Source organism: Dendronephthya gigantea, unplaced genomic scaffold (assembly GCF_004324835.1).
Source record: "Dendronephthya gigantea isolate DGI-Jeju-01 unplaced genomic scaffold, DenGig_1.0 000060F, whole genome shotgun sequence".
Classification (NCBI taxonomy): domain Eukaryota; kingdom Metazoa; phylum Cnidaria; class Anthozoa; order Malacalcyonacea; family Nephtheidae; genus Dendronephthya; species Dendronephthya gigantea.
This window is the reverse complement of record NW_021163070.1, coordinates 1,052,608-1,124,696: the sequence shown is the minus strand read 5'-3', so window position 1 is coordinate 1,124,696 and position 72,089 is coordinate 1,052,608. Positions and strand designations below refer to the sequence as shown.

The 72,089-nt window shown below is 37.8% G+C and overlaps 4 protein-coding genes across 4 annotated transcripts; all 4 read left to right on the top strand.

The window, feature by feature from the left end:
- The first annotated feature begins 30,945 nt into the window (after positions 1 to 30,945).
- LOC114530162 lies at positions 30,946 to 33,402 on the top strand. The gene has a single exon (XM_028551743.1). It carries the CDS (start codon positions 30,946 to 30,948, stop codon positions 33,400 to 33,402), a length of 2,457 nt encoding a protein of 818 aa, XP_028407544.1.
- Positions 33,403 to 33,435: 33 nt separating this feature from the next.
- On the top strand, positions 33,436 to 34,611 carry LOC114530161. The gene has a single exon (XM_028551742.1). The coding sequence runs from the start codon at positions 33,436 to 33,438 to the stop codon at positions 34,609 to 34,611; it is 1,176 nt and encodes a 391-aa protein (XP_028407543.1).
- Positions 34,612 to 62,297: 27,686 nt separating this feature from the next.
- Positions 62,298 to 65,624, top strand: LOC114530160. Its single transcript, XM_028551741.1, has one exon. The coding sequence runs from the start codon at positions 62,298 to 62,300 to the stop codon at positions 65,622 to 65,624; it is 3,327 nt and encodes a 1,108-aa protein (XP_028407542.1).
- Positions 65,625 to 66,533: 909 nt separating this feature from the next.
- On the top strand, positions 66,534 to 67,928 carry LOC114530159. The gene has a single exon (XM_028551740.1). The coding sequence runs from the start codon at positions 66,534 to 66,536 to the stop codon at positions 67,926 to 67,928; it is 1,395 nt and encodes a 464-aa protein (XP_028407541.1).
- The last annotated feature ends 4,161 nt before the right edge of the window (positions 67,929 to 72,089 follow it).

Sequence of the window (72,089 nt, the reverse complement as noted above, 5' to 3'; positions counted from 1 at the left end):
CCACTCACCATCTGTTGTTGTGAATAATCTTGTTCTCACATGTTCTGATTGTACAAAAGAGTCTAAAAAAGATATTTAATTGTTAGTAAATCTGTTCAAATTACTCTAAATTATGAATATGTAGCCAAATGTAAATCTGCATGACATCTTTCAACATAATAACTGCACATGGACTCATTCGTTATAGACCATGACCTTCATTCAATTCTAACATGTCACATGAGCAAATGTAAGTTTATTAGTATCTACTTTATTTTTGAAAACCTTGAAAAAACAAAACAGACCTTTTCTTGATTTCTGACATGGTGGAGAGCTTACAGATGGGCTTGTTGGTCCAGTTGGCCCATTCACTAGCCTGTAGTTTTTATACAATGCCCTATTATAATAAAGACAATAATAATTGAGAGGGATCTAATAAAGAGGAGGGCTTAACAGAGAGAGGGGGGGGGGCTTATTTTTTACATGTCTATTTGCAAGGTTGATTATTTTTTACCTACCATAAATGCACACACAGAATTTTAGAACTTTAATCAGGGAGCAGTAAAATAGTAAACATACATTTAGCTTAAAGGATAGATAGGGTTAACATAGCAGGACTTTTGCATTTTTATGTTTCTTTGTCAATGCCTTAAAGACCACGAATAAAATATTACGATATAATTACTTATTCTTTATAAAAAAACAGGAAGTATTAAAAACAAAATGAGTCTATGTATATCTTACAATTTCCTTCCTTTCCCTCTAAATTCGACTGTGGTGCCCAGTATCTATCTTATCTCTTTCAGGAGTTGTGAACGATTTGTTGTTTTTGCAGGATGATAATGAAGGCGCAAACTATGCAAAAGATCGTCAACTAAAACCTCCTGACCCGTTTCTTTTACTAGTATTTTGTCCAAACTGTCTTTGAGGGTTGCTTGATACTTTAAATAAGCCAGTCTCACTATAAAATTAAAAATTTAGATGTTTATATTACGTGACACGATTTTTAAGTTCACGGAAACCAGGTATATAATCCATCGTAATTATCGCTACTCTGGTTTTTAATAAATGAAAGCAATCTTTGTGTGGTGATTGCTTTCATTTATTAGCGATAATTACGATGGAGTTCATAATTATGAAATACAACTGTATATTTTGTTATAAAATATAGTATGATTTTACTATAAAATACCTTTTCGCTTGGTACCTCCAGGAGTACAGATCGTACTTCTCACTTGACTTCCAACGAATTCGCTTGGTGAAGCATTATTATCTCTTTGCCCTGCTTGTGCGGATCGGTTTGAACACGTTGTTGACAGCCCCGATGTATCATGTTCTTTTGGGTCTTCTCGAATATTCGAATCCCGCAAGGAATCCTTAAGATTCTCGATTTTTCGCTCCTTGACCTCTATCTCTACGCGCTTTGTTTTGATTTATTTTAATACGTTTAAATAACCCGCTCTTAAAACTGGTTGTGTTGTTCTGACATACCTAGGTATTTTCGATTGACACTCCTTCGGCTTTTCCGCCATCTTTACTGTTTTTATGAATCCCGTGGGAGTAGGGGTAACATAGCCGGTCCACACAGTTACACAGCTGGTCCATTAGCTTCCGGTTTTGGCAGGCATCACCGCTAAAATATTTTTTGGCCGCCTGCCAATTTAAAGGTGATGCCTGCGGAGGAGGCTAGGGAAATATTTCCTAAAGACAATTCATCTAAATTAGTTAAGTTCTCACCTTGCTAATTGTTTCATAGGATTTTCCAGAGTTTGTAATCTCTCTCACACGTGAAGGTACCATTTCCTCTTCTTTAGTTTCTTCAGAAGAATCCTGAATTGTTTGCACTTCTGTAAACAGTTGTTTGTTTTCTAATTAATAAGAATAATAAAAATTCCTTACTTACAATTCCTGCCTAACTAAGGGCTAGCAAAATTTATGTGTATACGGGGCCGGAGCAAATCAATTCTAAATGTTAAAAAAATGCAAGCCCCGCTTCAGTTGTCGTATAAAAATCTCAAGCCCCGCTCTGAAGTTCACTAAAAAAGTTGCTGCCCCGCTACCGTCAGTACACAAAGAAAGCTTATTCTTTCTGTTGAAAACAGGTGGACTAGTGAACTTTTCATATAATTTAATAGCTACGTTTTTATACAACATTAGAAGAAATCGCTAAAGTATGCAGGAGGTCTGACACTGCGACCTCTGCGGGTCTGAACTTCTCCTAAAGAGAATAATCCTTGTGCTGGCCTTTCACTTGTAGTAGTTTTATCTCCTTCATCACATGAAGATTCTGGAAATGACGAAGATTCTGTGCTGCCACATGATGCAATAACACATTCATCAACTTCTGGATTGGAATTATCACTTGCAGTATCACTTTCAGAGGTGTCATGCTCCTCAACTGAATCACCAGGGTTTCCACAACGGGTTTCCTCACTGATAGATTTTATAATATGTGCTGTTACAACATGGCATTTTTCATTCACCAGTCTTGGCTTTTGTAGGTTGTGGTGCGTGATGTATTTATCAAGCACTTGCACTTGTATTTATCAAGCAATTTGGGTGAGCAGTGAAGGCATATTTATTTCATCATTGTCCAGGAGAATGAATTGCTTTTCTCCAATTGACAATACTACACAACGGATTCCATAACGGTCGTTAAAAAGGTCTAAAATAAACTGTGACTTAAGTGTATCTTCTCGATGTTCATCTTGATTAGAAATTGTATGATCAATGTAAAGTTCAAAAGCCTCTTGAAACCCTAAGAATCCACCATGTTTGATGTCGGGAAATCCTGTGTCAGTCTCCACAATATCTGCCCGAAGGTGATGGGTTGATGGCAGTTGAAGTGTTTCGAGTACTGCAAGAAGGCCATCGATTTGACTTTTTAGCACTTTGTCTTTAGTTGTATTCTTCCATGCCAATAAAACCTTCCTATTGTTTACAGTTTTACAGGTCTGCAATGAGAACTTAACCGAGTCTGAAAAAACTGATTCTCTGCGTATATAGGATTTCCACAAATTGTAAGTTTTAGTGGAGTTTTCATTTCCAGAAGTTTTACCATCAATACCATGAATGTTTTCATTGACATCAACATCGATATCGTTTATATTTTCGTCTTGAACGGCGTAGTTTCTCTTTCATTTCTTCGCATCAGACGCCATGGTTCTTTATAATGATGTTTATAGTGAAAGAAATCCTGCTCAATTGATGATGAATTGAAGCTGAAATTGATACCTAAATGCCAGGCAGAAAACAAACGTTCAAGACAAAAAGCAACCATGTTGGACAGAAAGTATCACCGGAAAATATGAAATGAAACGAAGTATTTTGATTTCTAATGTGCAATAGCTGACCCTTAGCCTCACTGGCTCACAATAAAAGAAAATCTAAGGAAAATTGGAAATTTATGTTTGAGTTGGAGGTGCACGCAACAAAAATTTATACACAACAGAAAAGAAATTAACATATGCATTTTTAATATGGCAGAATTTATTAATAATGCATTAATTTCACCCTCGAGCTGTGTTGACAAACAGAATATTTTAAGAGGATCTTGTATTGTTCAAGAATGCGACTGCGAAAGCTTTCTATCTATTGAATCTTCAATTTTCTGTGGATATTGCAATGATCCGCCAACCAAGCACAAAAATTTGGGTCCATCTTGCTCGCCAGTCGATGGACCTGTTACAGAGCCTGTCGATTACACACTTCACAGCAAGAGTGAAGTTGTTTGTATCCATGATATACATGTAGCTTCAGCCTCCATCCATATCAACAATCATTTGCAGCCGAAAGTAACCTTGCCAAGCCACAATATTGGCGACAGTTCCATTTCTAGTAGCAATAGTGAAAAATGCTCAAGTTTTGATAGTGACAATTCGTTTACAAAGCTTATGAAGGGTGCTCACAAAAGTGGAAAAAGAAAAATCCATGGGAAGATGTAATTCTTGGCTGGATTGAGAACCCACGAAGAGAATCAGGACAGTTTACAACTCTCTTCTTCCAGAGAGTTTTACAAAGAACACTGGCCTACTTGCTTTGGATCAGTAAAAAGATTTAGATCAGCATTCCTTCTTGAAAGGAAGAGGCAGTGGGAAGAAAAACAGTCTCTGAAAAAAATGGAGAAACACCTAGAGTTTCTTCAATCCAACAACCATGCAGCAGCTGGACGGTTTATTGACACGGAGTACATTGCAAGAAAGAATGACTTCTATGCAATACGTAAGGTTGAAGAATCCCTACTAGAGATCAAGAAGAAAGTAACGACTCACCTTGAAAATCTGAAAACTTTTAATGAAACTTTGTTTCTTAAAACTGTTGGTGGTAAACCAAGTCAAACACTAAAACCTGGAAGGATTCCTCACAATAAATTTAACACCCATGCCATTGGTAAACTGCATATCCTGACTGAACTCATTGATAGGCTGACAAAAGCTATTAGTAATGCACAGGATCTGGTAAGTGATACCTTTAAAGTCAACGTGGACAGCAGTAAAGCATCATCTAACAGAAGTGTGTCAAAGAGGAAATATGACAATGATTGGAAAACTAGGAAAAGGCAAACAATTAAACATAAAAGAATGCAAAGGTTCTGTTTGTTAGTCTGGGCGGCACTTTATTTAATGGCCACTTCCAGCCTGAAGTTGGAGCTGCTCAGATTACTGAACTTTTAAGAAGTGATTTGGATGATGTTATGGATAAAGGCGATAAATTGGAAAATCTTAACATGTTGTTAACTTGCGGAGTATTTCGTGATGCAGCTTTGGAGACAGTGACACAGTATCTCAGTGATGTATAAACAATATTATTAAAGGTAGTACCAATAAACAAAAAATGAGAGAAAACTCATTGATCCACAGAGTATGTAAATTTATGCTTCAAAATCGTATATTGTATCATATTATAAAGCCAATAGTCCAAAATAATGGGCAAATAAAAATCTTATTTGCATATAGATTAGCCCCATGAAAGTATATATATGAAATTTTATTGAATTTTTTAAATAGTTCATGTAAGAGAATAGCCTGGGGCTAATCTACATACTCATATGAAAAGATTTTATTTTTGGTGAACATCTGTTAAGGGTTACTATTTAAATAAAAGTACCCGGGTAAGGTAAACTAAAAAAAAGTATGTGCCCGGGTAAGGTAAACTAAAAAAAAGTATGTGCCCTGCTGTGCCCAGCCTGAAACAAATAAAAATTCTTTGTGCCCCGCTTCTGTGCAGCAAAAAAAAAGTATGTGACCCGTCCCCTTTTGCTCAGGCCCCGTATACACAAATTTTGCATGGTCCCTAATCGTTCTATGGTAAGCCTTTAGTTTTATTTATCTTAAAGGAATGAGAATGGTAATTTAAAACGTCCAAAACTAGTATTTTATTATTTTTTTAAAGTACGTATAAACCCAAAATGGGTTTTTGTTGATTCTGATAGAGCATAAAAAATTAATTATTAAGTTCTACATCAGTTTTTTGCTTAGATTCTTAATTTCAGATATACAAGGGCTCTGTGTACCGTTCTGGGGTGAAAACGCGCCCATTGCAGCTAAACGAAGGGCAAAATGGATCAACTTTGTTCGTCGGAAGTGAAACAAATGGACGCCAACACTTTCGTCAGTTGTGTGCTCACAATATTTCACTGAAGACTTGCTTTCAGTTTGGTTCAAATGTGGTGGAGAAATACAAGACTCCCAGACTAAAACGGGATGAGCACAGAATTTGTGTGTATTCTACGATAGACACAAAATTAATTGGTACTCTAGACAGTTAGCGCACGAAACGCGCAAAGCTAAAGGTAAGCTGATATTTGATATTACATTTTTAATGTTCTCAGCGCTTTTTAGCTATTTAGTATTTCAAGCATAACTTTGAATGATTAAGTTATGTGCACATTATTCTGCATATATATTGGCTGGTATAAAGTGAAATGCCAAGTTTCTACATAGACATAGTTTTCTATAGCATTGCCATTGGTATATATGGCGTACATATTGTCGAACCAAATTTAATTTACAGTAATCAACATTAATTTGGATAGGCTATCAGTAAATGATCAAAGTTAGACAAAGAGAAAGCACCCACAGCTTCATCAGATATTTCATTTTATGAACCAGGCCCCATGGAACAAGAAAGGATAGTAAGTCTGTCATAAGGTGTCATTTGTATCAGATTTCAGTAACCCCAGCACTGCAACAGGAAATTAATTAGAGATGCCTGTTAAATAAGGTGCTATTAGACTGTAATAGGACCTTATTGTATGAATTGTTGCTGAGTTATTGGTTATTAATTTATTGCAGCCAGCTGAAGAATTGGAGCATAGCCAGAATTGCAGTAGCTGTGAACTCCTGAAAAAGGAAAACAAAAGAATCTGCAGTTGGTGGCAAACATCAAAACGGAAACTAAGTGCTGTTAGAGAAGAATTACGTGCACTTAGAAGTGTAACAGGTGAGCAGTCTAATCACTATTCTATCACATGACCGGAGGCAGGTCACATGAGAAGCACTGGGCACACGTACAGGTTCATTTTGCACGGTTAGCGTTGTTGGTTCAAGCAAGACGTCTACAAATTTTTACAAGATTTAGCATCCAACGTAGTTGGTTTTTGCAAATTTCAGTTATAAGCATCCAATGTAGTTGGTTTCGCGACTTAGACAACCCGTCTTGTTTAAGGCCGGCGAATGGCGAATTTCGCCTGGGCTGAAAAAAAAAATTAAGCCGAGAAAAAAAATTAAGCCATTCGCCAGACATTGTTAACAATTCGCCAGCGTTTTCACTCATGATGAGTTGTCAATTTGAAATTTTTAGTTTTAATTTACTACATATACTGACATACTATAAATTATACATACGTAATATATAATTTTGTCTTTGTTTTTCGCGGAAAATCGCTATAAGTCTTTTTTGAGATCTTATGTAGTACATTCTGTAGAGTATTTGTGTTTTCTTGTGGTAAATTAAGGATAATTTGGGATATTAGCATACAGCTTTTATGGCATAATCCAGAATCAACATGGCCGACGCGAAATATGGAAATATATGAAAATAAACCACAGGTTTTGGATTCTTTCGTAAGGTACTATTCAAAGAAAACAAGAATATTGAAATCTTTGTTCATTAAACTATGTTTATCACTAAAATTCTTTTCATTTATTCATATTTTGTAAAATACAGAAAGAAAATGTCATTGGAAAAAGTTTGCAGTGTTGTGCAAGCAATACGTTCCATTAATGCGTGAATTGTGATTCTGCCATTTGTAATCGTCCAGTTGTAATCGTCCAAGTTGTAGCAGAGTTGTCAATATAACTCACCCGGGACACAGTTTAATGATATACAGTTATGGAACTCGCGGCGGAACCCTTTGATGTTGCTGTCCCCCTGCCTACGCCATTCCACGCGCCACGCAAATTGCTCTGGCAAGTGTATTTTGACTCTGAAGTAAGGGAAAAAGGTGTTCGAAAGACGAAAAATGTTAATATTTTAAAGCTGGCTCTATCGATCTCCATTTTTGCGCCTAAATTTTAAAAACAAACGGTAGGTGATTCTTTTTTTGTAAAAAATATATGCGTTAGGTTAAAGAGATACAAGCGCGAATGATTTTCTTTATCACGCTGAATGCATGCCACATGGTCGCCGATAAAATTAAGCAGTTATTTTTTCCATCAAATAAATTATATAAGTTGAACCATCCAGAAAACATATGAGCTGATTTAAAAACAAGCATGATTGATGTGTTATTTCTACAAATGAAAAATGCACGAAAATACTTCTTTAGTCATAAATTTATTTAGCCATAAAACTGGCAATGTAATAGTAATACTCATGAATATATGAGCATGCAAGTCAAATTTGTAATCCAATCGAAAATCCAATGGCCTCTCTATCGAAAAGATGCAAAGCTATCTTCCAATAAGAATTATATACATGCTGAAGTTATAAATGCTGAACTTTAAAATATTTTCTGTTTTTCTTCTTTGATGAACTTAGCTCCCTGTTGCCAAACTTCAAAGCATAGTGCAGCCTCATTTTCACATACAACTGAACTAAATATATTTCAGGGAAGTTTGGGCACTGTCCGTGTTTGGATAGCTCGGGCATTTGAGAACAGATATATCTTGCAATCTTTGGTCTTTCAATACAACTGTTAAATTCGTTGACAAATACTTTCTCCATTGATGAGACATACCTGACAAATGCATCTTGTGGAATTGTCAACCCTTGAGATGATGTTAAGCCCTCATATGTCTTGAAGTAGCAGAGCAGTTGACTGCAGTCATCAAATCTCTTCGTTTTGAAGCTCGATTCACATGTTGAACAACTATGTTTATTAAGGCATTTCTTTAGCAAATACCCAGAAACATATGTAACTGCATTTTTACAAATCAAGTTTTGTTCTATTTCATCTGTTTTATAGTCAGTGTTGATGGATTCAAATTCAGTGTATTTCTCTGGACTAGTCTGGTCATTGCTGGTTGTGGCTGGTTGTGGTATGTTAGCTGGCTTCTCAGGATGTTTTCCAATTAGATATTCACCAAGGTCATCGGCACAGTTGCCAGTTACTAGTGGTGTGAGGTAATTATCCACAAAAAGCTTTCGAAAGGCTCTGATAAATTGGAATGGAGTTGGATTGTCAGAGTTTCCTCCTTGCTGCCTGATTAATCCAAAAAAGTTTTCAAGGGCATCTTGATTAAGCCGTCTTGTAAGGAGGAATTCAAATGAATAATCTGTACTGAGATGTTGCCATAATACAGAGCATTTAAAGTCATTGTGAGACCTTTCAAGCATCTCAAACTGTTTGTGACATCTTCTTGACTTTCTTTATCTATAACCTTGATTGATGCAACAAATTTTAGCATATCAGCAATAAATTTGTGGTGAGGTGAATCTTTTGAGACTGGTTTCTTGTACATCTTTGGACTATTAAGTGTGGAACTGTTTAAACAGTCAAAAATGTTATCAAAATTTGATACTAACTCAGCAGTGCCCACAGCAGATTGGGGAAGAGCACCAAATGAAATGTACATGTTTATTGTTGAGGCCACTGTATGACTCAGGACTTGAGTTGCAAGCTTGACTTTCATTTTCTGAAAACCATTTGGATGGAGATGTTTCTCTGTCAGTTTGGGACAGCATCGAATTGTCTGTTCTTTGTCACGCTCATATATACCTTGGATATGATCCCAATTTGCAATCTTTTCTCCAAAATGAAAGTTGTATTTCATTAGATTATTTCGTACAGCCTTTATTATGTGTGGTGGGTCGAAGAGGTAAAAGATTTTCTTGCCGTTGTGAACAAACCATGGCTTCTCTGGTGTGATACTCATTTCTCGTAATAACTTTTGAAAGTTGGAACCCAAGTCTGAGATGATTGTTTCAACATGTAGACCCAGTGATGTTAAGTCGTCAATGATCTTCAGTAAGATGGATTTGATTTTTCCACTTGGACATGCTTCATTTACGAGAACATAGCCAATGGGTTGTTTCCAATTTTCTTTGATGCCTCTTGCCATGAAAACAAGGGCTGCTGTTGCGACCTTGCTTGATCTATCACCTTCACCAAAATCTTCTAGGCCCGTCACTTCATCTTTAAATTGGTCATACTGGAGGTTAGCTTTTAGGGAAATTTCATCCATTGTTAAGCTGCATATTTTGTCAGTCTCATTCATCGATTTCACTTTTTTACCAATCATCTCTTTAGCAATTTCAGGCAATCCTGAACAAGTTGGAAAGCTAGATACCCATTTCGTAAGACTGCTCCGGGAAGGTAAATTGAAAAATTTGGCAACCATTCTATAGGCTTTCCCACTTAGATGGAAAAGAGAAAGGGCGAAAGACTTCATCTCTTTTGAGTACCTCTGTCCTTTGTTCGTTTTCTTTTCAAGGTCGGTTTGGAGGGCAATAAATTTCACCATTCTATCTGGTAGCACGGTTTTCAGTGCATCAAGTGCTGTTTCTCTATCTGTCTTTGATTTTTTCTTCTTCATATTCATTGCCTGCCGAAGTCTGTAGCTGTTTTTTCTGTCTTGATATTGTTAATTTGCACTGCATTAATTTATTATTTAGCTTTCTTTGCTCTTGTGTTTGATGAGTACCTGTTAATAATGTTTAATTCACAAAGGTCATTTATTAACACTCTATTTTATTTCTGTATGTGTTATGCCATAGGGTTAACCCCTTATGAGAATATTGAGCTATATTTATGAGTCATGGAAAAACTAACTTTTCCTGTTCTAATTTTTTTATAGATATGTAATGATGGAATAATATTTCGATTTAGACCTTTGGCTCTGGTATCATCATGATTTTCTTGGTCAGCAGCATGGTTGAAAAAACCTATTTAAGTAGATTGGAAATAGGCAGTATTATAAGTATGAAAGTTAAGTAATGTAGTAAAAGGACTTTAAATGACATAGTATCTCAATTTGGCATCAGTTGTGTTCAGTATGTCTTTACTTCTAGTTTCCATCTCAGGTGGTGTGACTTGTTCATTGTGATTAGTAAAGGTTGTTGCTGGAACTGGTGTATTGTTCAAGTCTAAACATGTCAATATTGTTGAAAATGAAGTTAAAATTATTCTAATATATTTGAGAACTCGAATTACGTTGAAAGTTGAAACTATAGTTGCAATGATATGAACCTAGATATGGTATAGACTATATGCTCCTACCTTCTTGTGCAGAACTTTGTTTGTACGTTTTTCTTCTCTTTTCTAAATTAAGTTTCATTGAAAAATAATTAGGTTTATGCGTTATATACATATTACTTATAAGTTTAATGTTTATTCAAATATACTACTTACTAGTGGCAACCGTCGCCTCGTCCCTTTGTAATAGTATCCGTTTTACACCAATTCTTGCAGGTGGATTTGGTATGTTAAACAATGTTGGAACGGCTGTATTTTTTAGAGTTTTTTTGGAGGACGTGGCGAACATTTCCTTTTCGAAATGCGCGCTGCAGACTCTTATGTTTCGATACAAATATTCGGCGTCTTTTTTTATCAAGTCATTTCGTCTGCAATTAATTGCCCATTTTTTCAACCTAATTTGCAAAAATTTACATTATTATATCAGTTTTTTCCATCCCGAAAACCCTTTGCGAAAAACAATTTATCACTTCGCGATTTATTTGGTTGTCTCACCTTGCTCGGTCCTTTGGAAAGCGGAAAAAAGCGACATCCGGATTTTTTATTTTGTTGTTGTTACATTGCAATGCCGAGCACCAAGTCGTCCCACTTTTTCGCTTTTTGGTATATTTCGTGCTAGTTTCCATGATATCGGCAAAAGCAATTATGTTTTACATTTGTACAGATCCAATTTTTTTGCAAAAAGTAGTTCTCCGTGTCTCTTTGTATTAAATTTAGTGAAATTTTGTCGAAAGGTCCGACCGCCAGAAAAAAGGTACGGAAAAGACACTGTTTTTGTACACGCAATGCCCAATACGACATAATTTTAATACTATGACACAAAATATGACACAGAGACTCTGAGATTATGTATTTATGTAATATTTAATATCTATGTAAGATGTCAGTTTGTACTCATATTTTTCTGCGATTACAGCTAGAATTTGGCATGGGTATATTTAAGTAATTGAGAGATTTTTTAAAATAATATTTGGGGAAACTAAGAGAATTATTATTGAGGTATATATCATCAGATATTTCTTACAAATTTATCATGACTACGATTCTAGCTTTAATCACTGAAGCTTTGACAGTGTAAAAAAGCACCGTGATGTGTGAAGGCCTAAAATTGCTACATTGCACAATTTGGAAATAAACCATTTTGTATTAGATTGAATAAATTTCATGAATACAATTATTTACGTAATATTTTTATATAACCGTATTCTTAACCAATTACATCTTGAGGCAAATCAGGCTTTGATCAGTGAAACATATAAATTAGGCTTTGACCCATGGAAGATTAACATGGGCTAAAGTGTATGTTTACTTCACTTCCCTTCTTTAAATAAAGTTTTATTGTTATTTTTAAACATGCCAGTATAAGCATTTTGTGCTCTGAAACTAACATGACATCAGCTGAATGTGTCCAACCTTCTCTTTTACAATTCAATATTAATGTTGTAAAATGTGCATTATAATCATGGATAGACTCAAGAACAAAGCTTTTTGTTGAGATTTAGACCAATTAAGCCTAAGTAATTTGAGCTGTCAAGGCATAAAAAGGGTAATACCGGTAGAAAAGCTTATCCATATATATGAATAACATAAATTTCTTATTCTAATATGCATGCTGTATAATAGAACCATTGTCTGCCAAATTAAGGATCAACCTGTCTCAGTGAGCTAATAAAAATACATATAAGGCTGGATTAGAAATATCAATGAACTACGTATATGTTGTAAAAATTCTTTTAGCCACCTAACTCGCTATCTAGAACAGTAGAACTTATAATCTGGATTAGAAATATCAATAAATATCAATATTTCAGTTTTATATTAGCCATCTATTAAAACTCGCTATCTCAGTAGAACAGTAGAACTCCGGCAATATGTCCAATCTGCCCAAGAGACAAGAGTTCTTCTCAACTCTGGAATATTTACCATCTACAAAGAAAATATTATTTCTTCACTGCATATTGGCAAAAAATAGACCTACATTTATTAGATGAAATACCAAACCTTCAATTTTTACCTGGCAGTTCTTCTGGCAAGCTTCGTGTGAAAATCGCACTCCTCGTAGTTGTATATTTCCCGTTTTTTTCCGTTTTAATTTGTATTATCGCAGTGATTTTTAATCCAAAAGGAGCAATGTCGGATGGATAAATAAAATTTGTCAAAAAAATGAAGAGCAAAAGATCCTTGGCTTTAAAATTGCATTTTTTCAACTAAAAAATCAAATTTTCCTTATTAAAAACACTTTTCCAGTGCAAAAACACTTGCCAGAGCCTAGCGCATGCGCATTAAAAACAGGGGGACAAGATTTGCCGCGAGTTCCACCTCTGTGTAGTACTCTGTGCCCGGGATACTCTGAAGAACACTCAAAGAAAATTAGTAAATGCATTACTTGTATCAGGAACACAGTGCCACAAGAGAAGAAACAAAAGTTACAAAACCAACCAACAATAAAAGCCTTCTTTAACAAAAAGTGAGTACTTAAGCTATAATATAATTTTCAACTAGATGAATTTTACACTTGACCTTGGAGAACATATTGGATTGGCTCATTTTATGTTGTAGGCCTTCCAATTCTAATGTGGTGTCTTCGCCTGGTCCAGACCAACCATCAACTAGTAAAACAACCCTTTCAATTGGACTGTAAGTTAAATTTCCATTATACTCAATAAATCTTCAGAAGTAAAGTAAACCTTACCTTCAGAAGTATGTTGTTATATGATTGTTATTTATTCTTCTTGCAATTTGCATGCAGTTAAACATCCTGCAATTAACCATTATAAAACAAATACCAGTAATTGTAAACCATATTTTCCCTGCCTATTATAGGAAGCGTTCTTTGTCAAGTTTTCAAGCAGAAGTTACCCCAAAAAACCCAAAGATCTCAACACCACAAAAAAAATCTGCAGTTTCAAACGATTGTCTAAACTTGTATGGTGTAACTGAAGAAGAATGTTGTCACCAGCTTGCTAAACTGATAGAGACTGCATTTCGTAATAATTTTCAAGATGATATTCAACCAGAACACATTCATAATTATTATATTTGCAAGTTGAGGAATTGTACAGATATAAGTGAGAAAGACAAAGCAAAAATGAAGAAGGATAACAAATTCCAGTATAAATGGCTAACAAATGCTGACATTGCATGCTGTACAGAAACCAGAATCTGGTCGTTATGCTACATTGACAACAAAGGAATGTTCTGCGGTCTTTGCAGAATTCACAATACATGTCAACCATCCAACAAATCTAAAATCTGGAACACAGAGCCCAACACCCGGTGCAGGACAGCAACTACAAAGGGTCATATAAAAGAAGCTAGTAAAGGTATTACTACAATGCATAGTATTGCTGCATCTTCAGAGAAATCAAAACGCAACTCCTACTTTGTGACTAAAGAAAAAGAAAGAGAAAGTAATATCAACAGCAGTTACACTTGGCAGTTTTCAAAGCCCCATATTGGTTAGCTAAGAAAGAAGTGGCTAATGCAAAAACGGTTTAATTGCTTGGCCTTTTAGAGGAGCTTGGTGTGAAAGAAATTGATGCGTTTACAACACGTTCAGAATCTGTCTTTAGAAAAATGGTGTTACTAATTGCCAATGTCATTACAGAAAAAATTATCAAGAAAATCCAGAAATCTGAAGCATTCGGACTTTTTAACTGATGAGGTCACAGACATATCAAACATACAACAGCTGGTGTCATTTATTCAGTTTTTTGACGAAAACATTGGTGATTGTGTAACTAAATTCATTGAAGCGACAGATCTTATAAAAAGTTCACCTAATTCATCTCCTGATGCTGAAGCAATTTTTTTCATGCTTAGTTAAGCTATTGCTATTGAAGAAGCATGGTTTAGATCTCAATGTATTGAAAGGCTTTGCAAGCGATGGAGCTAGTGTAATGACAGGAAAAAACGGAGGTATAGCTGCAAAATTTAAGAACTTGAAAGAATGCGAAACCATGATAAGTATTCAGTGCGTATGTCACCGCCTAGCCCTTGCATGTGCAGATACAGGTGATGAACTGACATTTATTCAAGATTTTGAGAAAACAGCTTTAGATTTGTGGTCCTTTTTCAAAAAGTCTGCAAAAAGACTTAAAGTATACACTAAAGTGGCATTGGGTGTGAGAAATTTTTACCCTATGTCAAAAAGGCAAAAGAAGAAGTTGGTGAGAAAGATGAAAAAAGCTGTTAGAACAAGATGGTTGAGTCTACATGCCTCTGTTGATTCCATAAGCCAGGAATATTTCGGGTTGGTTCATGCTCTACGTTCAATGCAAGAAGATAGAAATTCTGGTTCCATTGCTAAAGGGCTCTTGAAGAAGATTGACTCTGTTGAATTTCTTGGCACTTTATATCTGTTGAAATTCATCCTACCACACTTATCAGCTTTAAGTCGCACTTTTCAAGCCGGAAATCTCAACTTTTGCAGAATCAACCCAAGTATCCAGATTACAAAAGGCAGAATAGAGGAGGTTGTAAATGAAGACAAGGTAGTTAAGGAGCTAGACAAGAATTTGAAAGCCAGACTTAAATTGTGCAATTTAGTAATGGGAGATGGATCCAAGTAAATCATACAAGAACGGGTAAATAAATACTCCAAGGCTATATGCAAAAATATTGATGACCGTTTTCCACGCGAATCTTTAGCGATCTTGGAGTCATTTTCGGTCTTTAATGTAACCCAAGTGCTAAACGATGCCAGCACTTCAGAGTTCAAAGTATATGGCCAATCTGAGGTAATTGCAATCAAGAAGCATTTTTACCAGGAACAACAAATAGGAAATGACTTCTTGGAACAATGGAAAGATATGAAATATGAACTTCTCCAATTGAAAACCAAGTGGCAGCAATTTAAAGAGAATGTTGAATCAAATAATATGAGTATAAAATTATCCCCCACAAAATGGGTTCTCAGGAAAATTGTCAAAGATTATCGACACGATGAACAGTTTGCACTTGTCTACAGAATAGCAAAGATAGCTCTGGTTACCCCAGTAACTAATGCATGGCCAGAAAGGGGAGCAAGTGCTGTGAAGAGAATTAAGACAAGGTCCAGAAGCTCTATGAAAAGTGACCTGCTGAATGCTTTACTCGTAATTTCTATCAATGGACCTGAATTGAAAACGAAAGCATACCAAGAGTTAATGGAAGATGTTGCTATGAAGTATGGAAATGAAAAGCACAAAAAGTGTCCTCAAAGCTTTGTCAGTATTGTACGAAAAAAGATCGCATCCTCAAGCACACAAACTGTCGGCATTGATGAACTATCTATCAGAAATTAAAGAGGCGGAGAAAATTAACAATGAGCTGCAAGAAAGTTTGAAAAACAAAGAGGCTTGGGTAACTGACGCTTTTCTTGAGAGTGATGAGTCTGATGACGATGACAGTGATGATAATGAAATTCAAGATCATTCAGACAGTGATGTCACACACTGAAAATTATGTTGATTAATCACTATATGTAATTATGTTTATGTAAATATTTGCGTGGTGACAAACACATAAGGAAATGTTACTTTTTTGTTGAATTTTCCGCTTTATATTTTACTTGCTCAACTCATTAATAGCCGGCGCCCCAGTAGAGAAGACTAGTATTAGCGATGACCTGATTTTTATTAGCCATAACTTTAAACAGAAACCTGAAGGGCTGTTAGGCTGCACAATACTTTAAAGCAGTTTAATTTACACAATTTAATTTACACAATTTAATTTACAACGTAAATAAAGAATGTCTGCGACTGAGGAAGAACATACCACGCCTGAGTCGGTTTGTCAAGTCGACAATTCAAATCCGAGTTCCTTGAATGATATGTTTGCAGAGCCTTTGGGGGAAATTAAAAATATTAGTTCTGGTATGGCCGCTTTGCAGGAAAGTCGTGTGATAATCGATGAAGCTGAACAAGACGATGTTCAAGACGAGCAAGAGATCAACAATGAAGCATGGCTACAAGCAGAACTTCAAGCCGAAAGAAACGGCGATCAAGAATCAGACGTGATGTCTTTGGACACACAAGTAACAAGCCTATTGGCAACACACTCGGCGAAACAGCAATTGTTGCCTAAACCTGCTGTATTAACAACTATTGCACAAGACCTAGCTGTTGAAGAGAAAACTGGTCAAGCGATAAACGACGAGTTTGCTGCCATTATATCAAGTCTCTTGAAAGACCGGCTTGCGGGCGATAAACTTCAAGAGAAACTTAAGAAATACCCACGGCCAGCAAATGTTGAGTTTTTAAAAACTCCTCGTGTTAATCCTTTTATTTGGAATCAGATCTCTTCCAGTACAAGGACTGGCGATGCCAAGTCTCGAAAAATTCAACATGTTTTAATTGGTGCTGTGAGTGTGGTAATTAAAGCTGCAGAGTATGTCCTTAACAAAGGAGGAGAGAATGAGTTGTTAACGATGCTGACTGACTCGATTGCCTTCATGCTGCAGTGTAACCATGACTATAATCATTCAAGACGACAGGCAATGAAGAAAGATGTGCATAAAGACTATGCAGCACTTTGTATTGTTCCTACGCCCTCTGGTGATTATTTAATTGGTGATTTGTCTAAGGCCACCAAGGAAATCACTGATGCTAATAAGCTTGCCAAGAAAGTTTGATCTACAACTGAAAGTCTAACGCCGGCTCGCGTTAGTCAAAGCTACACTTCTGCTGCGACGTCAAGCCGAAATCAGCGTCGATTTCAGCCATATCAACGCAACAAGAATACAGCTTTTTTTGACAAAAGTTGGTTTCCCACGCCAAGAAAAAAGACAAACACGAGCAAGTAATCTCAAAAACTTCGTTGTGTGGGGTAAGTTTGACATCATCTTCTCCTGTACCCTGTGAGGTTTTACAAATACTGCAGAATTAACCTAAATTTTCTCAGGGAGATTGAGTAGTTATTTATCCGAATGGCGGAAAATAACAAGTGATCATATTCTGTTGCAATATGTGCGAGGTGTTAAACTTGAATTTATAGGTAATACACTCCCATCAATAAATCTTTTAACAGATTGCTATCGAAGTTGGCAGCAAGCCTATTTGAACAAATCTGTAGCTCAAACTGAAATTCCAAAATTATTTGATAAGGGTGTAATTGCAAAAACCCAACACAAGCTTGGCGAATTTATATCACCAATATTTTTAGTACCCAAAAAAGATGGCACGCATTGAATGATACTTAATCTAAAACGCTTAAATCAGTTTATAGAATATCACCATTTTAAAATGGACACTCTTGAGGCTGCCATTAAATTGATGAAACCCGGTTGTTACACATGGCGTCTATAGATCTTAAGGATGCCTATTATACAGTGGCAATACATGAAGAGCATCAAAAATTTCTTAAATTTGAGTTTAATGGTGTTCTTTGTCAATACACATGCCGGCCAAATGGTTTGGCTAGTGCACCTTGTATCTTTACCAAGATACTAAAACCCCTTTATAGTGCTTTACGTTGTATGCGTCATTTAAATTCCCGTTATATTGATGATTCCTATATTCAAGGGGACTCAGTAGAGGAATGCAATGCTAATATAACAGCCACTGCTACGTTATTAGTTAACAAAGTTGGTTTCCTGTTACATGCAGACAAGTCTATTTTAATTCCAACACAAAAAACGGTATTTTGGGGCTTTTTACTCAACTTAATAAATATGACAGTTTCGCCTACACTAGATAAAATTACTTAAACTATAAATTGTTGTACTAAATTATTGCAAGCTATGGGTTTGACAGTATGTCAGGTGTCCCAAGTGATTGGTACTTTAGTTTAAAATTTGCCTGGTGTAGAATATGGAAAGCTCCATTATTGTTCTTTAAAAATCGATAAAATCCAGGCGTTACTGGAAATTTTTACTCTTCAACCTTCTTCTTCTTCCTTCATCAACAGCATCTAAAACTATTACTAAACCTAACCCTTCATATCTCATTCAATCAGATCAACCATCTTGAATTATTGGCTGCATTCTTTGCACTTAAAGCATTTTGTGTTAATCTCACAAAATTCCATGTACAATTACAGTTGGATAACTCTACCGCAGTCACATATATTAACAATATGGGAGGCACTCAATCCATAGAATTAAATAGACTCACCAAAGAGATGTGGGTGTGGTGCATTAAACACTCTATATGGATATCAGCAGTGCATATCGCTGGTAAATCTAACATTGATGCAGATAAAAAGTCCCATACATTTCACGAAAAGCATGAATATTTGTTGGATAGGACTGCTTTTGCCACCATATTATGCAATTATCCTAATTTAAACATTGATCTATTTGCTAGTGGACTCAACCACCAGCTTGCACGATATGCTTCTTGGAAGCCAGATCCTGGATCTGTCATGATCGATGCTTTTAGTATTAATTGGAATTCTTATCAATTTTATGCCTTTCCACCATTTAGCCTTATTGCCAGGTGTATACAGAAGATTCGAGAAGACCGAGAGACAAGTATAATATTAGTGCCACTCTGGCCAACACAACCTTGGTTACCAAGCCTACTACAGATGTTGTTTCAACAACCTTGGGTTCTTCTGGTGAAACCAACACTCCTTCAACATCCAGTGACCAAACGACTGCATCCTCTCCACCAAAAGATACATCTCCTGGTATGTCCTGTCTCCGGAATTCCTTCCGATGTTTTAAGCTTCCAACAGAACTTGCCGATTTCATCATGCAGTCTTGGCATCCAGGAACTAAGAAACAGTGTGAAACATACCTTAACAAATGGCTGGACTTTTGTGCTCAAAGGCAGATTACTTACCATTGGCCATCAATGAAGGATGCTCTTGGTTTTTTGTTCGATCTTCAAAATAAAGGACTTAGTTACTCCACCATTGGAACAGCACGATCCGCGCTCTCTAATGTTATCTTTGATGGAGAATGTGAGAATTTTGGGTCGCATCCACTTGTGAGTAGATTTATGAAATCTGTTTTCCTTGCAAAAAAGCCAATACCAAAGGATGATACGACATGGGATGTTGCAGTGGTACTTAAGTATCTTGAAAATCTTTATCCTCATTCCGAAATAACTTTGAAAAGTCTTAGCCTTAAACTTGTTATGCTTATTTTGTTGACCTCAGGTCAGCAGGGTCAAACAGTGTATTTAATGAGTTTGGATGCAACGCAAATGAAGGAAGATGTTTGTGTGTTTCACATTATGGACCATACGAAAACCAGTCAGCCCTGGTTATCAGCACCAACGATTGTCATTAAAAGATATGCTATCAATGAAAAATTATGTCCATTAAAAATCTTATGAAAAGAAACTCTTCATTAGTTTCCAGAAGCCTTGTAAAGCTGTTACAAGACAGACAATATCACGCTGGGTAAGGACTGCTATGGCGAATGCTGGTATTGATGTTTCACGGTTTCAGCCCCACAGCACCAGAGCTGCCTCAACCTCGAAGGCTATGGCAAGAGCTGTGCCAATTGATATCATTATGTCTACTGTGGGTTGGAAAGCTGCTCCTACGTTTCAAAAGTACTATAACAAACCAATTTCTGAGACTGTTGGCCCAAGGGACATGACAGATACTTTGCTGTCTTCAGTGTGATGTCTTTGAGACACATATTATTATATGTAAATGTGTGATCGTTTCTATCCCGTATATTCTTTATTTATCATCAGATGCGGTAAAATGATATTTTTGTTCTGTATTATTGGGTCGGCATTAGATCATATCGAACTAACGTACATGACGTCATAAATTTTGCAATAACGGAAGTATAATAACGGAAGTCTTACATGAAGTCTATGAAGAGCTGGTTCATAAAAATGATAAAATAAAAATGGCGATGAATGTAATACATTTATACATTTATAAATGTACACGAAAGTGTAAATGTCTGTTACCCTCATACCCAGTATGGGAGTGATCATATACTTATGTAATAGTATCTCTGGCTTTACCTTAATTACGGTTAGGGTTAGGGTTATTAAAAATTTTATGACGTCATGTACGTTAAGTTCAATATGATCTAACGCTGACCGTATTATTGGTCCATGTGGGCTTTAAAATCTCATGTGACCTGCCTCCGGTCATGTGATAGAATTGGTAAATTAAACGAGACTTACGTGTAAGTGGAAGTTTGATTGAGATTCTATCGCATGACCATAGGAGACAGGGGATCACATGCCTGCCCATTACTTACAGATTAGGTGGTCTGTTATACACCCTCCCTCTTGTGAGGGAATGAATGTCCTAACTTTGTTGAGTGAAATTGTTGTATTCTTATTTCATGTGATCCGCTTTTTCATTGCCACATGTACCTTTTGATATTGTAAAGAATGAACCTGTACGCGTGCCCAGTGCTTCTCATATGATCCCCTGCCTCCTATGGTCATGCGATAGAATTTCAATCAAACTTCAACTTACAGGTAAGTCGCGTTTAATTTACCAATTATGTAATATCATAGATATTAAAATAAATTAATTTTATTATATATGGTAGTATAATATACTTGTGTGTAATAAAATATATTTCCTTTTTCTCTGCTAATTGAAAAGACCCTCCTTCATGATACAACTGGATGTATGCGATTCTAATCCAGGCATATGTATTTGAATAAATTAATGTAGGCATGTCAAATTTAAAATTTTTCCATATGTTAGCTCAAACATGAATAGAAATTTAGGCTGTGTCAGCATGTATGTCATACAACAATTGCAAATGGATGACAGTTGTATTGTGTCTTAAAACGTTAAATGTTACTGTAGAAATCCAAGCAAGTCTGAAGTGTTGGATTTAAATAAAGTATTTTGATAAATTTACAACAGGTGAAAGCAGCCATGCCCAAGTACTTAATGATGATATTGAAAGTGACAATGAGGAATGTAGTGTGTCTGACTGAGGATGAAGCAGAGGAACCTTCAGATAAAGTATTTGATGATGTAGAGGCAGAGACAACAGATACAGATACTGATGAAGATATAAATGTGCCTCCACAAAGGTATATAGACAAAAGTTACAAAATTATTTTAGTATCCAGGGTTTAAAATGTTTGTAAATTATTACATGTCCAAGGTGATGGCTGCGTATTGTTTTCACCAATGTTTTGAAAAGTCTTATCATGATCATAACCTTTCGGTGTGTTTTTTAAAAAGTAGTGAAGTTGAGACTAATAATATGGCTGACAATTTGACATTTACTTTCTGTTGTTTTTAGTAACTCTGTATTGTAGCAATGTATGGTGTATAATGCCCAACATTTGTAGCAAAAACATGCCAAATAGTTATGTACTTATTGTATTTCAGGATTCCTGCAAAGGAGTACAATCTTAGAACAGAGCCAAAGTTTATTGTGTTTTTCACACAGTTGTTGACGCCTTTTCAATTCTGCTGTGAATGTAAATACGAGAACGCACTGGTAGAAGTAAATACACATGGAACAATGGCTGAGGTTACTACAATATGTGTCAACCCATCATGTGGAAAACAAACAACATGGTTTAGTCAACCTAATTTTCCTGGAACAAAAATTGCAGCTGGTAACTTGTTACTTAGTTTTGGAATTCTTGTCGCAGGTACATCAGCAACTTTAGTTTTCAGAGTGCTGTAGCACATGGGAATGACATGTGTTTCACTAACAACTTTTTTCAAATATCAATGAGTGAGTGTTATTTTGGTTTGATGTCTCACTGAGATATGGTTTATGAAACAATAGATGCCAGTTATATGAATGAATACTGTAGTAATCACATGTTTGAAGTTATGAAAACAGTGTTAATAACCACAACTGAGTGTATTATTTGTAGATGCAAAGGGTTATTTATATTGTTACCTGTAAATATGAATATATGAATGTTTTTTTGTTTATAGGAAAAATTGTTCCCATCAATTTATTTGCACTGGAAAAGGTACCAGGCTGGATTAGTGGAGAAATTAAAAAAACATGGGAAATTGGTGATTGATGGGGATGGACGACATGACAGTATGGGTCACAGTGCCAAGTACTGTGCCTATACTGTATTTGGTTGCACCATTCCATTCCTAATTGATTTTGTCTTAGTACAGGTACAGTAATGTGTTTTATCAACATTTTCCAGTTGATGCAGCAACCATGCTAATGGCAACTGTGTATCTTTATTTCATTAGAGAAATGAAGTTGGCAGCAGCCCAGCTATGGAATATGCTGTTTTTTGCAGAAGTATGGAGTATCTGCTTGGTTTGGGTTTGGTGATTCAGACATTTGTTTCTAATAGGCATTCCACAATTGCAAAACATATAAGGGAAAAGTTGTCAAACATCACTCATTACTTTGATATTTGGCATCTCAAGAAAAGTAGGTTCTTATAAATTAGTCATCAACTCTGGCCTTATAAGTTATACTGCAGTATATTGAGGATAACCTCCAATAGTTGAGGATAGTCTCCAACATTCCAAATTATGTTAATAAAAATGCAAAATTATTTTTAAAATGTGGAATTTTTGGACCATTTGAAAGATTTTTCAGGCATCCACAGGCCCCAGCCCAGAAGAACTAACGTGCTTTATAGTCTTTTTATTCATTTTAACACACAGTAACACACAAGGGGTTACAAAGCATTTGCTTTAGAAAATAATTCAATCCTTGTGCTGTTTATGACTCCATATCGAAAAAAACACATACCTTTTCCATGTTAAAACATGATTTTTACCCCATAAATCCTTGCGTAAGTTCGATTAAATAGCAAATAGATTGTTTTAATATAATCCCAAAATTTCTATTCATTAAGATGTTCTCGCGCATACCATGAACATGCAACTAAACCCAGACTTAAAAAATTAGTGTAATGGCACCCTAAAATTGTTACCCCTACGAAATTCATTCTCACCTGGATACTTCACCTGCTTCAAGGAATAAAATTTGCTTTTTGTGCAGAGTATCAGTTGAGAAAGCAGACCTTCGCAGAAGATTGTTTGGGCCATCGTTCCAAAAAAACAAAGCTTGTTTAAGTTCAGAGCTTCTACTTGGAGTGGAGCTTGGTAGAAATTTAGTTTTAACAGATATTATTTGCTGCAAATGTTTCGACTGTAAAGAGACTTTGGTTAAAAAGATTGTTGAACTCAGGGTAAGATTTAAGCGTTTGAAAAAAAAATTACATGATGAAAGAGTCACAAAGAACACAAAGCGTATGGCAAAGGACGATCAACATGAGAAAGTTGATGCATCAGCTGCAATGCCAATGGTCAGGAAATCATTGTTTCAAGACCACAGCAAAGTTGAGGAGCTTTATTGTAGTGCAGACTTTAAGGACACGCTCAAGTTCAACTGAAACCGTTTCAGGCACTATGGTAGGAAAGGAATCAGATTCTCCTGCAGTTTTGTCGGTTGAGGTAAAAAGTAGTTTGTATGTACCTTATACCACGGTTTGTTGACAATGAGTTTCACAAAATCTCTAATTTAATAGAATTTGAATATTAATATCAAATGAAAAATCCAAATATAAACAATATATCTAATATATGCATTATACCATGTGTATAAAAAAAACTGAACCCTTTCTAATTCAAATTAGCTATAATGGATCGTTGTAATTAACATTTCAAAGCCCTTACAGCTAAATGAATTAAACTTGTCCTCTACAATGCTAAGATGCTTAAACTAAATGGTTAATGCCAAGTGGAAAAATTAGAAGTAGGAAAGAACAGTTTTTTTTAGCTGTGTCAAAATTATCCGTTAAATTGAGATATACGGAAAACATCAGCCAAGAGCCAAAATTTTGAACAAAATGGTACTTTTAGTTTTGTCAATGACAACTTTAATTCATTTAGCTGTATACATACAGGCTTTGAAATGCCAACTACATTGGATGTTATTCAAATTAGAGTGTTTGCAGGTTTTTTTATACACCCTGTAAGTTCATTTGAGTTTTAAAGGGCTCAGTTTTTTTATACACACTGTATTATAGCTTAATTTAAATGTGAAATGGTCATTGGAAACCCCCACATCTCCCATCCCAGGGAAACATGGGGCATAGGTGGGGGGAATGAAGGGGGTTTAGGCATATCATTCTGCCCCATGCAGGCAGTTTGAGGATGAGATTGGGTATGATTATGTCAGCATGTGGGGATGAACTACATGGTCAGTGAAGCTTTTAAAACATGGCAGAAGTCCAAAATCAGTTCAAAATTGAAGATGAGTAAATTGTATTATATATTTTGCTTGTTTTGCTTGCCCCTATGGATGGGACTTTTTTTTCATTAGTTTCTAAAAGATGTCTATGCCACATGTTTCCCCAGGGTGGGGGAGGTGGTGGTTTCCAATGACAATTGCATAATAATTTGACTTGAATATTCGAAGCATCATCAATAATCACATAAATTAAATAGTAATCATCTATATGTTTTATATTATTAGCAAGCTTTGAGCCAATTAACAATCAAGGGGTGGGAAAGAGCGAGAAGGATAAGGAGAGGCATGTGGGAAATAAATGCTGGGTGGAGGAAATCGGGGTGGGAGGGAATGTAGGGTTGAGGAAGGGAATGTTGGTTGGAAGAGGGGATGTGGTTGAGGGGTGTGGAAGTAGGGGAGAGAATGTGGGGGAAGGATAGTGGAGGCGGTTTAAGTAAAAGGCTGATACATTTTTATACTATCTGTTGGAGCTCCCATAAACACAGTAAATTAACTCATCCCATCCTTCACTTCTTCGTAAAACTACTTCAAATGATCTTGCGACATTTGAATGGAACAATATGAATACCGAACTTGTTGAAAGAGGTCCAAGATTTCATCAGATAATAACTGCAACTGTGAACAATCAATCTCATGCAAGGAATGTTAACAAAAAATAATCTCCTCTAATCCCACGAATGCGTGATGCTGCTTGCCAATTAATTTTCTATCTTCAATGATGGCATGAATGCAACTAGAAGACTCAAATCAGTAATTTTGAGAAGGCTGGTTTTAAGAAAATTGCTTCATCAATTATTCTCATGATCAAAATTAATAATGGGGCGTTTAAACCTAACACCATCAATAACAACACCAAATGGATAATGAATACAATATCTTTTTGACTTTAAATATTCACATCGGTGATTTTTTGGTTGTGGCTTGAATTTTTTTCCTCTTTTTTTTTAAATGTATATAGTCTTCGAGGCTCTTGTTGATAGGAAATGTGAATTTGATTTCGAAAATCTCCAATAAATACGACACGCAAATTATTTGCAACATCTTGAGAAAAATGTAAATCAACCGAAACATTCCCAAGTATATTCAATGGAAGAGTTTTTAAATGAATTTAAATTTCGATTTCGTGTTAAGTCAAACATTATCACGGAATATCCATTTTCATAACCCTTGTAAGGAAAAGACATTTCGCCAAATTGTTTTCCGAGATTATCGTGCAACAAATTGTATGCTTGTTTCGAATTCTTAAGCTCAGTGTAACTGTCACTATTTGCACCAGACTCCGTGCACAAATGTGAATACCCTTTAATTTAGTTTTGTTTCATTTGTCGAACACTATCGAACATCATACTGGCTACGTTTGCGATAATTTACATATTAGAAGTTGCTTGATTTCAGACTAAAGTGGGAAGAAATCGGATTATATACTTAATCTTTCTTTATATATTATCTTTAATTTACGTTGCGATTTATTGTATTTTAGTTGACATCACTTTACCAATAATATAACAAGTTGGGCATTTTGCGATTGTTGTGTTCGTTTGTCCTTCAAGTTTGTGCGTGGTAAGGTGCTAGTATAGACCCAAACTCCCAGCATTAAGTCTTGAAATCAAAGTTTACGAAAATTCACGGGGAGTTGAAGTCAACGATTTCCTCGTTTATAAAACAAACATATATATTTCGTCTGCGAAGGGCGAAAAATGTAAAATCATCATTTTGAAAATTTAATTTATGGGAACATGTGCTTGTAATCGGAGAGCATCGGACAATTGCCGGAAAACATTAGGATTTTCCCAAATCAGCAAAACAACGCGATTGAACCAGGTAAGACCCTGCAAGCGATACAGTTACGTCCAAAAAACTTTTAGAAGATAAATTTCACAATAAGTCAAAATCCTGGAGAAAGCAAATAAATTATCTGCAAGGACTCTTGAACAGTTTCACAGAAACAACAGCATCACAAGCAGAATGCAGCAGTCTCGAAGAATGGGCTATTCATTTAATATGCGTACCCCCCCAATCGAGGACACTCGGAATCCTCAGGGATGTGGACTGTGTTCAGGCTGGAAATCCTCAGGTGTGGGTAGTTTTCCACTTGGTAATCCTCATGTGTGGGGGTAGTTTTTGGCTTGGAAATCCTCCGGTGTGGGTAGTTTTCAGCTTGCAGGTCCTCAGGTGTGGGTAGTTTTCAGTTTGGAAATCCTCAGGTGTGGGTAGTTTTCAGTTTGGAAATCCTCAGGTGTGGGTAGTTTTCAGTCTGGAAATCCTCAGGTGTGGGTAGTTTCCAGGCTGGAAATCCTCAGGTGTGGGTAGTTTTCAGCTTGGAAATCCTCAGGTGTGGGTAGTTTCCAGTCTGGAAATCCTCAGGTGTGAGTAGTTTTCAGTTTGGAAATCCTCAGGTGTGGGTAGTTTTCAGCTTGGAAATCCTCAGGTGAGGGCAGTTTCCAGTCTGGAAATCCTCAGGTGTGGGTAGTTTTCAGTCTGGAAATCCTCATGGCTTAGGTGTAAGCAGTTTTCAGTTTTATGTTCACTTTGTAAACAAATATTATAAATATTGCTAAAGCAATGCTTCTTCCTGCAAATATATCCTGCAAATATATCAAGGCAACCTTGTACCCAGGGTCTTTTAGCTAGGGGCGATAATTGGAGGGGGTGTATACTCATATATTCATGTTCACGTACCATGTAAACAATCGCTTTCAAAAGCAATCTGTCAGGCAGAATGCAAATAAATGAATACACACACCTCCCCAATTATTGGTCTAGCTATGGCCCTAGCTACGGCCCTGATGACCACAGGTGGCCCAATCAGGGGTAGAGTGGTTTACTAATACTATACAGGGCGCATCAAAAAAAAGGTAATCCATTTTTTCACATTCGGAAAGGTCAGGCTTTTTATCTGTCGAATGACATGTTTTTAATACCAAATGGTGAAAAAATGAGCAAATAGGAGGCTTATAAAAAGTGTTAGTCAAAATCGCATATTTTCACCTCTGAGAGTTGGGACTAAAACCATTAAAAATTAACTTCCTTTATGCTGGTTTTCCACTAGCGATATTTTTCGCGCGAAGCGACCTTATTCCTTTGTATTTGAGCAATTTGTTCCAGATGGTTGCAGTTGAGAGCTCTGGAACAAAAATAAAATGTCGATTCGCGTGGAAAACCGGCTTTAGGACTTAATTGAAGAATTTTGCTTTTGAATAAACTACCTGCATATGCATATTAAGTAGGAATAAATCACATCAGAAGAACATTCCAAGCAATGTCAATTTTGTATCGATAGAGATGGTGGTCAAGTTAAAGGCATGATGCATAATTTTTTTCTTTTGTTATGCACTGCTTTAATTAGGCTCAAAGGTGAAAATATGCGATTGTGACTAACATTTTTTATCAGCCTCGTATGTGCTCATTTTTTCACCATTTGGTATTAGAAGCATGTCTGTCATCGGTTAGTTAAAAGTCTGATCTTTCCGAATGTGAAAAAGTTTAGATCATGGACTGATTGGTTCACATACAATAGCGTGTTGAAGTTGGATTACCTTTTTTTTTATACACCCTGTAGATATAGTAATACTAAGATAACCAGGTTGCGTGGCAGCGTCTTCATCGATAGATAGCAAAAAATTGTTTGTATCACTGCCTAAAATAGACAAAACGAACTTCTCAAAGTTCTTTTTGTCTATTTTAGGCAGTGATACAAAAAACATTTTTGCTATCCATAGTAATACCATATGTACAATATATCAAACATTATATGTAATACCATATGTACAATATATCAAACATTATATAGTTCTGTCTGTGATGTATATATTTCAAATAGAATTTATCCACATGTACATTGGGTGTTCTCATTCTATTCCTGCTGTGTCTCGTCGAAACTTTTCGCTTGATGCCTGCCCTGCTGCACACGCTCTATTCATAGTATGAATATGAATTGATTAGAACTGATTAGAGTATATAAATTAGAACTGATTAGAGTATATAGTAGTATCTTCAAAAAGTAATTGTCTATTTTAATATAGTATTAAACAGTAATTTACATGTTATCTAGAAATTAATCTTTTACTGATGATACAAGAAAATTCATCTCATTCTCCGAAAGATCAACATTCCGGTCAAGATTCTGGTTGCATTCGGCACTAGCTCTGTCACTTATATTATAACTGTTTTATCTTGTTTAAAATGGACACCCTTGTAATGGTCTATTGATTTGACCAGATTGGATTGTGCTACTTTAAGTTTTGTAAATGTCTCCAATAATTTTTCCAGTAATTGATTTTTCCAGTAGTTCTTTGCCGTTTTTATTGCCGCTTACTAATTCTGGATATATACGTACATATTCAGCATCAACTAAAAACTTTGCTTTTTCTAATTAACCGAGAACTGTGAATCAAGAAGCTAAATCAACTTGAAGTGTAACACGATACGGAGCAACCTATCTAATGTCAACGTGACCTGTGAACTTTTTATTAAATCTTTTAAACTCAACGTGATTTGTGAGTTGTTGGGCGAGACAAAGAGGGAGGCAATTCCCCAACAAAGTGGCACCTCCGACGGGATTCTAACAAGAACATGATTGTGCGAATTCAACTGGAGATTAAACTGTGACAAATAGACCTTAATCAACGCGAGAAATGGATGCAAAGCTGAACGAGTTAACTGCGAAATTAAAGACACTCAACCTGACAGTAACCAAGGTTGACGACGCCGTGACAAAGCGCGAAAAGGAATCCTTGAAACGAATCGAAGCATCACTAACGAAGAAAATTAACGGCATTTATGACCTAAAGGAGGAAATCGAAGAAATGAAATTTCTAAACCAGGAGAGCGAAGATGATGTGGAAACTTGGGCTACCGAAACGGAGAATAAATTGAACGATGCTAAAGGGAAAATTGAACAGCTGAAGCAAGTGTTATCTGACATTGAGAACAACGAGACAATTATTGAACGAGAAAGGGACGAAGCGATAAGGCGCGAAGTCATCAGAGCGGAGACGGAAAAACAAGTAGCGATCGAGAAAGCGAGAATCGAACTAGAACGTATACATAAGGAAGAAGAACGTAAACGAGACTTAGAACACCAGGACTTCATTTTGCAACAACAAATGAAATTCGGAAAGGCGCGGGAATCAGACGTGGTGAGCCCCAAGGAGCTTCAGATAAAAAACGTGAAACTACCCAAATTGTCGATCACTAAATTCAGTGGAAAATTATCGGAATGGTTATCATTCTGGAACACCTTTGAAGTAGAGATAGATGCAACCGAGCTGCCGACCGTGTCGAAGTTTGCCTATCTGAGAGAACTACTGGAACCTAACGTGAGATCGGAAGTCGAGGGTTTACTTTCAGTTCCGAAGGATACGAAAGAGCGAAGAACATTCTCAAGAATGAATACGGGAAGACAAGCGAGATTGTAAACGCCTACATCCAAGAGATTATAAACTTACCGGTGATAAACGGGTCGAGTCCAGCAAAAGTTAATGACTTTTATAAGACCTTATCCCATAACGTACAGTCCTTGCAAACATTGGGAAAAATCGAGAGGGTGAACGGGAACACTCGTGTCGTATTAGAGAAACTGAAAGGCATTAAAGCGGATTTAGTTCGCGGAGAAGAAGGCTGGCAAGATTGGGACCTGCCACGCTTGGTCATAGCCTTGAAAAAGTGAAGAGATATCAACCCGGTCGTGAACACGAACAGTAATGACGACAAGTCCCCACCAAAACAAACTATGCGGCGATCAAACTTCTACCATGCTAAAGACGGTGAGCGAAAACGGCGTTCCTGCGTGTATTGTGGCGACAAAACCCACTCGTCGAAAGACTGCACAAAGTTAGCCTCCGTGACCGAACGAAAGAAATTCCTGGCCGAATGTAAACTTTGCTTTAACTGCACTGGTGCGAAACATCGTGCATCAGAATGTAGAAGTACCATGACCTGCCAGGACTGTCAGGAAAAGCATCACACATCTATCTGTGGGAAAACCACCGCCACCGAGGGAGAGAAATTAATGACCGCCGCAGAAAACCATGTCCCAATGGTATATCCAGTGGTAGTTGTGAATGTTGAAGGAACGAAATGTCGTGCGCTGCTCGATACCAGGGCAGGAAGTTCTTACGCTTCTGCTACGCTGTTGAACTGCTTGAAAACCCGTAACCATCGACGAGAGATGCGTCGGATAGAAATGATGCTGGGAGTCGTGACCCGTAATATGGAGTTGTCCACCATCAACGTGAAATCGCTAGACAGTCAATTTGACATGGACGTGAGTGTAACCAAAGTAGATAAACCCGAACTGCTACATGTCGACAATCCCAACTACGACCAGCTGATTACCAACTACCCCCACCTTCATGGCGTCACCATGAACGATAACGATCAAAAGCCCAAACTACCAATCCACCTGATTATCGGAGCAAGCGACTATATCTCCATCAAAACTGACCAACCAGCCTGCGTAGGAAAGACGGGGGAGCCCATAGCAGAACTGACGAAATTCGGGTGGACAATAATCGCGAAGGGTAACAAGATTGACTATGCCGCCTTGCTGATCACACAAACAAACCAAAGTGACTATGAACAACTTTGCCGTTTGGATGTTCTCGGGTTGGAAGATCGACCAGAACACGACCAAAGGAGCGTCTATGCAGAATTCCGAGAACAACTCGTGCGCAGTGAAGAAGGCTGGTATGAGACTGGACTACCATGGAAAGGCAACCACCCTACCCTTCCAAACAACAAGACTGGGAGTTTGCAACGCCTTTCCAACCTGACACAAAAACTAAATCGAACTGAACTCCTTGAAGCTTATGATGCGATAATCAGTGACCAAAAGACAGAAGGAATTGTTCAGAACGCATGTGAACCTCCTATCGGAAATGAGTTCTACATACCCCACAAACCAGTGATACGGGAATCAGCGGAGTCAACCAAGTTGAGAGTTGTCTACGATGCATCAGCGAGAGCCTACGCAGACGCGCCAAGCCTGAACGACTGTCTCAACGCTGGTCCACCTCTTCAAAACCGTCTGTGGGACGTGCTAGTCCGAATGCGCTTTCATCCTGTAGCCTTCCTGCAAGTCAGAATCAAGGAAGCAGACAGAGACGCATTACGGTTCCACTGGAAACCACGCGAGCAGAGTGAACTGCAAACATTAAGATTTACGCGAGCGTTGTTTGGCCTTACCTGCTCTCCATTCCTGCTCGGCGGAGTCGTCGAACAACACCTTAACGCCTGGGAGGAGCGAATGCCAGAAGAGGTGAGCGAGTTACGGAAGAGTATGTACGTAGACGACTTCATCAGCGGGAGAACAACAGTCGAAGAAGCCAAGCAACTGAAAAGAAACGCGACAGAGATATTCAATGATGCGACATTTACGTTACATAAGTGGCATTCAAATGAGCCGGAGCTGGAAGATTCGCCTGACAAATCAGCGGACGAAGTGACTTATGCCAAGCAACAACTAGGAACAACCAAAGGAGGAGAATGTAGTCTACTGGGGCTTCCCTGGCACAAGTCTTCTGATACCATCAGCGTAGTCATTCCTTGCGAGCCAACGAAGCCAACGAAGCGAGGAACTTTACAAAAACTTGCAAGAATATACGATCCGTTAGGACTGGTATCACCTCATACCCTGCAAGGGAAGCTTATCTACCGAGAAGTATGCAAGAAGAAGGTCGGATGGGACGTGGAGATCGATAGCGAAGCCAAGAAAAATCTGGCACGCTGGGAACGAAGTCTGCCGAACCAAGTCACAACCGAGAGATCACTGGTAAAATTCCACGAAAATATTGAGTCAATAGAGCTGCATGCGTTCGGAGACGCAAGTGGTGATGGTGTATCGAGCGCAGTGTACGCAGTTGTCCATCAGCCATCCGGCGTTAGCCAAGGACTCGTGGCAGCAAAGTCGAGACTAGCGAAACAAGGCTTAACGATTCCGCGCCTGGAGCTGGTGTCTGCTCACATGGCTGCTAACCTTATCAGCAACGTAAGAAACGCCTTGGATGGATTTCCGATCACGGTTGTCCAGTGCACGTGTTGGCTTGACAGCACAGTTGCGCTACACTGGATCAACGGCGGGGGAGAATACAAACAATTTGTTGCCAACCAAATCCAGAAAATTAAGTCGAACAGCGGTATCCAATGGCGTCATGTACCAACCGACCAAAACCCAGCTGACCTGGGAAGTAGAGGGGGTTCTGTAGTGAACAAACAATTGTGGTGGAACGGTCCAGCATGGCTCAGCACTCCAGAGAGTTGGCCCGCAGACATAACCACTACCCCGTCCAAGGAAAGCAACGCCGAAGCGAAGATGGTTAAACAGGTACTGGCAGTATCGTTGGAGAGCATCAACGAGCTAGACGAGATGCTTATGAAATACAACTTGTGGAAAATGTTGAGAATCTGTGCATGGGTAGCAAGATTTGCTTTCAACTGCCGTCAACCCAGACAAAAGCTAAAAGGACCATTAACGACAAACGAGATCGAAAAGCAGAAATTATTCTGGATCAAACGTGCCCAAACCAGCGCAACATACGAAGAGAAACGATCGGCATTGAATCTGAAGCCAAACGAGCTCGGAATTTTGGTATGCCGAGGAAGAATCCAAGGAAATTATCCCATATTCCTACCAGACACACATCCCTTCACAGCAAAGTTGGTGGATTAAGCTCATATACGCACTCTGCATGGAGGAGTAGGAATGATGATGGCTTACATTCGCAAGAAGTACTGGATCCCGAAGCTTCGCAGACTCGCTCGAAAAGCGATCAAGAAATGCTACGGTTGCCGCAGATTCCACGCAAAAGCCCTAGAGCAACCTGTACCTGGTCTGCTCCCACGTGATCGAACGGAAGGCAGTCGCCCATTCCAAACCATAGGAGTAGACTTTGTGGGACCATTAAGGTACAAGAAAGGAAACAAGACCGAAGGGAAAGCGTACATCGTGCTGTACGCTTGCAATTTGACAAGGGCGATCCATGTCGAGTTATTGGCCAGCCTATCGACCGAAGAGTTCATAAGAAGTCTGAAAGGATTCATCGCCAGGAAAGGGAGACCAGAAAAAATCTATTCAGACAACGGCAAAACCTTTGTCGCGGCAGAAAAGTGGTTGAACGTCGTGCAAAGGGATGAAAAGCTCCAAAACTTTTTGGCTATCAAAGAAATACGTTGGCAGTTCAACCTTAGTCGAGCGCCGTGGTGGGGTGGCCAGTTTAAACGCTTGATCGGGCTTGTCAAACGAGCATTACAGAAAACAATTGGCGGTGGATGTTTGCGATGGAACGAAATGCAGGAAGTACTTCTAGATGTAGAAGTCACCCTAAACAGTCGACCACTGAGCTACGTCGAGGAAGACCATCAAATGCCAACTCTGACACCAAACGCTATGATGTTCGTCGGCTCTAATACCTTGCCAGAATTAGAGGCCCATCATCTCGAAAAACCTGATCTACGGAAAAGAGCAAGATTCTTATCGAGATGCAAAGATGCTGTTTGGCGACGATGGACATCAGAATACCTACGGGCGTTACGGGAAAGACATAACCAGGCTCAAGGGACTAAAACGTTGAACCTGAAGATCGGGGACGTGGTGATCATCAAATCGGACGAGAAGAATCGAGCGAAGTGGAAATTAGGAATTGTTGACGAGCTTTTCAAGGGACGCGACGATGTGGTGAGGGCAGTAAAACTTCGAGCTGGGAACAATTTCCTAGAAAGACCACCTACACATCTGTACCCCTTGGAACTATCGTGCGACCGAAAAGCGAAGGTAACTAAACAATCACTGAACGCAGATGCTGCAACATTCAGACCCAAGAGAGACGCTGCAGTGGCAGCGAGACAACGCATCCAAGATGTCATAAACTCTCGGAGTTAGGCATGGTGGACATCCGTTAGTGAACCATAAAATCATATGGACAGTAGTCTCCTTTAATACATATATCTCGACTAGCGAGCTATATGGGGGGAGGGTGTCGGAGACTTGCAATTATTAGGATAGAACTACACTAGGAATATATAACCAAACGAATGTAGCATATATATATATAACAGAAAATATTTTAGTATAATCATAGAGTTAGTTAAAACCACCGAATACGTGCATGGTATAAACATAAATGCAGCGTAATAGTCTAGAGCTTTCAAACCGCGGCGTAAGCATAAACTTGCGTCACTTTAACAACCACAACATTAGGGCGCAGCGATAGCAGAACATGAATTTCACGATGAATTAACATAATTTGCGCGCGGATATTCGTCATGTAACCGCAATGACTTCTCACTAATTTACTATAAATATAGCCAGTGTATGTTAGAGCTGAATGAACACTGAACACTGAACAATGAACACTGAACAGAACTGAGCTGCAAGAACTGTGAACCGAGAACTGTGAATTAAGAAGCTAAATCAACTTGAAGTGTAACACGATACGGAGCAACCTATCTAATGTCAACGTGACCTGTGAACTTTTTATTAAATCTTTTAAACTCAACATGATTTGTGAGTTGTTGGGCGAGACAAAGAGGGAGGCAATTCCCCAACAAAGCGATATAAAATTTATTATTTCACAATGCTTTGATGCTGTATCTCGCACCATTTTCAAGTGATACAAATACATTAGTGAAGCATCAATATATTCAATTGTTCACAGCTCATTAACTAATCATGTTCGGATTGTTATAGAAATTAAAATTTATTAAAAATTTCTACATTGTTTTTATGTACATTAATTGCAAAGTAATTTAAAAGAAAATGTTAAAAGCCACACATTAAAATATAAAGATAAAAGAGTTAAAAGAGCCACGCTACATTCAATTGCCCTAAATTATGTTGAAAGAAAAGGACCATCACCACCTAAATCAATGCAACAAGCCTTGGGTCGATTGCAAAACCGGACAAAGGTACAGGGGTGGTTGTCATGGATAAGAGTCAATATATTGATCTGCTAAATCAAGCATCGATCAACCAGACCGACAAGTTTCATCCTGTCAGTGGAGAACGTCTAAAATCAAAAGGTTGCCCTGTTAAACATCATCCGCTACTTCAAAGAGAACGAGAACTGACAAAAGCAATTCGTAAAATTCTTCATAAAGATATCGCAGATTCAATGTGTCCAAAATGTTCTCGGCTTGCCCACCTTTATGGACTTCCGAAAATTCATAAACGTGAATTAGCCATGCGTCCTATTCTCTCGACAACAAACACTTATAACTATTCGCTTGCAAAATGGTTAGATGAGAAGCTCAAACCTATTTCCACTAACCAATATGTAGTTGATGATGCTCTTGCCTTTGCCAACGATCTGAGGAATGTAAATTTTGAAGGAGAATTATTAATGTCATACGATGTTTCGTCACTGTTTACGAATGTGCCAGTAGATGAAACCATTCAAATTTTAGTGGATAAAGCATTCCATCATGATTGGTTTAACAGGACCTATGGTTTGGAGTTAAAGAAATCAGAACTGGCTAATTTACTGAATTTAGCAGTAAAAAACCAGCTATTTCAACTGAATGGTAAGCTCTACCAGCAAGTAGACGGCGTGGCAATGGGTTCACCGCCCGCTTGGCCAATACCTTAATGTGCTCAGTTGAGGAGAAGAGAATCCAAGAGAATCTCATTCCAGCTTTCTACCATCGTTATGTTGATAACACCATCACCAAGCAGCAAAATCTTTCTACTGCAGAATCTTTTTTGGATATACTAAATAGCTGTCATCCGTCACTGCAGTTTACGATGGAATGTGAGATCGATAGGAAAATTCCATTTATCGGTATGGAAGCAATGAAAGTGGGTGATCATATTGAAACAAGGGTGTTTGTGAAACCAACCAATTCTGGTCTACTGCACTATCAAAGTCACGTTGATCGAAAGTATAAGAAGTCACTGATAATTACAATGCTACATCGAGCTTTTCAGCTGTCCTCTTCATGGAAACTGTTTACGAATGAATGTGAACGCCTTAAGAAAGTGTTTTATCAACTTCAGTATCCATCCAGAGTGGTTGATGAAACTATTAAAACGTTTGTGGATGCTCAATAGAGAGGTTAAGATACCCCGGTTCTGGTGTACGGGTACGGCCATTTTGTTTTCCATTTTTCGCTGATGTCAGCATATTTACCTGTAATATCTACCCGTTTTCCCGTTGTAAACGACGGTCTACACGTAAACAACGAACGGGTAACTACAAAGACAAAGTGGTCAAAGTTTTTTTATTAAAGGACAAATGAAGAAGAGGGTGAGTGTCTTTAACACGCTTAAAATACATTTTACGTATTAATATGGTGTTCATATTGTTGTATTATCATACAGTCTATATACAAGTTACAGTACAGGCTTCTCAAAAATGGTTTGCAAACATAATTTATGAACGCCATCTTGATATTTTTTATTTTTAAAACAAACACACGAAATACTATAGTTATATTGTAATACATATTTACTTTTATAGTCAGTTTTTACCCGGTGTTGTTCTTACCCGGAATTTAAGAAAATTCTTAAGTTGCAAACCGTACCCGTCTTACCGGTAACGGGTACGTGTAATTCACCCGTACCCGTACACCGGAACCGGGGTATCTTAACCTCTCTAATATCAAAATCCACAAGAGAATGCTGATATGTCTATTGGGAAGCAAACATGTGAAATGGATGTAATTCGTTTTACATTGCCTTTTGAAGATCAAAAAACAACTGATATGACACAGAGACAGCTGAAGAACCTTAGCTTAGTCATTGAGTTATTGTTGCGTCCAGTATTTTGTAGTAGGAAAGTTATGAGCATGGTGAGAGTTCCGGAGACCAAACCGTTACTTGTTAATCAACAGTGCGTTGTGTACAAATTTAAATGTGATCTGTGTGACACAGATTATGTGGGTTATTCGTGCTGACACTTGCATCAGCGCATTGACGAACACAAGAATACGGTGATTGGCAGGCATATGAAGGAGGTACATCATAAAAGTTTTCAGTTCTGAAAGTGTCAGAGTACATATGAATGCTTACTGTATGAAATGCTGTTTATTAGAGAAATGAGCCTGTCACTTAATACACAATCATACTCAATTCGCTCTAAGCTTTTTAATTAGTTTCTAACTAGTTTTTATTCACATACTTTTTAACTCTTTTATCTTAATATTCTAATGTGTGGCTTTTGGCATTTTCTTTAAATTCTTTATTAATGCACATAGAAAGAATGTAGTAATTTTTAATAATTTTTAATTTCTAGAACAATCCGAACATGATTAGTTAATGAGCTGTGAACGATTGAATATATTGATGCTTCACTAAGGTATTTTTATCACTTGAAAATGGTGCGAGATACAGCATCGAAACGTTGTGAAATAATAAATTTTATATCGCTTTTATTTGTGTCAAAACTGAATTAGAAAAAGCAAAGTTTTTAGTTGATGCTGAATATGTACGTATATATCCAGAATTAGTAAGCGGCAATAAAAACGGCAAAGAATTACTGGAAAAGTCAATTACTGGAAAAATCATTGGAGACATTTACAAAACTTAAAGTAGCACAATCCAATCTGGTCAAATCAATTGACCATTACAAGGGTGTCCATTTTAAACAAGGTAAAACAGTTATAATATAAGTGACAGAGCTTGTGCCACTAATGGTGCGAGATACAGCATTGAAACGTTGTGAAATAATAAATTTTATATCGCTTTTATTTGTGTCAAAACTTTATTCAAAGAGCTTACTACTGTTTAAATGTTTTTCTAATTCATCTAGGTTTTTCAATAACTTTACTTCCTTTTGAGGAGTGGCATTCTTTTCTATGCTTCGACTTCCAGCAATAATTTTCTTTACACGATTTTTTAAAATATTGTTTTTTTTCACCACCCAGTGAAGGTGAATGACGCCATGAATAGCCTGAACGCCCCAATCGTGTAGAGAGCCTTCCTCGATAATTTTGCGTAATTTACTGTTGTTGAATATTTTTCTTTCTTTCTCCAACATTTCTGTTGTTTCCTCAATGTCCTGGTCGTTGTAAAAGTTTAGATAGTTACGCTGTGTCGCTGTTGTTTTTGATGTTTCCCTGCCGTCGCTATTTTTATCAGGGCGATTGCATGGCCTGCTGTTTATAGTATGCCACAACAAATTAGCACCTTGTTGATCTGTATGCGTATCAACTGTATCTACTATTGGCACAGTTGTTCCCACAGGACGTCCGCGTTTTAGATCTAAGTACAATTTCCCATCAGCAGATCTTGTTGCACAGACACCGACCTCATATTCTTGTTTATCTCTTTGCTTTCTCTTTATCGTTGTATCAGGGACAATGAACTCAAATACATTGTCTGATAGTGAAGTGATTTCACAGCTTATTCTCAAACGCAACTTTTGCAAGGGAGATCTTAAATCAATGTCCTTGACAAATGCGATGACTTCTTTAGTATAGACGTTTCTTAAAAACAAGGTCTGACACATTATTGTGATACAGTATCGTTGCTTGCAGACGCAGTATTTTACTAGCCTGTGCACACTGTGCAGTGACAGCCGGAAATAATATATTTGTACCAGGGGTCAACAAGGCTCCAGCGCATGCTTGGAGCCAAATATGGTTTGAAAAGTAGCCAAAACTTGCCAAATCACTTTTTTTCAAAAGAGGTCAAAAAAAAGCTGGATGGCGTACCCATGGCACTTTCTTTAGTAAGACATCTGAATGGAAGGAACTACTATTACTATGAGTTGGAGCAAGTCTATATGTTGACCAAATATTTATATATTTCTGATCGAGATAGAAAGTGGATGATGGAGAAAGTGGAAAATTTTTAAAAATTTGAGTCTCTGGATCTTTGGAAATGGCTAAGTGAAACAAGGCCAAAAAGTAGCCAAGGAACAAAAAATAAACAATATGCCGAATATGGCATCTATGAAGTTTTTGGGATCATTCCAGATCATCAAGACAATTGGGATCATTCCAGCGTTTGACACTGAGTTGTCCCTTGCAAATCTAAGACGTGAAATTGAAGAAGACTTCGAAATAAGTCCAATTTTAATAGGCAAAAAGCAGGCCAGCAAATTAATACACATGATGAGGATGTCACCAAAGTTGTTTCTGTAGCACAGCTTGCAGACAAAGTCCCCATTATCAACATTATCAAGAGATCATCTTACAAGCAAAAATGAAAGCGTATCTGAGTCAACTGGGGACGCGTCGTTTGAAAAGGCAGTCCCCACAAGCAAGTGCTTCCTTCGGTTGCCAACCGTGTGGGAAATATAAGGCGTGAAAGTATACACGGAAGAACAGATCGCTAAGGCGAAAGGCATGGAGAAAAACCGTAGGTTATTTTGGAACGATGAAGCGAAAAACGTTCCAAGGACAGGACAAAATCAAAAGGCCAGGTAGCAAAGTCAATTGAAATAGCATGGAGAGAGCACAAGAGTACTTTGCTGCTGGAAGAAGAGGCTTTACTATCGTAAATGAATAGTACAACAAACATAGCCCCAGAAATTCTTGGCAAAAGAAAATGAAAGTCTGGTACGATTTCAAGAACCGAGCGAAGCCAAGAAAAGAAAGCTGTTTGTAGACAGAAAGAAATACCATCTGACAGAACTGAAAAAAGCACAAGACGCAATGCCCAAAAATCTGAAAGCTAGCATGACAACAATCAAAGATCTCTCAACCAACATTGACTCGGCCACGAAATAAGTGACTCCGTTTTGTTTTGAACCATGAACTGTTTTCATATTGTGTTTCTAACATTTTGTTGTTTGTTTGCATTTTTGCGACCTACATGGGATTTCTATATTCAGAACTTTTAACATTAACCTGAGTTTACTTTTAGGACTAGAAAGTAAAAATTGTTGTTGAATATTTAATAAACTCGTAGGTGTTGTCATGTCACAGATTACTGATCATGTATTGATTTCTACGCATAGGTTGCTTTAACCTAACATTTATAATCCAATTTCTTTCTACAAAAATAGGAATTTTATGTATTCTGGGGAACTAATAAGAATTTTATGCATTGGAGAACTAGTTTGTTATTGATTGCAAAGGGAATAATTCGATGTAAGGAATTCGGCGAATCTGAAAGAAACTTAGCGTTTAATGTTTGTTTTGAATTTTTCGAAATAGTGAACCAATCCCCCTTTAATCAAAATTTTTTATCTCCACATGTTTAGAAAAAGATTTTATCACAGCTTGAAAGCATTACAAAAGTAGTATTATTTGAAAGTTTTGTCGCAAAATGTTGTAAAATGTGGTTAATATAGGCTACGATAAAGCCGTGCAACAAAATGACTGAAAATTGCAAATTTCGCACAGCTATCCGCATTTTACAACATTTTGGGATATTACTAATTTTATTATGCTCTTTTCAAGCTGTGATAAATCTTTGTCCAAACTTGTAGATATAAAAATGTTGATTAAATTATATTAAAGGGGGATTGGTCTATTCCCAGCATTGATTGCCAGCATTGATTGCCAGTCAGAATTTCACTCACAAGCCTGTTTTGTAAACAAAGCTCCTGATTGATTGCTATGAATTATGAACTTCTGATATTCTCTACGCAAAGGCAAAGCAACATTTTTTAGCTAAGCACTACAGTGTTCAGGAGTGCGCATGGACTATTGAGTAGTGATTTTAAGCAAACCGTGCCGATCAGTCTCATGCTATTCTATCAAGTTGCTAACAATTTTAACTAATACTTCAGTAGTAGCGAAAAGCAATTCGCTGTTTACATAGAATCTGGAGATTTTCAGCCCAAACTTCTTAAAAAATCCTTATATATAACTACAGCTACTGTTTTAAATAAGTAGTTTAAAACTACATGCTACTTGAAAATTGTAGTTCGCGAAATACAACTACTTCGCTACTACCCACCCTTGCTTTTTATACACCATACTTCACAGCATGTGCCAAAACATAAAGATCATAATTGATAATGAGCTAAAATGCCACATCCATTGTTTTTTAATGTATTTGGCACAGTACGGTGTATAAAACGGTAAACAGGCCTGACGTTGGCTGACAAATCTGTACACTTTTGGGTTGCAAATTTGGAAAATTTGACCGCGCGTTTACTGATACCAAGAACAAAAAGCGTGGGAATATATTAGTAAACTAGTTAAAGTTATATAAAATCTCATTTGTATCTGTAGACTGTACTACTGCGATTTATAGAAATTTCTTGCTTAAATTCATACATTTGTTGGCGTTGTAGACGTACTGTAGCCTGTAGGATGGGCTCATTATCGCCAACAACAGCAGATTTAAATTTGCTCAAAAATGCAATGCTAAGTAATCGCCTAGATACCTGCGTAAAAATAGCACAGAGGTATCGACCATTTATACCAAGTTGGTATACTTGGTCATCAACTTTCGGAGATCGTTTTTCCGAATTTCTCCTGCCCGAAGACATTCCCGGAGAAACGGATACCTGTGCAAGTGAAGTCAGATGGAAATTGTTTATTAAACTCTGGCTCTGTTTTAATGATAGGAGATGAACATCTGAGTGCTCCCCTGCACCTTTTAAAAGCGGCAGAACTTTTCCTAAATTAAAATTATTACGCTCATCATCCAAGGTAAGCGAAAAGGCGACTGTTTTCTTTACTATAAAAATTAATAAGCTTTAAGCCTGGTTTCCATCAGTCGCAGATAGTTGGCGATGCTCGCCGACATCAAAATTACAGATGCAGAGGATCGCAATTGGTGAAAACCGCTCATCATAATGCATCTGCGACAGTCCCCAACGATCGTAGCAAAACAAAAAATTGTTTTTGATTAACGATTGGCGTTTGTCACAGAGAGGCTGGGACTGATAAAACAATTAAAACCGCATCTATGGACTTCACCGACAATCGTAAAATGCTAATGATCCTAATTTCAAACCCAGTGTTCTTCTAATTTCCCCCGCCTTCTTGTCCAAAATACATGAAGAACCGACAGATTGCGATACTTGCCGACTCCTACCAAGTCAGCATCGCCAAGCATCGGCGTCTATCTGCGAGTGGTGAAAACCAGGCTTTAGTTTTACAGTCAATTGTTATTGATTGATATTGCAAAACATACTAGGTAGAAAGACTTGTAGTGGTCTTGTGCTTGGTACAGCCACCATGAAAGACCATTATTGGGGCACAATGCCCAGTCATTGACCCAACAAGCTTGTTTGTTACATCTGGATGAACAGCCTACATGATGCGAAAATGGTCTCTTTGATTCTTCCAGATGTCGAGATGGTCTTCTATCTGACCTCTTCCTCACTTATTCCCAAAGATATTCAAACAGGTTTAGGTGAGAATTCTTTCGTTGCCCTGTACTGATTGATATTTCTTTCTGTGGGGCTTTTTTCTCTGTCACATGGTGCCCTATCTTTTTCAAAGATAAAGTCTCAACCGCAAAGCTCTCTCCACCTTTAAGAAAGTCCCAAGATCGTAAATTTTCGACTAGATACGGAAAATGGTATGTTTGGCTTGTATCTAGAATTTTCCTAATAGATGAGATGGCTTTGTGGTGGAGATTATATCTTCCAGTAAGATGGGGTACCATGTCATACAGAAAAGAGCCTGAAAGAAAGTGATATTGACCAGCCCAGGGCTATAAGAGATTGCTGACATAAACCTCATTGAACATTTTTGGGAATAAGTGAGGAAGAGGTCAGATAGAAGACCATCTCGACATGTAGAAGAATCAAAGAGACCATTTTCACATCACATGAGGCTGTTGATCCAGATGTAACAAACAAGCTTGTTAGGTCAATGACTGGGCATTTTGCTGCAATAATGGTCTCTCATGGTGGCTGTACCAAGTGCAAGACCACTGCAAGTCTTTCTACCAAGCATGTCTTGCAATACCATGAATTTTACTAACAAGTGAAAATTTGACTGGGGGCCTAAAACTTTTGCACAGTACTGTATATGAACAATACGAATCACTGTACTGTATAAAGGCGGATTCGCTGATAAAACACTGCCTATTATATAATAATAGAGTTTTATTTAATTTTGACCTCATAATTTGACTGTGTTGCTTTCGCCATTTCGGTCTTTCAAATTACAATAAAGGTGCAAATTCCACCAACTATTGATTTAAAGGAGCAACTAGACTTGCCCTAAGTCAACTTCTAATACGAAACCCTCTCACAAAGCGAGAAAACAGAGTTTTAGAAAGTATAAGGAGCAACAAGCTTCCATCATTTTATATTAACTGACGAGTTTAATAACTGATTCATAGCATACTGGCATAGGTGGCGCAGGGGAAACCCCCAAATTCGTCCTTCTTTGGAAATCTTTTATGACAGCTGAATAAAATATTATACGTAATACCATGGACAGTTAAACAATGGGAATACAAGCTTCAATTTAATGTAAAATTCAACCACAAACTCTTCGCGAAACGTTTTAAACTATGTTCTTACATATAAAACATCTGTAAACATTGTGTTTGAAAGTTGAGATATACTGATTTCAAAATAATTCTAGGATGAAAATAATATCATGTTTAATTACAAAATCAATTTATCCTCAATTTCCCAAACATATATATGCTATGTATATTATTATATGTACTATATAAGCTTGAATTTAGTATAAAATTCAACCACAAACTCAGTTTTGTTGAGAATCGTTTTAGTCAAGCTAGTACTAATCTAATACATCTAGTTCTCGTGAACATAGCGAACAAACTTGATTTGAAATTAGTTTAATGACGTGCAAACTAACATTATTATTCACTTATAGATACAGCAACAAAAATATGAACTTTTGCAAGAATTCAAGATTTGTTGTTTCTTAATCAGAAGACAAAAATGATGCAACAGATCATGTGGCTGCCATAAAAAATGAGGCAATGCAACAATGTGTGTTACAGAAATGGTCTGGTGCAGGTGCATGCACTGGCGTCTGTTCTTAGATGCAAAATTTACAGCATTTATCCAGATGTTTGCCATGGCATTCGTCCACTATTTCACAGTTGTATTCATCCAAGACAAGTTCACAGTGACTATGAAAGTGACTCATTGTATATAATGTGGACTAGAGACAGCAATTTCGACAATCGGGCTGGATCTATGTTTCAACCGAATCACCCTAGTTAGGCTGGTAAATCCTACTTACGACATCAACAGTACCCACGATTTTCCACCAATCACCAAAACATCTGGAGAAAAATCTGATCCGCCCCTTGTTAATAGCACAAACAGAGAAAAATCTTATCTGGTACCGAAAAGTAAACGGGAAATTGTTCGGGGACATTTTAGCAAAAGGCCAAGATCAGTGCAATTTAGCAACACATCTACAGCGACCACCTCTCTCTATCTTAATGAAGGACAAAATAAAAGAAAATCAGAAGATATTCCAAACTCCCATAATTTGAAAAGGGCAACAAAGACTGCCCCACATAGTCATCTGATATTTCCTCTTTTGTCGAAAAACTGGTATAGCGTTGAGGCAGCTTCCAAGGAAAAAGAAATGGCAACTGAATCTTTACGCACAATATCTCGAAATTCATTCATGTCAGAGTCAACATTCTCAGTGTTTAATGTAGAATCTGTACCAGAAAAAGCAGAAGATATTTTTTCCGAATCATCTTCTCTGGCAGATACGGCGAGGCACAAGTGTGAAAATAATACTAATGTAACAGTTAATAATTCTATTCTTTCCTCGACACCACCGTCATTCAAAGCAGACAAGGAGCAATGTGCAGCCATTCTTCCATTTAGAGAGCTTTCATGTCAGTGGTACGAGTATCAAATCATAGGTTTGCCGTCAAAAACTGAATCTTTAAACTCAATGCTATAAGTGTGTGAAACAGAAGCTGTAGTAGAAAATGCTAAAGATTTACCTTCCAGTTTTATACCATCATCGCCTCAAGCAGCCAAACCAGATCACGAATGTGAAAACAATGAAAATGCAGGGTCAACAACGCATCCAGAATCCCATAATTTGTGTTGTTTATCAACAGAATCATCACCTGAAGTTGACATGGAGAAACCTCCAGGTATTCTACCATTTATAAATATGTCTCATTACTGGTATAAATGTCAAATAGAACAGCCACAAACAATAAACTCATAACTGAAGAAAGATTGCAATATTATTTCTTTCAATTTGTCTCACTCTTGGTATAAACGTCGGGGTCGGCTAGCAAAAAAGAATGTAAGCTGAAAGTTGTGCATGTCGGAAAAGCTGAAAGGAACAATGGAGGAAAATATACATACTTTAAAAGATGAGTGCGAGAAAAAATCCCTAGTTTGAATAAAGACAAAACTTGAGATGATTAAAGTAGGTGAGTATATTTTACGCCACGGTCATTTCGTACCAACGCAGGAAATTGGTGGTTTGTTCATTAAGCGAATATGAATGAAAAAAATTCAAAACGAAGGAAAATGTCTTCGGAAATTTTTAAAAAAATTAAACGCTATTTAAATGTAATTCAGATTTACTTTTAAAGGCACTTGTTATCTTGTTGAAAACAGAGAGTACGATCCTGTTCAGGTTGCGCAAAGATTTGATAAAATTTTTTTAAAAGTTAGTGCACAAGAAGAGAGGATGTAGAAGGAACATGTAGCGAGGAATGTCAGTGACATACTGCAAACAGCTGTAAGATTTGCGGATACCAAAAAAGACAGAGACCTTATCAAAGGATTGTTCGCAAGAACAACAAGTGTAAAGCACACTGCAAAAATGCCAAATATTAAAAATCCTTCTTCTATCCGTAACGCCGAGCATCAACTAAATTATAAACTCCATGAATTTGTATGCCTTGAACGTACTTCGCAAACTGTCAATGATTTGACAAACGAACAGCAGAGAAGACTATCAAACTTCGATGTGAAATGCGTGGAAGGGCATTAATTGCAGATATTTTGCCACAGCTCAAAATGGTTTTGGAAGAAATATTCAACTATGGTACCGAAGAAATGATGGGTGGACTTGAAAGTCATCCGCATCTTACCACTGATATTATGTACAGATCACCGGACAATAATCTGTTCATGCAGCAGTCACGCAAGATACTTTTGAAAGTTTCTCCCGCTGGGCTTGGAATATGTTTATATTTTAAAAATTATCGGTAGCTTCGTTAAAGTATATTTTAAAATCTCATTCACCCTCCATATGCGGCAGCAAAGATGAATTTGGTGTTACGCGTCTTTCTTTTAAGGCATGCCCGCCATTATTTGGGTTCATCTAACCAGGCGAAGGCTGTGATAAATACCATAAATATTGCTAAAAAAATTATATCAGAACAAGTAAAAAAGCACTTTTTAGAAACGACCGATGTTCAACGTATTCAAAAAAACGAAATCAATCTAAAGCACAAGTCATCTGTACCAGTACCAGAAAATACCGAATGCCCAAGTGATCTACACATCTTATTTGAGCCTCTTCAACAGTACATTATTAGAATCAACATGTACAAAAATAATACAGATTGTGTAAGTTTACCATCGTCGGTGGAAAATTTTACTCATCTCTGTGCAGGCCAAGATGATTCTAAATACAACGTTTTTTTCGAAGTTGGCACCCCTATAAGAGTTCGTTGGGATAAAGATGAAATTGGAGACTCTGGATGGCACCCTGGATGGTATGTTGCAGAAGTCCAAGGGGCAGATGTCCAAGGGGCAGATGTCCTTAAAGATACAATTTAGCTGTTAAGAGATATTATTTAGCTGTCTAAAAGTAGGAAAGCTTTTTAATAAACTGTCAAAGTTTCTGGAAAAATGATGCATACTGGGAGCAACGCGCGACCCCTAAAGGTGACAAATATTTCATTGCGCGCAGTGGATTAAATGCATCGTTGATTTTAGCATGACCGATCTCATACAAGGTGGGCAAATAAGTAAATTAAAGCGAGAAACTGAACACAAAAACAAAGCGATTTATTCGTGATGTTAATCCTCAGCATGTCCACCATTTCATTCTAAGCAAACCGCGGCTTGTCTGAGCATACTAAACACTGAACAGCGAACCATTTGTCTGCCCATTCGCCTAGATTTGCCGGTGGTAGCGTAGGAGATTTGCAAGAAAGAATTTCAAACGAAATGGATAATTTGAGGCAGGACAGACAAATGTGGTTCGCCGTTCAGTGTTTACCATGCTCAGACGAGCTGCAGTTTGCTTAGAAAGAAATGGTGGAAATGTTGAGGATCAACATCAAGAATAAAAATCTTGTTATAAAATCGCTTCGTCTTCTTGTTCAGTTTCTCGGTTTAATTTATTCATTTGCCCAGCCTTGCATGAGATCGGTCACGCTAAAATCAACGATGCATTTAATCCACTGCGCGCAATGAAATATTTGTCACTTTTAGGGGTCGCACGTTGCTCCCAGTTTGCATTATTTTTCATGAAACTTTGACAGTTTATTAAAAAGCTTTCCTACTTTTAGACAGCTAAATAATATCTCAATTTCAGCTTCACATTTTCGCGCGCAAGCCCTCTCAATATCAGTAGAAAGGAACCACCCCCCCGGTAACATAATTTTGTTAATGAAAAACCAAACTTGGCCTAGGTATACCAGATAAGTCTGAACTATCTCTAGGAACACAAAAATTTGCCAAATTCAGCAAAATATCCTGAAAAACGGAAATTTTACATTTATGACATTTTTTTGATACACCCTGTATACATGAAATCAAAAAATGCCTACTATTTTTCTAAATACAAATCATATAGAAATAAATTGAAGCATCTGATATTACTAAGTAAAAAGTCACATTATGCTAAACATTTTGAAAGTAATTCCAACAATATTAAGAAAACTTGGCAGGGGATAAAACAAATAGTAACGTTAAAGAACAAAAATGTTAATATTCCAACTACAGTGGTAATAAAATCCCAGAAAATAACAAATAGTATTGAAATTGCTAATGCTTTCAATCTTTATTTTTCCAGTGTTGGAGCAAATTTTGCCCAGTCTATACCCTTATCAAATTTGCCATTTGATACATTTTTAGATTCACCTATTCAAAATAGCTTTGCTCTTTATTCAACTACGCCACTGGAAGTTGAACAAGAAATTGATAATTTGTGTTGTAACAAATCTACCGGACCATTTAGTATTCTAATCAAGTTACTAAAGCTGCTTAAATTTGTATTGTCTGAACCTTTGTCTTATTTATACAACTGTTCACTTAATTCTGGTATTGTTCCAAGTAATTTTAAAACCGCAAAAGTCATTCCGGTTTTTAAAAAAGGATTTAGTACTGTTCTTTCAAATTACCGTCCAATTTCCTTACTTTCTGTATTTAACAGAATTCTTGAAAAATTGATGTATAAAAGACTTATTAATTTTTTTGATAAAAACAAATTATTTTATTCTGGTCAATTTGGTTTTCGTGCAAACCACTCAACTGATCATGCTGCATTGCTCATTACTAACAAAATTCAAAAGCCAATTGAAGAAAAGATGTACTCTTGTGGAATATTCCTTGATTTTATCAAAGCATTCGATACTGTTGATCATGAAATTTTATTAAAGAAACTTGAGTATTATGGCATAAGGGGAATAGTGAAAGACTGGTTTCGCTCCTATCTCTCAGATAGATACCAATTTGTCTCACTTGGCAATGTGTCTTCTAGCAAACAGTTACTTACTCATGGAGTTCCTCAAGGTTCTGTCTTGGGGCCTCTCCTTTTTTTAATTCATATAAATGATTTTAATAAATGTTCAGATTCTTTGGATTTTCACCTTTTTGCTGACGATTCAAACTTATTTTTTGCGCATAGGAGCATCCAATTTCTCGAATCACATTTGAATGAGCAATTATGCAAGGTCAATCAGTGGTTATGCGCTAATAAATTAACTCTAAATGTGGAAAAATCTAATTTTGTAATTTTTCATCCTTCGCAGAAAAAGGTTAATTATTCTATTAGCCTTCTGATTAATGATAATATTCTTAGGCAAGAAAATAGTATTAAATACTTGGGTATAATTATTGATTCTAATTTGAACTGGAAAGAGCATGTTCATGAACTATGCAAAAAGATATCACGAGGAATTGGTATTTTATTGAAACTTCGACATTTTCTCATAAAAAGTATCCTTATTCAACTTTATTATTCATTAATATATTTGTATTTTACTTATGGTGTATTAATTTGGGGAAATACATATTGGACCAATATCAAGCCTTTATACATTCTGCAAAAGAAAGCTATTCGCATAATGAATTTTTTGCCTTACTTGGCACATATGGCATCTCATTTTAAAAAAGATAAACTGTTAAAATTCGCAGATATTGTTAAGTTTCATACTGCACAGTTTATATACCAGTTTTACCGGGGTAGACTTCCAGCTGCTTTTGACAACTTCTTTACTTTAATTAATACGAAACATAATTTATAATACGCGGCTTGCATCAAAGTCTTCATATTCTTTACCTTTAGCTCGCACAAATTATGGTATCTTTAATATTAAATTTTCGGGCAGTAAAGTTTGGAATAATATTGATGTAGAGTTGAAAAAAATATTAAGTTTAAGCTTGTTCAAAAAGAAGCTTTATTTATTTGGTTGCTTGCTTTAGAATTTCTGAATATATCTATGTTTAATTCTAAATACTAATTTTGCCATCTTGTGTACACTTCAGATTAATAACTGCTTACTGTAAATATACTACTATAAAAATAACCACCTGTCTCGATTAGCCCTTAAGGTTACTTATAGGTGGTTATGCACATAATACTACTGTTATAAAAAAGCTTATTAATTTTGTAGAAAATTGTTGTATCTTTTGTGTGCAAAATATATTCTATTCTATTCTATTTCATAACGAGCTCGTTAACAGGACAACAGCTTTCAATAAGGAGACAAAAGGGCTGCAAAGAGCTATTGATAAACTTTATGAAACATTCAACAATAACAAACACGCCGAAATAACTGAAGCGCTTAATGAAGTGAAGAATAATAAAAACATGTTTGAAAATGTAGCTCAGAACTTAAAAGAACTATGGCTTCAGGATAAATGGGGTGATGCAAGCGAAGTTAAAGAAACAGTAAATTCTACGGTAGAAAAGTTTCTTCTGACATTAGACGAAGTTATACAGGAGGCAGTTACCAGATTATGTCGATTAAACAAGATAGCTCAGAACTCTGTTAAAGACACTATAACCGTTAGACATCGTTCTCATATATCAATGAAGTCTGAAGTTACAAGCCATTCTCATACGTCCATGAAGTCTGAACGAAGAAAGGCCCTTGCCGACGCAGCAGCTGCTAAAGAACTGGCAGACTACGAAAGGATGATTGCAAGTAAAATTAATGAGAAGACGAGCAGAAGCAGAAGAAGTGTGTCGTCGATTAACAGCAGAGGCTCAATACGATCACAATATTGCGGTAGTGGAAGCGAAGAAGATTGAAGCGATTGCGAAAGCGAAGTTGGATTCAATAGAACAATCAATAGTCGACGATGAATTAAAGTCATTAGGAAGTGAGACAAAGACGCGATCAGACAGGAGGGAGCAGACAGCAGCATGGTTGAACGATCTTGAGCCTGACGAAATCGACACAACTCGTTCGACAGATAGTTATCGTAGACGACAACATAACAATCCAGGAAGCCTACTAAAGAAACTTTGGATCGAACTAGAAGATAGGTTTGGAAATCCAGCAACCATCACTAATTGCCTTCTTATCAAAACTGCACGAATCTTCCAAATTTAGCAACGAGGACAAGGCAAAGCTCCAAATGTTCTCTGATCTTTGCGCAGATATAGCAGCACAAATGGACTATCTCTCGGATCTAGCATATCTCAACCACCCCAATGCCTTGCGCCCAATTTTCAGTGACCTTCCCAAATCTATCTGCGCTAAGTGGAACAAGTATGTTGCAGAACATTTGAAGCAAGGTTATCCTTCTTACCCAAAGTTTCAAGCATTTGTCCAGAAGCAGTCGAGTCTCAGAAATCATCCAAACGTCATTGTTGGATCCCAACGAGAGAGAAAGAAACTGAAACATAATACTGTTCTGTCTGGTTCCGTGGATGAAACTAAAGAGTTACGACATTGTTACTATCACGAAGTCCATGGGCATAGCCTCAGAGATTGTAGAGTCTTTTCCAACTTAACATTGGACGAAAAGACCAAATTTATCAAGAAGAGGAACCTGTGTTTTCGATGTTTGCTGCCAGGCCATATCGCTTCTAAATGTAAAGTAAAGGTTAAGTGCCCCAAGTGCAGCAGCGAACATCATCTAGCTGTACTTCATAAAGCAGAATAAAAGGAAACACGGACGAAAATGAAACAGGCAACAAAAGCGATGGCGAGGAGAAAGGAAAAAACAAAGTCAAAGAAGGGAGAAACGCCAAAACAATGACGATGAAGTAACTTCTGCCCGGACAAAAGTTGGTGTGATCCCAGGAGGGGCTGTTTCCTGTAGTAAGATCGTTTTGGTCGATATATTTCACCCTAATAGACCAAGTAAAGTCGTTCGTACCTACGCCTTGATCGACGAACAAAGCAATGCATGTATGATCAGCCCCTAGCTTGTAGATCAACTTGGTATCCAGAGTTCAAAAGAGCAGTATTTACTTTCAACATGTAGCGTGACAAGAGAAGTAAAGTTTGGTCGTCGAATTGCAGGATTGGGAATCAGGTCTTTGGACGGCAATTGTCAAGATCTACCAACTGTGGTCGAATGCGAACACATACCAAAGGACAAACGTGAAATTCTGACGCCCGAATTGGCAAAGCGTTACAGTCACCTAAGAGATATTTCTAGAGATATCCCACCTATCGATCCGGAGGCTGAAATCCAATTGCTGATTGGTCGGAATGCCCCAGAGATATTGAAAGTAAGCACTTCAAACGAGCACCAATGTATTAATCGAAATGGAGGTCCTATTCACGTTTATCGTACTGTGTACCATAATCCAGACGTAGCATCTAAACGTTCAAGAATCCTCTACATTCAACATCAGAAAGAATCAAAATCTTCTACAGTTATGCGACACGAGTTTGTATCCTGTCCCAACACCTTCTTCATCAAAGATCCTTCATCGGCGTCACAAGACGAGACTCACGTTTATCAAAATACAGATCGTTATAACGAACCTGCAGTATCAATCTAAGATTGACGTTTTCTCGAAGTCATGGCGTCAAACACGCGAAAAAATGAGAATGGAAACTGAGAATTGCCTTTACCCCTCAAAACCAACGACATAAGTTTTCTGAATAATAGGAAATACGTCCTGAACCGACTTAGGAACTTTATACGATCACTAGAAAGAAAGCCACAAATGGAGAAGGACTACTTTAAGTTTATGGCAAAATTATTTGAATGGGGACATGCTCAAGTCGCCAAAGAGAATTCCCCTTTACAAGAAGATGCAACTCAAGCTTCGAACCGTAATAATATATGGTACTTGCCTCATTTTGGTGTGTACCATCCCCACAAACCAAAAAAGATTCGAGTAGTATTTGACTTGTCAGCAGTATTCCAAGGCCAGTCTCTTAATTGTGAGCTTCTCTCTGGTCCTGACTCCATCAACAGTCTTTTGGGGATCCTGGTCAGATTTAGAAGGAAGAAGATCAGTCTTATTTGTGACATTGAGCAGATGTTCCACGCCTTCTACATCTATCCTCAGATCCTAAGATCTCCTCAAACTGGACCTACCACCTGAAGATCTATCAGCCATCGAAATTAACCAGGAAGATCCAGAGATAAGGAAAGAAGTAACAACATATGCCAGTGGAATAAAGTTGGTGAATGCTGGACTAGGATCAGAAAGATTTCAACGAATTTCTAGTAGGTTTACCTTAAGAACTGCACTAGCTATGTTGATCAGGAAGATAACAAGCTCTAAAGCTCGAAGAAGCGGATGAAATATCTGCAACCCTAGAGAAACCACACCTCCGCAACACCTATCTTTATCCAATCTAAAGAAGGCAGAGAATATCATGATCAAAACAGTCCAGAGGGAGACATACGGAGAAAACATGCAAATCCTGGAGAACCTAGAAACCCACAAACAAACAACTTCGTCACAGATGAAGAAGTCCAGCTTATATCGGCTACAACCATTCTTGGACAATAAGGGAATATTGCGAGTCAGTGGAAGACTAAGACGTGCTGACATGGATTATGGAGAAAAGCACCCAGCAATCCTCCCTAAAGCTTCTCATCTTACTACACTCATAATTCGTCGTTACCACGAAGAAATTCATCATCAAGGAAGACAACTCACATATGGAAGAATACGTAATGCTGGATTTTGGATCATGGGAGCGAGTCGACGAATATCGAATTACGTTAACCACTGTCTCACATGTAAGAAATTAAGAGGCAAACCTTTGATACAAGTCATGGCCGACCTAAACGAAGACAGACTAGATACTCCTCCTCCATTTACGAACGTTGGCTTCGACGTCTTTGGCCCATGGACTGTATTAACGAAGAAGTTAAGAGGCGGAGCCTTGAATTCAAAAAGATGGGGCTTAGTCTTTACATGTCTCAATTGTAGAGCCATCCATATAGAAGTTCTTGAATCAATGGACACAAGTTCATTTATTTGCGCTCTAAGAAGATTTTTTGCAATCAGAGGCCCCCCAGCATTGTTACGATGTGACCACGGAAAAATTTTGTAGGAGGTCGATCAGAACTTGACGATGCTTTAAATTCAATGGATTAAAGGGCAATCAATCGCTACGTTTCAGAGCAAAATTGTGAATGGCTGCTTAATCCCCCTCATGCCTCGCATTTTGGCGGAGTTTGGGAACGGCAAATCAGAACAATCTAACGGGTGCTAGATGGGATGTTGTCAAGTCTCGGGAAACACCAACTGACACACGAGCTACTAGTCACGCTTATGGCCGAAGTTACGGGCATTGTCAATTCGCGACCCATAACCACGATATCAGCCGATCCTGAACAAGCACAACCACTGACCCCAAACTCAATCCTCACGATGAAAACTAAACCACTTTTACCTCCACCTGGAATATTTTTACCGGAAGATCTGTACACTAGACGCTATTGGCGACGCGCCCAATATTTGGCAGATCAATTTTGGAGCAGATGGAAACACGAGTACCTACAATCTTTGCAAACTAGATCGAAGTGGAATGAAATAAAGACCAACCTTCAAGTTGACGACCTCGTAATAATGAATGATAACTCTTCACGTAACCACTGGCCCCTCGGAAAAATAGTAGAAGCCATGAAAAGTAAGGATGGAAAGGTTCGTAAGGTGAAACTAGTAATTGTGATAGACGGTGAGAAGAAGCACTATGTGCGTCTTATTAAGGATTTAGTGCTAATCATGCGTACTAACAAATAAGCAGTTGTCATTATTTTAATGTTTGCTATATATAGCAAGGACATGTAACAACATGACCTTGGGCGAGGAGTGTGACAATACGTCATGTAATTTAGTTTATCGGACCCAGTCCACCGTAACTATATAAACATTAACCCGCAGATTTAGTTGACTTCTTTTGCAAACGTTTGGAGACTATAAACTGGCCTTATCTAAGTATTGGAGTATTGGAGTACAACATATTATAGACTATTTGGAGTGTCAAATTATTATCCGTCAAGGACGTAAGTATATGTTTGTATTTGCTATGTATTAAGTCTTGTAATCGATTCGTGTAAATAGCTAAAATATTATTTATGTTTGTACTTTGTAGTTTTTACCGTTGGTATGTAATAAAGATTAATTTATTTGCTGACGGTTAGCTGTACCTTATTCGGAGACGTAACAGTAACCTTGTGCGCAAATTTCAATTCATTAACATAGCGGCTGGTGCTGGTGTTCAATCTGGACCTGGACACGCTCTGAAATTCATCAAGGCTAGGGGTATGGATCTTCTTTATCTCTAGATGCTTTCTTCAGTAACGACTTTATGGTCTGGACTGTTCGTTCAGCTTTACCATTCACTTCGGGATGATAAGGACTCGAAGTAACATGCTGAAATTCCCATTCCTTTGCGAATTCCTAGGGAATATTATCGGATATGACCACTTACGGAATACTGTGTCTCACAAATATTGACTTGGTATGCTTGATTACAGTGGAGCTTAAGGTATTTGGTAGGAGGCTAATTTCTGGATAATTGGTGTAGTAGTCAACTACGAGAAGGTAATCTTTGCCTTGCATTTTGAATAAATCAGTTACTAGTGGTAAGGGTTGCAATGGTTCACGTTGATGTTTTTTTCAAGACTCAAGACAGGTACTGCATTGCAAAATCATGTCTGTAATTACTGAAGACATGTCAGGCCAATGCTTCTCGAGCACGCGCCTTACACCTTTCTATGCCAAGATGACCTTTGTGTATCCGCTTCTTCATCTCTTTTCTCATTGTTGTTGGCACAATAATGCAACTGCCTCTTGGCATGATGCCTTCTGCTGCTGAAATTTCATCTTGATGGGTTAAGTATGGTTTGACTGCATCTGGTATTGTCCCTTTGTCATTGGGCCATCCTTCTTGAATGAAATATTTCATTTTCTGGAGATTTTCAATCCTTTGTAGTTTCTCTCTTAATTTCATCTAATTTAGATGCTGACACAGGTAAACTGTTAATTATGGAATGAACATGACATCGGATTTCTTGCTCTGGAACTTCCGCCTCGACAGGCTGTGTAAGATACGCTCTGCTGAGTGCAGTGCATCGGCTACAGGAATCCCACTTCCAGGGGTAAATTCAACTTGAAGATCATATTTCTGCAGTCGTAGCAGGAATCTCTGAATTCTTGGAGGTGCCTTGTTAATCGGTTTGGAAAAAAATTGGCCTGAGTGGTTTGTGGTCTGTTTGTACTATGACCCGCATTCCATAGGTATATTCATGGAATCGTTCACACGCAAATACTATAGCAAGTGTCTCCTTCTCGATCTGTGCATAATGCTGCCCACACTGGGTCATGGCTCGACTGGCGTATGTGATTGGTTTCCAGGATTCTTCGTGCTTCTGTTCCACAACTGCTCCAAGGCCTGCTTTTGATGCATCTGTTGTAGGTAACTTTGATTCATACTAGGCTAACACTGGACTGCTGGTAATCATCTTCTTCCGCGTTTCAACTGCTGCTTCGTGTTGCTGTTCAATATGCCATTGAACATCCTTTTCCAGTAACTGCCGTAGTGGTGCTGTTTCGTTTGATAAATTGGGAATAAATTTACCGGGATAGTTGATCGATCATTCCAAGAAATCTTTGGAGCTCGGTTTTGTTTCCCGGTATTGGCATCTTCACAATTGCTTCGTTTTTACGAGGGTCTGGCTTGATTCCATTTGCGGAGATGAGATGCCCAAGAAACGTCATTTCCGTCACTCTGAAGGCACTTCTTCAATTTCTTGTATTCCAAATGGCAGTCTCTTATATCTAAACCAGCCGAACGGTGTGTTAAATGTGAGTAATTTTGAGCTTTCATTGTTGACCTTTACTTGCCAATAGCCATTAGACGCATCTAATTTTGGAAATATTTGTGCTCCCCCAAGCTTAGATAAGATTTCATTGACAGTTAGCATGGGATGATGGAGTCATTTTATTGCTTTATCGAGATCCCTCGGATCAAGACATAAGCAAATTTTGCCATCAGGCTTCTTGACGATCACCAAGGAGCTAACCCAGTCGGTTGGCTCATCTATCTTTTCTATTACGTCAAGTTGCTTCATTCTTTCTAATTCGGCTTTAAGTTAGTTCATCATTGATATGGGAATCTTTCTAGATGGATGTACGACAGGCTGGACGTCAGGATTTGTGACAATGTGATGCTCTCCTTGTAAACATCTGATATCTCTAAATACATCTTCATATTTTTGCAACAAATTTGGTTCCAAGGTGTTGACAATCCATATTCATTTGATAATGTTCAGCTGTTGACACGTTTGAAGACCAAAAAGTGGTGGTGATTCAGTGTTGGTGACAATGAACATAACTTTATGATTTTCATTCTTGTTTTCTAGAATTAATTCACACTTTCCAATGGCTGGTATATCCCCGCCATTATATGCTGATAATTTCATGTCAGTTTTTTCTAATGTGGACTTAATGTTGAGTTTGTTGTATGTTGACAGCGGTAGGACGTTGGTTTGAGCTCCTGTGTCTATCTTGTATTGGATATTTGAACCATTTGACTGTAGTGAAATGAACCAATCTAGGGCGCAATGCTGCTTAATGGGTTAAGCGCTTATTATGTTCCCTTCCCTCTATTAGGAGCCAGTGCGTAGAGTTTTGGGGGTAACACACTGTCACCAAATAAATGGTGTTAAAAAAAAGATGGTTTCTAAACCAGAAGAAGTCATTGAGATACCATTTCAAAGAGCTTGGAATAAATATTAAATGATCCATATATATTAGATGAGGTATCTAAATTTTGGTTTTTTACTCATTTAGGTTCACAGTGGTAAATAATTGTGTCCGTTTGGTTTGGCTTAGGTAGCCCTCCAAAAACCTCTCCATCGGTACCGATGGTATGGCAATTCACCATCGGTAAAAAAATAGACAACGTCGGTACTGATGGAGAATTGAATTCACAGTCGCTAAATAACTGTGTCTGTTGGCAAAGCAAGGGGTTGGTTTGGCTAAGGTAGCCTACAAAAAGATTGTCTGTCGGTACCGATGATAAGGCAATTAACCATTGCTAAATAGATAGACTCCGTCGGTACCGATGAAGAATTGAATATACCATCGGTAAATAGATATTCTCCGTCCGTACCGATGGAGAATTGATTTTACGGTCGGTAAATAACTGTGTCAGTTGGCAAAGCAAGTAGTTTGGTTTGGCTAAGGAAGCCCTCCAAAAACCGTGTCCGCCGGTAGCGATGGTAAGGCAATTCACCATCCGTAAATAGATAGACTCAGTCAGTACCGATGGAAAGTTTAATATACCATCGGTGAATACATATTCTCCGTCGGTACGGATGGAGAATTTAATTGAACTTCTGTGAGTACATACTGTCCATCCGTACCCATGCATGGGGGTGGAAATTACTGTCAAGCACGCTTTGTTTTCGAAGCCAGTCACACCTGCATTTTTCGGCAGCTTCGCCTGCGTGGGGTATTCAGATAGGCCCCCAAAACCTCTGTCCATCGGTACCGTCGGTACCGATAGTAATCAAAATCACCATTGGTAAATACTTATTATCTGTCGGTATAATCGTCTCGAATAACAATGCAAAATGCAATACATCATAAATGAATGTGATAAATTATTATATTTGACTGTATATTGTCGTTTTGTGGAGAGAGAATATGAACATTTATAAAGGGTAAATAGCCCATAACATCAACTTGTATTACATGTCCGTTGCATGGTTGTGTGTGATTATTACATTCCTCATTTGTGTTGAAGCCGTGAGTGTTTGTAGTCTATAGCCATTATCAAGAATGGGCTGGTCCCCCGCTGTATGCATTTATGGATATGTATTATGCATATTGCAGACTTGTGGCGCATTTAGCACTCATTATACGCGAAACTTCGTAAAGGACGAATCAGTATTGCATGTAAATGCTGCATGGAACAACATGTATTCGTAAAATCAAAATCAGTGTTAAGCTCGTTTCAAACATCGAATTTTATATGTGCAAACCTAATGTTAGGGAGGTCTGCATTTAACTCAGAAATACGCTTAAATGAGTCAAATGACAGCGTAATATGAAAAAATTGCTACACCATAAATATTGTAAACAGTTTTGTGAAGCTTTGAACTCCCGCATTGTAATTCGAACTGGCATACAGTTGGTGCAGCTGTTTTAAATTACTAACATCCTGCGAGGTGCATTTTTTTAATTTACATGCCAAACTGGTCGCAGGTCGCACATTGAGAGACACGTTCAATAGAGTTGTTCTTGAACAATCGGGTTATCTTTGGATGGTTTTCCGTTATGCTATTGTCTTACTTTGGTGTAGAGAGAATAAATTCCGTTAGCGTTAAGGAAAAAGCCGTATAAGTGCGGTGCCTGTGTGTGAGAGTAGAAATGAAGTAAATAAAAGACATTCGAACCGTAGTATTAAATATATAGAAAGGTATCAATTGTGGTAATATAACTGCTACTGTGTTATATATTATAGGAAATAGGAAGATAATAGTTGTACGTTTGAAAGTTTTAGGTTAACAGCAGCTTTTGCGATTCAACAAAATGTGCGAAAAATGGCGGAACATAGCAAATGGCTGTGTATATAGGATAAAATAATTTTGAAATTAACTATATATAATACTCAACTGCATGCACTATATATATATAGGTTAAAACTTAAGGTCTATCCCATCACGGTTTTTCATGTTAATTCAATTGGTCTTTGTGCTAGGGGATAGGTATTAAATAAGTTGTGGGAAACCTGAATATACTCTTTTAAGTTAATAACAACCCAGAAGACTTTGAATTGTCGCTTCTGGTATATGAAGTATACACAAAAGCAAAATAGAACTGCGTGATTTTGAAAGTTTTGTTTTGCAGTGTTCGAAAAAAGAAATATATGCGAAAAGACGTGAATTGCTATCACTATTGGACGGAGATGCTTTCTATCAGGTTAAGGATTGGCCAAACGAAATAAAAAGGGTTTCCTGGAAGAAGCCTCTGTCAGATGGAGAAACATTCAAATTTTTGTTGTTTTTGTTGGGTAATGGATGTGCACCTCAAGTTACTTGTGAGTGTATCCTGACATCGACTTATACTGGGATAGACAGAAGACGAGAAAGAGATGTGATCAGATGAAATGGATTTGGAATAATATGGACTGATATGCCCCATGTTGGTTTTATTTTGACATGTTCCACAAGATATATTTACACATAAATGGCGTGGAGAGAAAAGTGAAAATAAAAGCATGATAAGCCAGATAAGCTGCAACCTCGTTAGAGGATCTCGCTAAAACGAACTGTGGAAGTATGTAGCCTCTGTATAAATGCTATTGACAATCATAGATACGGCAGAAACATAAATAATACGAATGAACATAATTATTTAGCAATTGTTTTACCCAAAATGTTTCCAAGCATGCAGTGCATTATTAATATTTCTTGTCTGAATTGCTGTAAAGTGATTAGATACAGTATTAATGGTATATAAAAGTGGATGTCCTTCACAAACGCGAACTTGTGATGCATTCATAGCAACGCAACGGCACGGGCAGATGTTACGATGAAAAACAAATAATACACTGCGGATGTTTAGTTAAGCAAAGAATTGAAATGTTAATTGGATAGTATATAGATTAAAATAATATCTCGACTTTAATGTTTATTGTTTGTAACGATATAGGCTGGAATATATCACTTCCGTTCAAGTATGAAGCGGCGTTTTACGGTTTCGTTGACGTTTTCACTATTATGAATTGCTACAAAGTAAGGTTTTTAACCTTTTACCTTCAATAGTTGACAAAAAGTATGCCAAAACCATAATATTACACCATATTGAATCGAAGACAAAGTTAATGCACGTTTTAAGCTTGAAACGTTTGATTTAGCATGACTGATAGCATAATTTCTATTCTATTATTCATGATTCAAATGTGTGGCTTTTTTGTTTATAGGCAAAATTAATCACAATTAATTATATTTATTTAAAACATAAACAAACACCCATGAAATAGTAATTTACGTGTGGCTGAAATTCAAAATAGCTCTACTAACATACTGTAACTGCGTGTGCATTAATGCAAATTATCGTGTTGAGTGCCTAATATATTCATAACGCCTACTGTAAAGCATATAAAAGAGACAACCAATAATCTTAAGACAGACTCTGTAACATACTCGTAAGGGAACTTAAGTAAAGCGAAGTAAGTTAAGCAAATAATTAAAGTGCCAAAGAATCTTACGAGAACTTAATAAAGCGAAGTCAAACAAGTGTATCGTCAAGATTTATTTTTAAACATTCATGGCGCATTACGGTGAACAAGCATCGGCCGCCACAGTAAGATTCTCTACATACAAAGACGAAACCAGAGCTGATTGAGATCAACTATGGAAAGATCAAATTCGATGCCAGCAATAACAAGATTGAAGACTTTCAGCGCTGAAGTAAAGGATCAAGATGAAGATAGAGCGCAGAGTGAAATCGTTGATGAAAGACGTCAAAGACGAAGTAGAACTTTGGACCCTAGACGTGTGACTGATATAAAGGATTTACTGCAACTAAGAACGTTGGCTGGAGCAAACCTTCGAAGAAAAATCACTTACGTAAATCGTTTGCTCGATCAGCCTTTCGATACAGTCGATGTTTCGATTCTAGAAAGACAACGAGACGAACTAGATAAATTGCGAGAAAGGTTAAACGAAGCACACGATAATTACTATTCAAATCTAGAATCGTTGCAAGAAATCACCGAAGCGTACCGATGGCTAGATATACGTGATCGCGAACATTTTCTATCTCGAACAGGAGTTAACGAAAGAATAAAGGCCGTAGAAGAGAGAAGTACACAGAGAAGTTCACAGTCAAGCACGTTATCGCGTTTGTCGGGAAAATCAACATCATCAGTTCGATCAAGAAGAGCAAAAGCCGCCGCGAAAGCAGCTTCATTGCTAGTTGAAATGGACTTTATTGATAAAGAAGCAGAATATAAAAAAAAAAACATTAAAGGAAATCGCTAAAGCCAAAGCAGAAGAAGAAGCTCTTAAGAAATTTGAAGAAGAATGTGAAAAACGGGACATATCTCGCACTAATGAAATGCAAGCTTTCGATCAATATCGTGGGCAAGGAAAAAGCATAACAACCCAAAAAACCCATCCCCCACAAGAACAGCGTAGATTCGAGGTACTGGGAACAAGAGTGCATACTCATAAGCAAGATTTGATTGGTGATGAAGCTACATCGGACGACGAAGATATTCCTGATGTTTCTGACTACTCGTGGCTAGCTATGCCTAATGAAAATATTCTTCAGTCAGCCATGCCTGATGAAGCAATTCCTCGGCATGTTCCAGCGACGTTCGAATTGAATGCAAACGCTCAAGAATTCGTTTCTACATATACTGTTCCTCCAGTCTTAAAGGGCGAAGAACGTCAAGTCATTCCTGAGAAAGAAACAAATGTTTATGAATCACAATCTAATGATGTGAAACCAGATCAACCTGATAGTGTTGGACCTTTATTAGTTGAATTGGCTAAGCAACAAGTATTGAATTCCTTACCTAAACAACAACCACCAATGTTTTCTGGTAATTATTTTGATTATCCTTATTTCATTAATTCCTTCGAATCCCTCATTGAAAGCAAAGTCGAGGATCCGAAGCAAAGACTTTATTATTTGAATCAGTTCACAAGTGGGGAAGCAAGAGAAGTTATCAAAGGCTTAGTCACATTGAACTCTCCAGAAGCCTACACGAAAGCACGAACTGTTCTGAAAGAAAGATTTGGTCATCCATATCGCGTTGCTTATGCCTACAAAGAAAGGTTATTGAATTGGGCTACCATAAAGGACTCAGGAGATGGTGTTGGTCTATTGAAATTTTCAGATTTTCTTGTACAAGCGGAAGAAGCTATGAAGACACTTAAACACATGGAAGTGTTAAATAGCGAAGATGTCATAAAGAAGATTTGCTCAAAATTACCAAATTTCGCAATTGCAAGATGGTGCCGTCGAGCGAATGAAATCTTAACTGAAAAAGACGCAGTCAAATTCCACGATTTCGTAGAATTTGTGAAAGACGAAGCAACTTTTGCTACAAATCCTGTGTTTTCTCCTTATGCCATTAAAGAAGAAAAGAGAGGTGATAGGAAGAACGAAGGTAAAGAGCAAGACATTCGTAAATGGAAAAGGAATGAACAGTCCAGTAATTTTTCAACCATCGTCAATCCCCTATCGCTTACTGACAAAGAAAGAAGTCCACCTGATGTGCACAAGTGTACTTTGTGTGCAAAGAATCATGTTTTGGAGAATTGTCAGAAGTTTCAAGAAATGAAGTTAAGTGAAAGAATGGATTTCATTCGGAAGAAAGAATTGTGTTTCGGATGCCTTCGTGTTGGTCATGTGTCTAGAAGATGTCTCACTAGAAAGAAGTGTGATGTTTGCCAACTAAAACATCCTACATTGTTACATGATGCAACGAAGAGTGGCAACAAGAAAGAGTGCTCAACGCAAACTTCCTCAGAATTGCCCAATAAGGACCCCAAATCCACTGGTTCTACAATTAACAACTGTGTAAGCGTACGAAATGCTGTGAAATCCAATCAAGATAACAACGAAAGCAGAATCAGTTCAATGATTGTACCAGTTTGGTTGCATCACAAGAAAGATCCCCATCATCAAATAATGGTATACGCTTTATTAGATCCTGCTAGTAATGGGACATTCATTAAAAGTGATACTTCAAAGAAACTCGGACTTAATGGTATAGATGTTCATCTAAACTTAAACACAATGCATGGAACGGAAATGATAGCAACAAAGAAGATAGCTGGGCTTATCATAGAAGACCTAGGAAAAACCACCCAAATCGAGTTACCGAAATCCGTTTACTGTAGAGATGATATTCCATCAAAAAGAGACGAGATACCTCGACCTGAAATGGCTGAAAGATGGCAGCATTTAGAAAGGCTAACAACACAATTACCACGTTATCAAGAAAACGTGGACATTGGTCTACTGATTGGATCAAATTGTCCAAAGGCGATCAAGCCACAGGAAGTCATACCAGGAAACGAGAACGATCCTTATGCAATTAAAACTCTTCTTGGTTGGGGGTTTATCGGTCCTGTTTCGAAGTTGAATGAAAACGACTTAGACTTTGAAAGTTATCAAATGTCATGTAATCGCATTGTGACCAGGGAGATTGCCTCAGAGAAACAACTAAACATTGTTTTCGCTCCAGAAAATCGTGTAAAAGAAATTATCGACCCATCAACGATCAACAAGATGTTCGAACTCGATTTCAACGAGAATATTAACATTTCGCCAACGTATTCCTCAATTGATGACCAGAATTTCCTGCGAAAGGTTTCTGATGGAATCCACCTTGGAGAAGATGGACATTATGAGATCCCACTGCCGTTCAAGAATGATGATATCAAATTACCAAACAACCGAAATTTAGCTGTGTTTCGCCTACAACAATTGAAGTCAAGATTCAAGAATGATACTACGTACAAAGAAGATTACGTCACATTCATGAAAGAAATGATAAAGAAAGGATATGCAGAGCAAGTTCCATCGAATGAAGAAACAACAGAACCAGGAAAATGTTGGTACATCCCACACCACGGGGTTTACCATCCCAAGAAACCTAAGAAGATACGAGTTGTATTTGACTGTTCCTCTCAATACAAAGGAGAATCGCTCAACCAGTATCTACTCCAAGGTCCAGATTTAACGAATAAACTGATTGGAGTATTAACAAGATTTCGCCAAGAAAGTGTTGCTTTCACAACTGATATAGAAGCTATGTTTTATCAAGTAAAGGTCTCGAAAGAGTATCGCGATTTCCTCCGTTTTCTTTGGTGGCCTGGAGACAACCCAGACACAAATCAAGAACCTCAAACGTATCGGATGACAGTGCATCTGTTTGGGGCAGCCTCGTCTCCAGGATGCTCGAACTATGCCCTTAAACGAACTGCTGACGACAATGAACAAGAAATTGGAAAGGATGCAGCGGAATTCTTGAGAAGAAACTTCTACGTCGATGACGGGCTGAAGTCAGTCGCCTCCGTGTCCGAAGCAGTTAACCTGGTGAAGCAAGCCAAAGAGATGTGCAGTCGAGGTGGGTTCAATCTGTGCAAATTCATCAGTAACAAAAGAGAAATTCTTCAGCAAATTCCCGAGTCAGACCGTGCGGATGCAGTGAAGAATCTTGACTTAGCTGTATTACCAATTGAAAGAACACTGGGCGTGCAATGGTGCATAGAAACTGACAACTTTGAATTCAGAAATTATTTTACAAGATCGTCCGTTAACAAGAAGAGGAATCTTGGCGACTGTCTGTTCAGTTTACGACCCACTGGGATTCGTGGCACCGATAATTCTTCTTGGAAAAAGAATACTTCAAGATCTCTGTCGTGATCAAATTGATTGGGACGACGATATTCCAGAAGATTTAAAGATAAAATGGATAAAGTGGAGAAACGAGCTGTCCTGCCTTAAAGAATTATCAATTCCTAGATGTTTTAAGCCGATTGATTTTGGAGAAGTTAAGTCTGCCGAACTCCACAACTTTTCTGATGCAAGCAACGTTGGTTATGGTCAATGTTCGTATATTCGCCTTCAGAACGCCGAAGGGAAAATTCATTGTTCGCTAGTTATGGGAAAGGCAAGAGTCTGCCCACTAAAGAGCATATCCATACCTCGTTTGGAATTAACAGCTGCATTGGTTTCTGTAAAGGTCAACGAAACGATGAAGAATGAGCTTGAATATGATATACAAAGCGAAACGTTTTGGACGGATAGTCAAATAGCTCTTGGCTACATTGGTAATGACTCCAAAAGATTCCACGTATTTGTCGCTAATCGCATTTCACAAATCCGTAGTAAGACTACTAAAGGACAGTGGAAATATGTAGAGTCAAGTTCTAACCCAGCAGATGACGGATCCAGAGGAATGACAGCCTCGCAATTATTGAAGAACCCAAGATGGATTACAGGACCCAAGTTTCTGTGGCAACCTGAGGATCAGTGGCTTGAACATACAACGGTTGAAGACATTTCATTAGAAGATCCTGAAGTTAAACAATCTTGTTTCTCCCTAAATGTCAATAGAACGTGGTGCCTTGCACAGGCAATTGAAGTTTTCTCGAGTTGGCAACGTGCAAGATCAGCCGTCGCAGTTTGTCTTACCTACAGGGAAAAGCTGTTGAAGAAAGCCAAGTCAGGCCAATCAACGAGCAAAGAAACTATATCTGATAATTGTCAACCAAAGCTTACAGTTGAAACCCTACGCAAGGCGACATAGAAATCTACAAGTCAGTTCAAATGATGCATTTTCAAGAAGATATCAAGACGTTGACGATCAGGAAAGAAAGGGATGAAAGGTTTGAGATGCCATCTAAACATTCCGTGAAAAAGACAAGTCAGTTGTATCGTCTTAATCCATTTTGTGATTCTCATGGTGTTTTGCGAGTTGGAGGTCGGATCAAGCATGCTGATATTCCCAACAACGTCAAATTTCCAATCATTCTACCTCGAAAAACTCACGTGACGGAATTGGTAATTCGCTATTATCATGAAAGAGTTGCTCATCAAGGACGTGGTCTAACGTTGAATGAGATACGAAGCAATGGTATCTGGATCATTGGAGGATCATCTGCAGTGGCCTACATGATAAGTAAATGTGTGACATGTCGAAAATTAAGAGGAGCTGCTCAAGAGCAATTGATGGCTGACCTACCAACAGATAGATTTGAACAAGCTGCACCATTCACATATGCCGCTGTTGACTATTGTGGACCTTGGTATATTAAAGATCGTCGTAAAGAGCTGAAAAGATACGTCGCATTGTTCACATGTATGGCTTCTCGAGCAGTACACCTTGAAGTCTCGAATACGATGGACACAGACTCATTTATTCAAGCATTAAGACGTTTCATATGTAGACGAGGTCCCGTTCGTCAACTAAGAAGTGACCGAGGCTCAAATTTTATTGGTGCCCAACGAGAACTACAAGAAGCGTTAAAGGTGATGGATGATAAGAAAATCGGTGCTGAACTGTTGAAGTCAAATTGTGATTGGGTCGAATTTAGAATGAATGTTCCAAAGGCAAGTCATTTTGGTGGGGTTTGGGAGCGCCAAATTAGAACTGTCAGGAATGTCCTAAATGCCCTAATGCGAAGGAACAGCACTTGCTTAGATGATGAATCTTTTCGCACACTGATATGTGAAGTTGAATGTGTTGTGAACTCCAGACCTTTAACTGTCAACACTTTGAACGATCCTGATTCCCTTTCTCCCCTTACGCCGAACCACCTACTGACTATGAAGACGCAAGTTGTTTTACCACCGCCAGGAGTTTTCCAGAACAAAGAATTATATTCAAAGAAGAGATGGAGAAGAATTCAGCATTTTATGAACGAATTTTGGGCAAGATGGAGAAAGGAGTTTCTTCATTCATTACAAAAAAGAACAAAGTGGAACAAGCCTCGCAGAAATCTTAAGATTGGAGACATAGTCCTACTGACAGATGAAAGTGAGATTCGTAATAATTGGAAGCTCGGAAAGATTATCACTACTTATCCTGATGAAACTGGTTTGGTCAGAAGTGTTGAACTTGTTGTTGGTGATACAAGCTTGGATGATAAAGGAAAAAGGCTTAGAGTCCCTTCAATGTTAAAGAGACCAATTCATAAACTTGTGCTTTTGGTAGCCAATGACTAACTTAGAAGAAATCAAAGGATTTCTGTGGGGGGAGTGTAACTGCGTGTGCATTAATGCAAATTATCGTGTTGAGTGCCTAATATATTCATAACGCCTACTGTAAAGCATATAAAAGAGACAACCAATAATCTTAAGACAGACTCTGTAACATACTCGTAAGGGAACTTAAGTAAAGCGAAGTAAGTTAAGCAAATAATTAAAGTGCCAAAGAATCTTACGAGAACTTAATAAAGCGAAGTCAAACAAGTGTATCGTCAAGATTTATTTTTAAACATTCATGGCGCATTACGGTGAACAAGCATCGGCCGCCACACATACTGCCTTTATCAATTCACTGCTGGGCTGAAATCATTCCGGGCCAAAAAGTGTGCATGTAAACAGCCCCTTTGGCCCTTTGAATGACTAGTATTTGTGATAAAGAAAAAACTCACAGCAGAGTACAAAGAAAATACGTTGTTAAAATTTTACGGGATATTCTATATATATACATAACTGACGCAGGAGCACACTTTGAGATATTTTCGAGAAGGAAGAATCAATATATTGCACGCATACAATATCATTTATATATATTGTAATATATTGCGTTTTGGTGATGAATTGTAACAAAACGATTAAGAAACATGCAATGGAATATGTGGCAATAATAAAATGTCACAAATTTAAAGATATTGCGAAGTCATGCTCTAAGGAGTTAATTAGGTATCAGTTGAAAATACCGATGAAAAATCACTTATTTTCCGTTGGTACCAACCGTATGGTACCGATGGTGTGGCCGTTTAGTGCACGTATGTCTATGATTAGCTCAGCTGGAGTTCACGAAATGAAATTATTTATTACCAATGGTGTATGAACATTTTCCATCGGTGTACTTTGGTGTACTTGCGATAATTTGATGTGCGTATAATTATATCCATGCTCAGCTGGAGTTCATGAAACGAAAATATTTATTACCGATGGTGAATGAACCTTTTCTGTCGGTGTATACTTGTGATAATTTGATGCGCGTATATATCTATGCTCAGCTGGAGTTCACGAAACAAAAATATTTATTACCGATGGTGAATAACCTTTTGGTGAATAACCTTATTAGTTTAAAATTAAGGAAGTTATGAGACCATTCAGAGGCACAATTGCCTATGTATCTGGTGATATGACCTTGGCTCACAAGAGATTGGGGGGTTCAAAGTTGGTCCATCAGCACATTGTAAATGCGGGGAGTGTATGGGCTCATCTGATGACTTAGCAACAAAGGTGAATACTGGTACATTTTTATTCTCAATACTTGTTATGATTATTAATAACTGATTATGTATGGCTTGGGTTGCTGTGCTTGAGCCTTCGGTATAAAGGTCAGTGCTCTCTGCCATAGAGATAATTTCGCCGCTATGTTTTGTAATAATAGTTCGACATTTTATGTTGAATAAAGCCTATTTTGTATGGCTTGAACTTTGATTCTATTATAGCAATTTATTCAACATAAACATTGTGGCGTAGCTCCGTTGGAAACGCACATTCGAGAATTTTCTAATTGTATTGCCACAGGAAGAACTCAATAAATTTGGGGTATTAACTAACTTTGTGTCACCTATGGTATTTCAGTACATTGAAGATTGCGATGATTACACTACAGCTATCACCATGTTAGACGTTTTGTTCGTTAAACCTAAAAATGAGATATGCTTGCCACATTTCGGCAACAAGACGTCAACATTCGGGAGAGACACTCTATGAATATCTGCAGGTTCTCAAGACTCTTAGTAAGGACTGTAATTTTAAGAACGTTACAGCTGCCCAGCATCGGGATGAAAGTATTCGAAATGCATTTATCACAGGATTATTATCTAATTCCATTCGTCAGAGGCTACTTGAGAATAAAAAATTGGATCTTAAAACAATGTTCAATCAAGCTCGTTCGCTTGAGTTCTGAATCTTATACCGAATCTCAAGTTCCAGTATTACAACCTGTAATCGAGGTACCTCAATCAGGAAATTTGGATCCCAGCGCTACAGCAGCCTTGCTATCTGAGAGTGCTCCTTCTTGTTTCTTCTGTGGGAAGAATAGACATCCTCGATCAAAATGTCCTGCTCGGGATGTGATGTGCCTAAATTGCCAAAAGAAGGGCCATTTCACGAAGGTTTGCCAGGGGCAGCCTCATACCCAGGTGCTTTAATAGTAAAAAATAATGTTGCATTCAGTTATTGTATAGAGGTTAGCTAAAAAAAACGCGAGCGCGCGGGGGTGCTTGGGGTGGTTTTGCCAAATTTAGCGCCTGGCAGAAAATGAATTCAACATGACAACATGTAAACAACAATCAAATTAATTATACAATATAATACAATACAATATAATGATATACTATTAATTATTTTAATTAGATCCAGGTTTTTACAGATACACCCGGGTTTTTAAAAATGTTATAGGTTGATTAATATTATGTTACAAATTATATCCGATAAGTATCACGAATGGAATCAATTTAATTTTAAATTCAAGTTGTTGCCACATCGTGTTGAATTCATCATCGGATTATTAAACCTGTAAACAAAGGAATATGAGTTTATCTCAGTTTATGTCATTAACAGAAACCTCTTGATATGTTGTAAATGCGCTCGCTTTTCCCAATAGTAATATGTAAATACGGCAGGCGATTATTCGAGTACTGTACGAATATAGTCACTCCGACGGAAAATATTTAAATAAAAGTACCTTCAGATGATTCTTCGCCAAAGGAAACGTTCATAATACTTGGCTAGCCTATCGACAGTCGATCCAGTAAAAAAAATATAAATGAGAATAAAAACTGCAAAATACAAGCGTTTTCCAGAAATCGGTCATTTTCTGCCAGGCGCTTCCTCACTAAAACAAACCTCCCCAAACACCCTTGCTTTTTCAGCTGAACTCTATACAATACCTGGATGCAATGTTATTTATTTTAGTATTAAAGCGCCTGGGTACGAGGCTGTGCCGGGGGAAGACAGCAGCCAAAATTACAGCTTCAATAACTCAATGGTCACCAATGTTGGCTACAGTTTTTCCACCAGGTAAATCTGCTCCTTTATTAAAAGTCATCAGCAGTGGTGTCTATCAATGGACTGCAAGTCTTTTGTATCTTGCTTCATTATGATAGAGACCGCTAGACAAATGCTACTCCAACGAATTGTAATCAATGACTAATTTATTGATGGAATCAAGTAACTATATATACAACAGATTGACATGTGATTAGGATATATGATATGGGTGCGGTGAATTAAGGCTGGATTTAATTAAGTCTAACTATAGGATACAACATTCCTCCCCTGTTTAGTAGCTTGCTAGGTTAAACTATCTCTGATTCGTGCATGGTGATTGTTCATAAATTGAATACTTAAAGAATAATTATCTACGTGCTTAGTAATGTCAAAACCCAAGACGATCTGGACCGTTTTTTCTTGTGTGGATCTGCGGAGTGGTGGTGGGTCTGGAGGTATGATGGGAATGTCTGGGTTGTTGTCTGGCGGGGTTTCTGGAGCGGTGTCTTGTGGTGGTGGTTGGGTTTCTGCTACGAAATCATTTTCTTCTGTGTTTCTGTGTTCTGGTTTTGTCCAATATTTCTTGATGTCAGAAGAGTTTCGTCTGTGCTGCTTACCCTGATGATCTGTCAACACGATTTGTGTTCCGTTTATCTTCGTGATTGTCATCGGATCTTTGCCGAATTTTGTGGAATACTTGTTTTTTCGCTTCTGTTTGACCAGGACTAGATCTCCTACGATGAGTTGTCGTTCTGCCACGTGACGTTTCTTGTCGGTGTAAGCTTTCGCCTTGGATTTCTTGTTCTCGTCTTTTCTTCGAACTTCTTCGTCCCCATCTGTTTATTCCTCAAGCGTGGGAATTGCTGGGATCTTGGTTCGAAGCTCTCTCTTCATCAGCAGTTTGGCTGGAGTTTCCCCAGTGATTCGGTGGGTTGTCGTTCGGTAGTGGAGGAGTAGATTCGGTAGTGATTCTCTCCAATCCTTTTGCTCTGCTTGTGCTGTGAGAACATGTTTCTTGATGACTTCATTGAAACGCTCCACTTGACCATTTGCTTGTGGCCAATATTTGGTCACCGTTTTGTGTCGTACTCCCCAGGACTGAAGGGTAGTTCCAAATTCTGCGGAGGTGAAGTAAGAGGCGTTGTC

What these genes read in the sequence shown, in the direction of transcription:
- LOC114530161 (XM_028551742.1), top strand. Translation starts at nt 33,436, where the DNA reads ATGATGATGGCTTACATTCGCAAGAAGTACTGGATCCCGAAGCTTCGC.
- LOC114530162 (XM_028551743.1), top strand. Translation starts at nt 30,946, where the DNA reads ATGGAGTTGTCCACCATCAACGTGAAATCGCTAGACAGTCAATTTGAC.
- LOC114530160 (XM_028551741.1), top strand. Translation starts at nt 62,298, where the DNA reads ATGCAAGCTTTCGATCAATATCGTGGGCAAGGAAAAAGCATAACAACC.
- LOC114530159 (XM_028551740.1), top strand. Translation starts at nt 66,534, where the DNA reads ATGCATTTTCAAGAAGATATCAAGACGTTGACGATCAGGAAAGAAAGG.